Source organism: Triplophysa rosa, linkage group LG18 (genome assembly GCF_024868665.1).
Source record: "Triplophysa rosa linkage group LG18, Trosa_1v2, whole genome shotgun sequence".
Lineage (NCBI taxonomy): Eukaryota > Metazoa > Chordata > Actinopteri > Cypriniformes > Nemacheilidae > Triplophysa > Triplophysa rosa.
In genome coordinates this window covers 15,323,374-15,394,199 of record NC_079907.1, presented here as the reverse complement: position 1 = coordinate 15,394,199, position 70,826 = coordinate 15,323,374, and the positions used below count along the sequence as shown (strand labels likewise).

At 37.5% G+C, this 70,826-nt stretch overlaps 6 protein-coding genes, 1 long non-coding RNA gene and 3 other non-coding genes across 15 annotated transcripts; 4 read left to right on the top strand and 6 right to left on the bottom strand.

Moving 5' to 3' along the window:
- Window positions 1-22,466: 22,466 nt before the first annotated feature.
- foxk2a (forkhead box K2a) lies at window positions 22,467-32,225 on the bottom strand. The gene is made up of 9 exons (XM_057358736.1): window positions 31,756-32,225; window positions 30,553-30,747; window positions 30,300-30,441; window positions 29,451-29,597; window positions 26,871-27,064; window positions 26,074-26,270; window positions 25,675-25,941; window positions 25,383-25,583; window positions 22,467-24,182 (listed from the first exon to the last, which is right to left on the bottom strand). Exons 1-9 carry the CDS (start codon window positions 32,046-32,048, stop codon window positions 24,016-24,018), a joined length of 1,803 nt encoding a protein of 600 aa, XP_057214719.1. The 5' UTR covers window positions 32,049-32,225; the 3' UTR covers window positions 22,467-24,015.
- A 152-nt stretch (window positions 32,226-32,377) lies between these two features.
- On the bottom strand, window positions 32,378-38,703 carry wdr45b (WD repeat domain 45B). The gene is made up of 10 exons (XM_057358740.1): window positions 38,356-38,703; window positions 37,001-37,075; window positions 36,585-36,686; window positions 36,317-36,404; window positions 35,879-35,973; window positions 35,539-35,729; window positions 35,298-35,383; window positions 35,112-35,213; window positions 34,901-35,022; window positions 32,378-34,703 (listed from the first exon to the last, which is right to left on the bottom strand). Exons 1-10 carry the CDS (start codon window positions 38,420-38,422, stop codon window positions 34,597-34,599), a joined length of 1,035 nt encoding a protein of 344 aa, XP_057214723.1. The 5' UTR covers window positions 38,423-38,703; the 3' UTR covers window positions 32,378-34,596.
- Window positions 38,704-38,944: 241 nt separating this feature from the next.
- Window positions 38,945-39,017, top strand: trnar-ccu (transfer RNA arginine (anticodon CCU)). The gene has a single exon. It is a non-coding gene; the product is annotated as a tRNA-Arg (tRNA).
- Window positions 39,018-39,234: 217 nt separating this feature from the next.
- On the top strand, window positions 39,235-42,882 carry LOC130569238 (uncharacterized). Of its 5 annotated transcripts, none has more exons than XR_008964802.1 (11): window positions 39,235-39,336; window positions 40,150-40,849; window positions 41,009-41,077; window positions 41,168-41,233; window positions 41,396-41,447; window positions 41,665-41,733; window positions 41,834-41,935; window positions 42,032-42,090; window positions 42,184-42,228; window positions 42,310-42,375; window positions 42,464-42,882. It is a non-coding gene; the product is annotated as an uncharacterized LOC130569238 (long non-coding RNA). The 5 variants fall into 5 exon arrangements; XR_008964801.1 differs by having other exon boundaries at window positions 41,002-41,077; XR_008964803.1 differs by having other exon boundaries at window positions 40,150-41,077; window positions 42,035-42,090.
- A 1,001-nt stretch (window positions 42,883-43,883) lies between these two features.
- mrpl58 (mitochondrial ribosomal protein L58) lies at window positions 43,884-45,362 on the top strand. Its single transcript, XM_057358743.1, has 6 exons — window positions 43,884-44,337; window positions 44,445-44,472; window positions 44,549-44,608; window positions 44,746-44,828; window positions 44,910-45,079; window positions 45,172-45,362. The coding sequence occupies exons 1-6, from the start codon at window positions 44,167-44,169 to the stop codon at window positions 45,254-45,256; spliced, it is 597 nt and encodes a 198-aa protein (XP_057214726.1). The 5' UTR covers window positions 43,884-44,166; the 3' UTR covers window positions 45,257-45,362.
- Window positions 45,363-45,498: 136 nt separating this feature from the next.
- On the bottom strand, window positions 45,499-45,570 carry trnam-cau (transfer RNA methionine (anticodon CAU)). The gene has a single exon. It is a non-coding gene; the product is annotated as a tRNA-Met (tRNA).
- A 159-nt stretch (window positions 45,571-45,729) lies between these two features.
- On the bottom strand, window positions 45,730-45,802 carry trnar-ucg (transfer RNA arginine (anticodon UCG)). Its single transcript has one exon. It is a non-coding gene; the product is annotated as a tRNA-Arg (tRNA).
- A 5,054-nt stretch (window positions 45,803-50,856) lies between these two features.
- Window positions 50,857-52,852, bottom strand: LOC130569232 (uncharacterized). Its single transcript, XM_057358738.1, has 3 exons — window positions 52,421-52,852; window positions 51,887-52,167; window positions 50,857-51,777 (listed from the first exon to the last, which is right to left on the bottom strand). The coding sequence occupies exons 1-3, from the start codon at window positions 52,629-52,631 to the stop codon at window positions 51,160-51,162; spliced, it is 1,110 nt and encodes a 369-aa protein (XP_057214721.1). The 5' UTR covers window positions 52,632-52,852; the 3' UTR covers window positions 50,857-51,159.
- A 1,050-nt stretch (window positions 52,853-53,902) lies between these two features.
- LOC130569233 (uncharacterized) lies at window positions 53,903-56,367 on the bottom strand. Its single transcript, XM_057358739.1, has 4 exons — window positions 55,872-56,367; window positions 55,428-55,490; window positions 55,030-55,310; window positions 53,903-54,864 (listed from the first exon to the last, which is right to left on the bottom strand). The coding sequence occupies exons 1-4, from the start codon at window positions 56,011-56,013 to the stop codon at window positions 54,247-54,249; spliced, it is 1,104 nt and encodes a 367-aa protein (XP_057214722.1). The 5' UTR covers window positions 56,014-56,367; the 3' UTR covers window positions 53,903-54,246.
- A 4,973-nt stretch (window positions 56,368-61,340) lies between these two features.
- Window positions 61,341-65,765, top strand: LOC130569237 (transmembrane protein 100-like). 2 transcript variants are annotated; one of them, XM_057358744.1, is made up of 2 exons: window positions 61,341-61,464; window positions 61,575-65,765. In XM_057358744.1, exon 2 carries the CDS (start codon window positions 61,664-61,666, stop codon window positions 62,075-62,077), a length of 414 nt encoding a protein of 137 aa, XP_057214727.1. In that variant the 5' UTR covers window positions 61,341-61,464; window positions 61,575-61,663; the 3' UTR covers window positions 62,078-65,765. The 2 variants fall into 2 exon arrangements, with proteins under 2 accessions (XP_057214727.1, XP_057214728.1); XM_057358745.1 differs by having other exon boundaries at window positions 61,372-61,464; window positions 61,545-65,765.
- Window positions 65,766-70,826: the final 5,061 nt, after the last annotated feature.

Sequence of the window (70,826 nt, the reverse complement as noted above, 5' to 3'; positions counted from 1 at the left end):
GTGTTGTGTGTGTGGAGTGTTTTGTGTGTGGGTGTGTCTGTCTTCTGTGTTTTCAACCTTTTCTTGTTTTTGCAGGTACAACTTTGATTGTTTTGCTTGTAGTCAATGTGTCTCATGTGCAGCTGCTTTGTAACAATGAAAATTGTAAAAGCGCTATATAAATAAAGTTGAGTTGAGTTGAGTTGAGTATTTCAAATACATGTAATTAAAATACTGCCCATCTCTGGGCGTGAATGGGTGCAAAGGATAATGGGGAGAGTAGTCCGTCAAATCAAAAGTCTGGTGAGAAGGAACAGAAATAGGCGGGAGAAGGCGCTGATGCAGGGGGCGTGGCTGGCAGCGGTGAGAGCTCGTTACAGTACCCCCCCTCCACGGTCTGCTCCAGCGGACCTCACAGGTCGACGAGGTCAGCCGCGGGGGCGAGGGGCCGGACAGTTCGGGTGCGAGTTGTGGAAGTCTGTGAGGAGAGTGGGATCCAGAATGTCATCTCGAGCTACCCATGATTGCTCTTCTGGTCCGTACCCCTCCCAGTCCACAAGGTATTCCAGATGGCCGCCTCGTCGCCTGGAGTCGAGGATGGATTCTACCCGATAGATGTGCTCAGTGATGTCGAGGGGTGGAGGAGGGGGCGGCTCATCCCCGGCATCAGGCTCTACGGAGGGAACAGAGACAGGGTTATGGTAAGGCTTGAGTAAAGACACGTGGAATGATGGAGATAATCTAAAGTGTGGTGGAAGCTGGAGACGGTAGGTGACTGGGTTAACTTGGTGCAGGATAGTGAAGGGGCCGATGTACGAGTTTGATTGCCAGCAGTTCCCGGTTGCCGATGTCGTAGTTCTGCTCCACTGGGGACAGCTTGTGAGGGAAGCAGACGCGGCTCCCCCTGCCAGGAGACAAAGAGTGGGTGCAGAGCAGCAGGCATTCTTGAGGGGACTAAAGGCTTGGAGGGCTTCGGGGCTTCAGGACAGAGATTTGGACCGCATACTGATCATGGAGGTGAGTGGAGAGGCGATTGAGCTGAAATTAGAAATGAAGCTGGCAGATCTGAGGAAGCGTTGTAGTTCATGGACAGTAGTGGGTTGTGGCCGATTGTTGACAGTATCTACCTTCCCCTGTCCATCTTGACAGCATTGTTGGTAATGTGGTAGCCGAGTTAGTGGATGGAGCTGGTTTGAAACTTACTTTTCACTAGTTTGAAGTAAAGGTGGTGCTGACGGAGACGTTGGAGAATTTGGGTGATGTGGGAGATGTGGTCAGAGTGATTACGGGAGTATATGAGGATGTCGTCTATATAAATTATAACAAAATGGTTGAGCTTGTCTCTAAAGTTCTCATTCATGAAACTTTGGAAGACTGCGGGGGCATTAACAAGTCCAAATGGCATAACTAAATATTTGTTATGTCCTGATGGGGTTATGAAAGAAGTTTTCCACTCGTCACCTGGCTTGATAAGGATGAGGTTGTAGGTGCTTCGGAGGTCAAGCTTGGTTAAGGTGGTTGAGTTTCTGAGTTTCCAGGGCAGCAGGGACCAGGGGAAGGGGGTAGGAGAATTTTCCGGTATGGGAGTTCAGCATCCGGTAGTCGGTACACGGTCTCAAACCTCCGTCCTTTTTGCCCACAAAGAAGAAGCTGGAAGCGGCAGGGGAAGTGGATAGTCGGATAAAGTTCTGCACCAGCGCATCGCTCACTGACATCCACAGGTTTACATCCACAGGTAAGCATACATCCACAGGTAAACATCCGCGGGTCAGTAAACATCCACGGGTCAGTAAACATCCACGGGTCGGTAAACATCCATGGGTAATAAGGGTTGGTACTAGAAACATGAGCTTAGTAACAACAGACTATTAGACAACAAGACCTGACAACGAGTGAGAACAAACACAGGGTATATATTGAGTCCAAGGGAATGTGAATCAGGTGCGGGTGTGAATGGGTGCAAATGATCATGGGGAGTGTAGTGCGTGAAATGAAAAGTCTAGTGAGAGGGAACGGGAATAGCCGGGAGAAGGCGCTGATGCGGGGGGCGTGGCTGGCAGCGGTGGAGAGCTCGTTACAGTAGTTTGCTTTTGTTGTCAAATCTTTGGTGACTGGTCCAATCTGTTCAGTGGAGATGGGTATAATAACTGTAGAAATTTATCTTCCCAGTTAAAATGCATGAAAGGTCTCAAGACCACAAAATTAAAAATATCTAAGTAAATAAAGATGAGGTAAATAGTTCTTAATAGTCAGTAAGTCTTGACAATAGAGCCAATAACGGACCACTACAAGGTTCAGAAATGTCCACACACATTCAAATATCTATTTACTGGCCGCCAGGAGAGCTTTTTAAACACTGGTCCTTTTATGGTTATAAGGCAGAGTCCATAAATTGCTCTTGGCTGTTCTAGGGGGGTGCTGGAAGCACTACAAATTGTTCTTATCCACAGAACATGTCAAACGCTACAGTGAAGAGTTCACGCTACTCAGAGGACAAATGTGATAGATGGTACGTCTGCATTGCTGTCAGTGTATTTATTTAACAATTAGACATCTTCAGGTGGTGTGTGAGCTTGGTGCTGCAAAACAAAGCAGACTTGTCTTTAGGGGTGAATCTTGTTTACCACAGGCTTAGGTGAGCGTCTGACAGTTAGGTCTCTCATAAGTGTTGGCTGAAATCTCATTATGCCAGACCTTCGCCCCTTTTCCTGATGGGGGTTTACAACATGTCCTTGCAGGGGTGCAAACTCATCAGGGTGAAAAAAAGGTGACAACACAGGATGCCTGTAACCATAATGACAGATTTAAATTTAAAGACGGCACATCAACAAAGTATTATTTATTTTTACACAAGAGGTTGCGTTGTAAAAACAACATTAGGTGTGATACTATCTGCAATGTTGTACTAAAAACCAAACGCAACACTCACGTGCTATAGTATGCTACACAAGAAATCTGTCATTGCGTTGTGGCATCTATGAAAGCTTGTAGACTATCACATTATACTGTAGCACAGCTATTGTGTAGATAGATCGGCTGTGCAAAACATTACAAATACGAAGCAGTTTACCGACAACTCCGTGCACTCATTAGCACAGTTACGTTACAGGGAGTGATGGGTGACAGTATGGTTCCTTTTACACAGCAGGGCTTCTCCATCCAAGTTTCTTGGATCAGCGCCATTCTTTTCAAGACAAACAAACCAGCACACCTTTATTTGTTGCTTAGTGACGGTGGTGTTGAAGTAAGTCAGAAATGCGCAGGTGCTGCGCAATTCAGCTAACCTTACATCTAATATTGTTTCATGAATTGAGTATGTGCGCTCAATCTGCGCAGCATTTAAAACATAACTCGCAAACTGGCTAGTGATTTGACATCGTTACAGAAACATCTGGACATGATTCTCATAATTTCATTCACCGCGAGTCCGCGACCCCGTCCAAAGACTCACAGACCCCCCTTACCCCCCATTTTCAAAAACTCATCGGATCTAGACGAATCACAATAATGACTCATTCTGGATCTAAAACGGCGAATTTCGCTGAAAGGTGACAAGTTTGCATCCCTGCCTTGACACACAGATATGCACACAATAATATAGTTGTGATTGCCCACATAGCAGACGGACTCGGCCCAAATGTGGCCTCAGGATGTCACTGCTGGCGCACTGCCGACACTGGCATGCAACATGTCAGCCAAGTGTGGGAGTGATGGTACTGGATGCATGACGGCAGACAACAGTTGGGCAGATTGTGGATGGGAGGTATGTGGCCCAAGATCAGTATAGTGATTTTGGGCCACATTTTAAATAAGTTGATTTACAATGAATAATTATAGAAAATTAAGGATTTAGGCTTGCTAAACCTTTTGAGAGAGAGAGAGAGAGAGAGAGAGAGAGAGAGAGGGAGAGGGAGAGAGAGAGAGAGAGTTATATTATGATCATCTGATCATCTTACCTTTGTCTAGATAGAAAAAATGTTTTCTTGCCATTTTATCAAAATTATTTTTATTAAAGAAACTGTTTGTTCTGTAATGGTAGAAAAGATGTGTGCACAGTTTAAAAAAGCACAAGTATATTTTGTCTACAACATTTAGGTACAAACCAAAACTTCTCACTCTGACACGTGCAAATACACTCGCACGCACAATTTATTTTTTGATATTATAATATATTATTGAAATGTGTAGTAAACTGTAATTTAGCTGCCCTGTTAGAAGCACCACCTTATTCTGCTCTTTGAATTTAGATGTAAATACATTTTCTCATTAGAAATTGCGCGTTTCCATGGTAACAGTGGCTTATCATCTGATTGGTGGATGAGGTCACATGAGGTTCGAATTATGGCATATCCCTGCTGAAGATTTCAATATTCATTCTGACCCAGGTATGTGAAGCTATTATAGTGTATACTCTAATGGTAGATATAATACATAGCTATCGAGATGTTTTATATGTATACTTGATCTTTGCTGTCCAAAGAGATCAGTATCATAAATTTCGTGTTGCGCAACATAACTTTTGGTTTCCTATTCAGTTCAAAAATACATGACAGCTATTGTGCTGCACTTCTTAACACACCGTTATGTACTGTATGTGGTTATGATGACAAAAAGTAAAAACATTACATGAAGTGATCTGTTTTAACAGTCTAAGCGCTCGCCAGGGGCGGACTGGCCATCTGGCGTACCGGGCGTTTTCCCGGTGGGCCGCTAACGTATGGGGCCGGAACAGAGGCGATGGCCACTAACGTATGGGGCCGTAACGGACGCAATTGCTGCTATCGTATGGGGCCGTAACGGAGGCGTTGGCCGCTTAGATGGACGTATTATAAATGCGAATGCACGCAACGAGAATGCAAAGGACATGTATGACACAACCCCCCCATCGACAGATTCGGTGGAGGGCCGATGCGGAACTGAAAATGCCAGGGCCGATTTCTCTTCCCAAACCAGCCCTGGCGCTCGCCAATAAAAACAAAGAATGCAGAAGATACTAGCCAATCATGTAAGAGAAGCTGGGCTTTACCAGACATACTCTTATTATAGAGATGAGGCTTTCCTGTGGCTCAGTGGTTAGAGCATGGAGCTAGCAACGATAAGGTCATGGGTTCGATCCCAGGGATTGCACTTATGTACAGTATAGTGCAATGCAATGTAAGTCGCTTTGGATAAAAGCGTCTGCCAAATGCATAAATGAAAATGTAAATGTCTGTAATACTTCCAATTGGAGAACCTGTAACGGCTAACAAAACCATAAACATCCATTCAAAAAACTAGCATCCGGTCTCCTTTCCTGCGTTCCGTTGAAATAAGGGCATTAGCAGTAACACTTTTTTGCCTAATGGTTGCAGGTTTTCCTTCTAAAAGAGCTTTGGCTTTACCGTTAACAGAAGCCAAGCAGTAGCTAATCAAAGGAAAGAAGGCAGGATTTCATGATGATCAATGCATTCATGTTTGACGGTGCGAAAAAAGGTGTAAGCTTTCATTTTTGACAACAGTTAGAAACATTAAACATGCGACAATAAAATACCGTGATGCAAACATTTACATGAGCCATGTGATGTAATGCGTTTTTGTAAGATGAAACAATGAATATAAACGGAGATGTTTTGATTATATAAGACATAAGATTAAGAAATAATGTAATCTAGCATTCGATTTTAATATGTGCTTTATCATGTCTGTGCTCTTTTTAATATTTCACCTAAAAATAAACATTTTCATATTCTGTTAATTATGTTGTTTTACAGTCAGTGACTTGTAAAAACAACAATGAAGACCGTAATGAAGATGTTATAATGAAGACTGAATATAAACATTTGACTTGCACAAAGGTAAGATGACAGAAGTAGAAGAAGTGCAGTGTATACACAATGGAAAATTTGTAATTTACTTTTGCTCTACTGTTGTGCAAAGTCTATCCTAAAGGGATAGACACTCAAATATTAAGGTAAAATGAATGTTGAGGGTTGTGTTCCTCGTTGCATTTATTTATCAAAAGCATAACGCTAGATGGCTGAATAGTGACATGTTGTGATTTCAGAGAAAACTTAGAAATACAGAGAAGGACAGACACCATGACAGAGTGAGAATTTATCTTAAAGCAGAATAAAAAAAATGTCCGCACACTGAAAACTGCTCCACAAGTTTAATAAATAACCAGCAACGTTTCGACCATCAGAGTTTCGTCAGGCACAAATCAACAAAAGAATAGAGTAAAGCTGTGTCTGAATTCGCCCCCTATCTCCTATATAGTGCACTATATCGGGTGGCCTCCATTTTGTAGAGTTGTCCGAATTCTGAGTAAACAACTCATTCCCTACATTTGTTCACTACTTTTTACCCACAATGCATTCTGATTTTGAATGTACATCCAATGTCTGATTAGAATCAGCTGGAGGAAAGTGACCGTTAATGCCACGAATGTAAGTTTATACACTTGTGTTGGTTCTTGTTGACATATTTTCTACTTTTTGAGAATAAACAGATTAAATGAATGTTATATATATATATATATATATAACAGTCATTTATTTATATATATATAATGTGGCAAATATTTGTTTTGTTCTCTTTATTAAAAACTAATAGCCTACAATAAACGTGACAAATAATGTAAAAATGAAATTTACCATATTACAAAACAACCCATAAAGCCACACAGGCATAATATAAGCGTTATGACGAATGTCTGCAACAGTACTGTCAGACGCAGGATATATTACGTCAGTTTCTGAAATTGTTCACTAATTTTCATTCACTTCTTCCCCATATAGTGGACTATTTAGCATTCGCTATATAGGGAATAGTGCATGAGTGAACAAGTGAGCGAATTCAGATGCAGCTTCTGTCTTGATAGACATCAGGTGATCACCTTGATTAGGTGCACTCATTTCAATTTTGTCCTGCACCTGAGCCCTTGTGGTGTGTGGATGTGCACACCTTTTTTTAACTTTTGTGTTTGAGAATTGATCTTAAAGTCACCATGCAATCAAACAGGAAAATTCTAAGTGTTTTACACAGTGTTGCAGTGATTATTATAAATTATTTATCCGTGCACACCATTATTTTTTTATTCATTTGCACTTGTAATCTTTAATCAAAAACATCAAGCTCCTCTCCCCCTCTCAACAACAACTCTTAACCACATGACGTCAGCAACAAAAAGAGGTAGGATTATATACTGACTGTCCAATGGCCAGGCATTTTTAGCCCTCGCCTCCAGGCTCAAATTACAACAAACCAATCAAAAAGGGAAGGGCAAAATAAATCCCCGCCCTACAGTTTCACTTGGATACATGTCACGATATGGAAAATAAATCAATCGCAACTTCTGTTTCATGGTGACTTTAAACAGAGAGCCAATGTCTGGAAAACCGAGAACACTGGACTGGTTTATTTGTATACCTTTCTCTAGCATTACGTTAGTTACTTGGGTTACATTGCTAAATTCAAGGGTAAAAACAAATGCTGCACAAGACCATGGGTTATTTGGGGATAGTTTTCTAGCAATCTTTTTTTTTCGCTTGTTGTTTCAGGATAAAGAGAGCAAGAAGAGATTGGACAAGATGATACTGACAGGCCAGAAGGAGCTGACATTCAGGTATGGATTTTTATTAATCTTGACAAACCGTATCACTGGGAAGTGTCTTGGTTAAAAATTTGGATATTCTGTAATCTAATATTCAGTTATTTAAAGTACATGTAATGTACATGGTCAAAACACTAAAAACAATTGTAAAGTGTGTCTTTAACGTCTGTACTACTTTTTATATTTAGCAGAAACCTTTATCCAAAGCAACTGACAAAAGGAAGGAAAACAAACAAGAGACTCACCCTAAAGAGGCAATAGATTAAATATAACCAGTGTCTCGTTGATTTGTGTAAATATTTTTTTTAAGGACATTTATCAAAATATTTTAATCAATGAAGAAATGTTATGCATATACATATTGTTAACCAAGAAAAAATACTGCAGTACTCCATTTTGCTCAAATTGTCTAACCGTCTGAATTAGTCTTGCCATTCATTTCTGCTGAATTTTGGCTTTCTTGGCATATAATTGTCTAAACCCTACATAGTTTACCAAAATGAATGGGGAAGTGTGAAATGGGTCATAAATACTGATTTACATCAGTTTTCTTTTATTTATAATCACAGGGAGCTGCTGATGTTTTCACATTTGTGGAGAGCGAAGCTGAGGAGGAGAGAGAGGCTGCAGAGCTGTTCTTCACTTGCTGAGGACAATCTTAAACTTTCTCCGCAGACACAGATAAAGTGTTGAATTGTTCATGTTATTTATTGTATTGTTTATATTTGTTTAATTAACAGAAGTAATTTGTTTCAAGAATGTTTATTTACTATGGGTAAAGTTACCTTATAATTTAAGTTTGTTAGATTCATGCTAATACTTTTTTTAAACTAAAACTTAAATTTGTGTATAGCTGGCAGTTTACAGTAGACAACTAAAAAGGATTTCAAATTTCAAAGACACACAACTGTAGCTGTCTAGTGTTTTTGTTTAATTAATAAGTTAATTTTGGTTCCAAGTTTTATTTACTAAAGATAACATTAAGTTTAAAAAATGGCAATGTTAAATTCTGTTGGTCATGTGTAGATGTGTTTTTGACTTGTTGAAACATAAAAATTCCAATTTATGATTTCAGTTTTCTTGTGAATGATTTGTTTGCACAATTTGGGCATGATTGGGTCGGACTATGGCTCAATTCCCGGAGTTCTGGTTAAAAGCTGGTATCAATGTGGTTTACTTATGGCAGAGATATGGTACCCATGTTAAAACCTGAACTGGCTCGGTTCAGTGCCAGTTACGGCTAATTAATTTACATATATGGCCCCCGACTGTAATACAGATTCCGGGCCACCCTAGGGCCGTCATTCTTTGTTGCATGTGGGCTGAGGAAAAAGGGTTTGTGTGGACCGGAGCTGGGCCAACACAAAATTGCTATGTGGGTATATTGGGCGGCGTGCGTTTTAAAGCACAATGCCGCTCATTGAAAACATCTTTATCCCTGGGTAAACCAGAGTTTGTGTGAATATGAATTCATATAACAAATGCCTTTTGTCATTATCATACTTATGAAGCGATTATTCATGCTCAGATTCAGATCCCCTAGTCCCCAAATAAATGAAAAGAGCTTACCACCACAGACTCATTAAACAGACAGCAGCTAAAATGATTCGGAATAGATCAGTTCTGCACTAGCTTATCTTACTGAAGTCATCAAAGCAATGGTAATGTGTCAAACTGCTTCAATCCAATTAAATCAAACGTCTGCACTGCATTCAAGGCTAAATAAAATGGTGCCCATTGTTTGTCTTTTCATTGCAGCTTTCCTGTAGCTCAACTGACAGGTCATGGGTTCGACTCACAAAGAGGGACACATTCATAAAACGGTATGCAGTAGTATGTATTTGATTTATTCTAATACACAAATACAAAAATAAAAGGCAATTCGCTTTTCTAACTTTAGCCACCAAATTCCTCTCTTTTTATAGAGGGCATCTGTTCCACTATAAAATGTCTCTAGATAAATGCCAATAAAGAGTAATACCAGAACTTTATGCCCTAACCTGAGATGAACAGACACAAAAAAGTATTTTTAACTATAAAAAGCAACTTTCCTAAAAGAAAAATCTCTACTCTGACCTCATGATACTAATCTTATTTGTCCCCAACACATGAAACCTGCTTTGATCCAGCTGAGTAAAGATGTAAACACAGAATGTCCCTTGCTCAAAACCAGGCAAGTAAATCTGTTTTGGCCCTAAATTTATTTTATTATCATTATTTTTATTTTCACACACACATAGTGACTGTTTAGAGGTGCCGCGGGCATGCAATGTTCAAAAGAAACTCATAAACAATCTGTAAGGAGAAAACAACAACAAAGAAATAAAATATGATGCAAAGGAGTATGTGGTGCAATACTCAAAATGAGAAAATCTCCAAAGTCTCGGCTTTTCTCAAAAATTACCCCTTAAACCCCTTAACAGAAGCAGTTGTCTTGTGCAACATGAAGAAAGCTAAAAAAAAGTTTTACTAAACAAATAATTTCAAGTGATCATGGAGAAGCATGTAATGGTATGTAACAGCTCAACCAAAAATAAAAATTCTCTCCTAATTTGCTCACGCTTACGCCATCTCAGATATATATGACTGTGTTTCTTCAGTTGAACATAATCAATGTTTTTAGATTATAATGTTGCCATGTTATTTCAATCCAAAAAAAAGAGACATTTTAGAGACATTATTTTAAGGTTGAGAAACTACAAAGTGTTGCTTTAACCTTATTTGGCGAAACTGAAATGTAAACAAGCAAATCTGAGAGCTGAATTTCAATATGGTAGCACATCCATAACTTTGAATGTTATTGGCTTTCTCACTTATAGTTATGAGATATGCGAGAACCAATGGGATTTTAAGTTATTGGTTGAAAGTCTCTTCACATCCAATGACTCCAATGAGTTGTTATCTACACACATACAGGATCATAAACTGCTCATCCAATCATTGCATTCGGTCTGAATGCAATGATAAGATGTCCCACTCGTCCATCAAACTTTGGTTTGCATAGTACCACCGCACACCCTTATGCTCAATGCTAGCTTTCTAAAATGTTAGCCTTTCCAAAATCACCTATCCTTCCTTTAATATGAGGACACACATCTTTTATTTCTCACTGTGGCTTTTGAAATATGTTTACTGGATATTTGGATGATTCAAAAATGTTGTATGCTGCATGATCTGTTATTAGCAGTCAAATATTTAGTATGACTCCCTTCCAGAGATGAATATAGACTCTTTTCTTATTTTTACAGGATAGAAATTGATTACTGCTCCATATGAATGCAGTGGAAACTTACTTGAAGTATTAAATTAATTACGTGTGGAAACACACTACAGAATATCTGTCAGCAGGCAAAGGCCACAACTGCTATGTGTTGGATGGGGCTTAATCAACAGAGATGCATCTTAATGCCTCGTGTGGGCCTCTTTCACATATATTCCCACAGCATGCAAAACAATAACCAGGAATTATGAGAAAATCATAATCACCACATTGGACGAGTCAAATCTTCACATGTGTGCCTGCGAGTTAAGATAAACCTGCCATGTGAGGATCTGTTCAACAAGATAAGGCCGATCTCTTTTTCTCTCCTCCAGCTACAAGCCTTGTGTTTATCTTCACTAAATCAAATGCGTGGGGATCAACTTTTGTGTGTGGGTTGAACAGGACAGGGTTGCACTTGACGCTGCTCCAGGGTGGGAAGCTACATTCTGCTACTCGCTGTGAACTGAACACGTGTTTTAATCTGTTTTCCAGTTTAGTCGAACCTGTCCACCTGGTTCCTGCTGAAGAAAAAATGGGTATGAGCATAACTTTCTATGTCATGGAACACCAGCCCCATTGTCTTTCAGTGCAATGAAAACACGTAAAATAGTGGCAAGCATCACACATGTCAGATAAGAAAAATGGGTTTCGCACCATGCGTCCATACGTACAGCAAATACAAGCGAACGCATTCGCACTCTGACACTTTAGTTATTATTTGAAGGATTGCCTCAGCAGCCACACAAATCCCACGGAGTAAGCCATCATTGAGACGGATAATAAAAAACAAATTAGCCTCCATCCCACACCATCTTTTTCCCCGAATTACTGCGCTGTGGTTGTGGCTGTACTCATATTGAATGCTCGCAGGCAGGTGATGAACAGAATCCTCTTGTGTAAACTGTGATTATTGAAGATGAAAGCTGATTGCATGGTCATCCTAAAAATAAATAGCATTGGGTAGAAACAGACCGCACGTAATCTGCATTACATAAACACATTACAAAAAGTACTTTACAATATGCATAACAAGATTGTTGTTTCTTTTTATGAATTACATGATTACATATTGGACTTCCTACCAGCCATAAATCAGTTCCAAGACATAAACCAGAATATAATTTACTGATTTTAAGTTTTTAATTAAAAAAGGTTGTCTTTTGATGTATCAGCACCAAATTATCATTGCGTCTTTATGTGATTTCTAAAGAAAACAGGACACTACTTATATTGAAGATATAGATAGATATATATATAGATATAGATATAGATATACGCGTCGAACTGCAGTTAACGCTCGACCTGATTTTGCCAAGTAGTTTTGTTGACCTAAGGACAACATTTTTATAAATAAAACCTAAACCCACACCAAACCCTAACCATAATTTACCCCTAAAATCAGAGGGAAATGATAAGTGAAAACAATGGTCTAGAAGCACATAATCCAGGTTGGAAGATTAAAATTAAAATAAACTGTAAACTTATTTCTGAAATCTGATTGACTGATTTCAATGTTGTCCCAGGGTCAACATGATGTTGCCCTAAGGACATCAAGCACTTGGCAAAAACAGGAGAGCTGCAGTTAACTTCCGGTCTGTGTTTGGCTAATGTCTATTTATATTTATGTTTAATACTGCCCGTCCAAAAAAAGTCACTCTAATATTTCGTTGGACCACTTTTAGCTTTGATTACGGCATGCATTCGCTGTGGCATCATTTCAATAAGCTTCTGCAACGTCCAGAATGTCCATTTTTTCCTGTCCAGAGTTGTATTCATTTTTCGGCAAAATCTTGTATTGATGATGGGAAAGAACAACCCCTGCCCAAAGCCTTCTCCAGCACATCCCAAAGATTCTCAATGGGGTTAAGGTGTGGACTCTGTGGTGGCCAATCTATGTGTGAAAATGATGTCTCATTCTCCCTGAACCACTCTTTCACAATTTGAGCCTGATGAATCCTGGCATTGTCATCTTGTAATATGCCCGTGCCATCAGGGAAGAAAGAATAACCTGGTCATTCAGTATATTCAGGTAGTCAGCTGACCTCATTCTTTGGGCACATAATGTTTCTGAACCTAGACCTCCAATCCACTAGGAGGCTCTTACCTATTTGCTTAGTTAAATCCAGGTGGTGACTTTTTTGGGGGGACGGTCAGTGTATTATTTTTTTGGTATATTAATTGTATTAAATAAACGATTTGTTGAATTTTGTTGTATGTTTATTTTATTTGAATGGGTACTGTAGTTTGGTCACATTTTAAAGGGGTCATATGGCGGAAGTACGTGTTTTTCTGTGTGTTATAAGTTGCCCATGCATGTAAAATTGCACAAATGAAAGTGTGTGAACAAAAGATGCATTCTATCTAAAAGCGAATCTGGCTCAACCAGACTTGCCTGAAACGCCTCATGTAACCACACCCCGGCGAATCTACGTAACTTCGTAACATGATTTGACTAAGACCGCCCAAATCTACACGTATAATTGTAAATCTCATTGTATCGTCTGTCAGTACAATTGCTTTGGAACCTGATGTTCCGAATATGGTAAGAGGCGTTACATTTCCGTGAAATGCTTGCAGTATTTAACCAATCACTACGCACTGGTGAAATGGCCAATCATAGCACACCTCGCTTTTCAGAGCGATGAGCTTTGTAAAAAATACAAACATGCAAAGTATGTGGAAAATACAAAAATTTTTAAACTTTAAATGGTGTATACACATTGCGTTACATCTAGGGCTGTCAAAAGATTAATCGCGATTAATCGCATCCAGAATAAAAGTTTGTGTTTACATAATAATTATCTGTTTACTGTTCATAATCATTTTGTATTTATTAACACATACACATCCATGCATATATTTAAGAAAAATCTAAATATTAATAAACATTTATATATAATTTAAATTATTGATAAATATAAATAAATACATGTAAATATTTCCTAAATATGTATACTTGTGTATGTGTTTGTATTTATAAATACAAAATTAATATGCTATATGTTATATGTTATATGTTATGTAAACGCAAACTTTTATTCTGGATGCGATTAATCGCGATTAATCTTTTGACAGCCCTAGTTACATCTAAAACAAACAATAATATTCCTTTTAGCTGTGCAATATGACTCCTTTAAGAAACCGTATGGTACATTGACATCTAGAGTTGGAGCTTGGTATCGCAGTCTAAATTTAAAATATTGGAGAGACAAGTTTAGCCAAGTAATGGTTCTTTTTTGCTTCTTTTGCTTGTTCCACGAATGCACGCATACTCAGTAACATTTGTTTATGTTGTCACTTTGAAACCGTCTATACATAAACTGTCCAGAACAACCCCTGACTTCCAAACTTACACTTATTACATCCACCGCGAAAGCCTATTTTGCTGGTTTATTTTACATGTGTACTGGTTTTATTAATGTCTAATGAAAGGAATGTAATTGGTAGGTTGCCTAAAGCAAACTTTACTAAAGAGATTTAATGAAAACATGGATTAAAAATAGATTTTTGATGATAATTATGTTAGTAGTTTAATAAATATGATGTTTACATATTGCATGTAACTAATGAACAAGAGTAAAATCACATCAATGTTACACCCTTTTTTGCGCTGTAAAATCATACAACCTGTTTTTTTTATACTGCTACAACAATCTGATAGGCTATTTTCATTGAAAAATCATCCTACGTATTTATTTAGTACTGGTAGGTCAATTTGATAGGGTTTTTGTGCTGTAAATTAATCCTACATGTTTATTTTATACTGGTAGGACAATCTGACAGAGTATTTTGCATTGATAAATCATTCTACATGTTTATTTTGTCAATGTGGTTTAGATTATATACATGTTTGCACTGCAGTAGGAAAATCTGAAAAGGTAGGACAATTCGACCGAACACTGGTGCTGCTTCTTGTCTGGTGGCACTGTTGTTTTAAGGTTTCAAGTCATAATGACCTGAAGAAAGAAGGAAGGCTCAACATCCAAATGATGTCATTTCATGGTTTTTCATGGTGTGTGCAGCAGCAACAATGCACAAATGAATTTTAATGTTGTATGAAGTTTTGACAGAAAAGTACTGGAAATACACAGGTCATATATACAATTCTGTAGACGTTAATATATGATATTGACACAAGGAAAGGGCACATGCCTATACAGAAAGATTTATTTTTAACATATGTAACTGGCATCTGCAGTAGAATGATTTTGATCAGAATTGTATTGTTCGTAGCAAAGGGCTCTCTCGACTTATACTTTACAATTTGTCAATTAATATGATTATAAGCTTCCTATACGCACCTCTCAAAACCGCCCGAGGAGCCCCGCCACATAACAAATTCCAATTTAACCCCTGGACGAACCCAACCACTGGTTATAAATTAACCCATGTTGGATTGTTTTAACCCAAAATGCTTGGTTATTGTAACCCATTGTGGGGTGAAATATAAACTTTTTTTTAATTAGCCTCATCCCTTTCGACCCAACGCTGGGTTGAAAATAACCCAGCATTTTTATTTAGTGTTGCAGTATCAAAGTTTGGAAGTAATCAATGCAACATTGTAAATGACCGTGGAGACAGCATCTTACTAAAAGTGACTGACACAAAGAAGCAGCAAACTTTGACCCCAGTGGGTCTAAGATAACCTGCTTTTTCACTCTTCGCCTGCAGCGTCAATAGTCTGATCCAGAAATGACATCCTTGCCGTTAAACCATCCTTGATACGAACCATAGACTCACTACTATTTAATGCAGTACTCTTCCCGGGGACCATCTGATTCTTAAAATTACTTTTTAGAGTTTGTCATTCATTACATAAAATATCCCCAGGTTCTTGGCGCAACTTCACTGTCGGTAAGAGGCGGAAAGAAGCGGAAGCAACGGTGCCTTTGATAGCAGAGAACAGGGATGTCTGCTTAAATGCTTGGGGAAGCTCAAGCGTGTCAGAGCTACAGATCCTGTGGGAAATCAAAACTTGGAAGGAGGCAGATTCTCTGAAAAGATCTCCAGCTCTAAGTACTACGATCTGACATTTCGAAATGTGAAGTTTTCGACCACCTGCTGTAAACGGAGGTCCGTTCTGAAGCATGATTAGAAAGAGCTGTGAAAGACCTCATTTGTCTTGTTACATCTGGTATTTGGCTCTGCGATTCTTCTAGCTGAGAATGTGTCTTGTAATGAGAACAATCTCCAAGCTATCACCGTGTGATGTCAATGTCTTCATTCGTCCTCCAACGCTGAATTATTCAGCGCAGACCTGTTCTGGACCAAAGCTGTTCTAGATAAATAAATATTTGACCTCATCCTCAATAGGATTTAGGACACTTGAAGATGTTGAATGCCAAATCCAGGTGCTTTTAAGCAGATGCTTATGTGATAATGGACAATCACAGAAATGTGTAAAGATTCAGAAAAAGTTTAAATACAACTTTACTAATATCAATATACTAATAAAACTAAGTACAATGTCTAAAAGCTATAATACAATCATGTTTAAGAAAAATTTGCTAATTTAATGAGATGTTTAATAGCGTATTCTATCACCAATAATTATTACAACATCTGAATGATATGAAATATTGCTATTGTGAATCTTAATCATACCATCAAACAAAATGGCATCTCTGTCTCAATTTTAGTGATTCGCTTAAAAGCTTTACCATTAAACATGTAGTGGTTCACTTTGGGCGAAGAAGGAATAGCTTTAGGTGACAGTTTTATAAATAAATTTAATCAATGACCATGTCTCAATTTTCTTTGGCACATAGCTTGCACAAATCATGTCACTCGCACATTCAAATATGTGTTTATAGTCAACGTCTTAATAAGGCTTTCCAGCACAGCTTTATATCTTTCACTGTATAACTTTGTGTCACCCTATGATCCTATTCAGCATTAGCATCCGTCAAAATGAAGAACAGCTCCTCTGAAACATTTCACAAGAATGCAGTCATTTAAATCTATTGTCCCCTGGGACATAATTTTTCCAACACATAATGTGGCCCCTGTCAAAAGATTGTATCATCTGGCATCATCGCTCTGCCTGCTGGATGCGGATTTTTGGGGGAACATCTCCACTGTGTGTTGGGCAACGAAATTTCACCTCACATTTTAATGAGCACATTTCTTATGGAGGTACAAGGGAGGTTTTAACGTTCCAACACATAATGTGGCCCCTGTCAAAAGATTGTATCATCTGGCATCATCGCTCTGCCTGCTGGATGCGGATTTTTGGGGGAACATCTCCACTGTGTGTTGGGCAACGAAATTTCACCTCACATTTTAATGAGCACATTTCTTATGGAGGTACAAGGGAGGTTTTAACGATCTGTCATTTACTGATTGTAGGAAAATAAATATTATAATGCTCGGTTTGCGATCATTCTGTGTTGAAGTGCAAGAAATCGTTGTGTACCAAAACGTTTGCCTTTGCTCGCAGCTTGCAAAGATTAACAGCGCCATCTGCCGGTTTCAAGCACTTCCCCAAAAGTTTTGCTTGAGAGGAATATGTGTGTGCAGAGAATGTACCTTAATCATATATTTCAGAATCCCTTTTCATTTTATTATGGGTTAAGTTTTATCCAAGTATACAAGCAAGTTGTATTTTTAATAATTTTAGTAGCCACCACCACGCCAAGAGTTTGATTGAAAATACGCTAGGACCCCGAAAAACCTGTAACCTGTACATTGCTTTAGTGTTTTTAAATAATATATAACAACATATATATTTATGCTAAAATGTAGTGTACGCCATTACATCTTGCTGTTCGACTGATGTTTGTAGTTCACGACCGCGTAAACAGGCCTATAGTTAAATTTAGAGCTATTTAATACTCTAAAAGACACTTTTTTTCCATAAAAGTGGGTAAAACAATTGAACTACTGGAGGGGTAAATTACTAAAAGCAATGCAACACAAAACTCACGTGAAAACCTGTAAGCGTTTGTCCACAATCCTGTTCAAAACAAAAGCGCATTTCAAAACGCGCATGCGCACTTGCAATATTGAAACTCGTCATGCACATGGGCGAAGCTACCAGCAGGTGAATTTCACAGGTGTTAGAAAAGTCGTGAAGAAGCTCATTTTCCCGAGGCATTTCATGCGGGCTCACGTTGACCATGTCCCCGAAGTGTATTGGGGGTTGTGCTGGATTATTTTTCCTCGGGGTTGTATTTGACATCATCGGTTTTGCAGTACTGTTGGTCGGCATTTTTGCCAATCTGCACTTGGATGGCAGATTTTACGGAGATTTTCTCATCTACACTGGCTCATTAATAGTTTTCCTAAGTCTGATTTGGTGGATCATGTGGTACTCAGGGAATATTACAGTTTCCTCTGAGGATCTCGAGAGAGTGAGTTTTGATAACTTTGCGCACTGGGCGCGCAAGCTGTCTGAACGACTATCCAAAAGCGGAGTGAAGACACTGGAAGCCGGAGAGAAGTGCATTGTTAACGGTAAACAGTCAATGAAAGGCGACGTGACCCCTCATGCTCCAACTCGGATAACTTGGGAAAACTTGGGCACTCCTGGATGTTTCAATGAAGCTTACGACCGAAGTATGGACGCACAAACAAATGAGAAAACCGTGGAGCTGGAGACACTGAAGAACTCCGAGGTGATGATACTGCAGAACACTGCGAATGGAAAAGCAGAACGATTCCTCTGACCAGGTATACCTGTACAATTATTTAACTCCAATTATTGTTTTGAATTACCATAATAATTATAAGAATTGTGTTCAATCGCATAGTCTCGTGCGTATCAAATGCGGGCTTGATGTATCAAGTAAAAAAACAATTCTCCAAATTGGGGTTTTAATAATTTTTAACTAACTTTCCTAATGACAATAATGGATTCATTAGATAGGTTTTCTTATGTTTTTATGCATATTAAGATAATTTTTTATTCAATCTCAAATAAAAAATGATCACTAGGGCCTACTGTCTTGTTATCTCACAAAGAAACCTCCTTAATATTGCTATTATTATTAATAATACAATAATTGTTAATATTACTTTAAACATCTGGCCCATGTTAAACTGTGGTATATGTAGCCTATGTTGTAACAGTATGTGTTTTCTGTTTGGAATCTGAAACCATTTAAATACTGATGAACACCAGTGGACACAATGCTTTCCTATGCAATGATTTGTCTTTGAAACTTGATGCCATCTTGTGTGGCAGTATGACTCAAAACATGTTTATTGTCTTTCCTAGGTGCACTTTGGTTTTCGATTCAATAGAGTTTGGCTAAGATGGGGTAAAGCACCAGTAAAACTGGAATTTTTAAACCAAGCCAACATTTTTGGACTGATTGTAATATAATCAACATTTTTAGCACATGCATTTCTAAATCACTTTGCACACGTGATCGTTGTTTGTACTTTTAAATTATTTAATGTTTAAAAACATCAGATTTTATGTAGGCTATTTTTTTATCTTTATCAAATAAAAGTTTTTAGAAATTAATATTTCTATATTAAGTTTTTTGTATTAGTTCATAGTCTGTATGTTTTGATTTATTAGTAAAAAAATGGTAAAATAGTACAAAAAGATTTGTTCACTGAATGATCCATACGATACAGTATGCTTTCTTTTACCAGTCATGTGTAATTGCAATGTGAACACAAGCATAGTCCTTTACAAACTTTTATTAGGATCAAAGTCTTCTTCCCTGTTAAGGAGCCAAGACCCTGCGTTTTTTTGCTATACTTCAACAACCTGAAGCTGTCACACCCATTTTCCCATTTTATCTAACAGGAAAGACTTTACCATTACCTATAAAACATGTTTACCAAACAGAGGGAAGCTGTATGTAAACAGCAAAACCCACATCAAAATTAAGAAGTAATAGCATTTTTTAACATACTATTCTAATATACCCAGTTAAATCTGCTGGTCCATTTACAGTTTAACATGGTTAAAAACACCCTACTGTGAATATGGATATTTGATCCAGAAATGCTTGAGTTTTTCACAATGACATTCAACGGACAATAAGAGGGAGTAACACTGGAAGTCTGAAGAACTGTAATGTGTTTGCCTCTCTGGAAACGTAAAAAAAACACGTGGATGATTTTTGTTCATTTATTTTCCTTGGTGTTTTAACTACAAATTTTGCAAAATTGCGTATTATTTTTATACCCATAATAAACAAATGCATATCCATTTGCAATTGGACCTCATGTAAGCTCATCGAACACTATAACCTTTAGCAAGCTTCAGTTTCAAAGGTTCCTGTAAGCATAACAAATGTGTTAAAAATGAAGGCTCCTATTACTAATTCATAAAAGGTGTCAAGAAATCAGACAACCTGCACAACAAGCAGAACAGGATGGCCAAGATCGTCCTGTAGGTCAAGTATCAACACCTGTGACAGGCGAGATATCGAGCTAACTGTCCTAACACCGCCAAATGATATGACACATTGTCATATGCTGGTATACACATTGCTATTTTAAGTAAGAACAAAATACCTTCAAAACTCCCTGCGAACCACTGATTATGGAAAAGCTATCTAGTCAACAAACTGTTTAATTAACATTTTTGGTAGCTAAGATTTATTTTCCTCCCAGGAATCATTATAAATGTAAAGGTGGGTGTGTAAAAGTATAATTTAATTCTTTCAGGATGTCCTCTAAGGATAATTACGGGTAAACAAGTATTTTCACTCACACACAGTACCCTTGTTTACTAACAGGAACCAATGCATTTCATTTCTGTGATGTCAAAGAAAGAATTGTGGATACTAGAGTGTTTAAAATCCGATCCAACTGGAAAAGATAATAGATTTAGTATGTAATAGATTAGTAAATGTAATAGATTTAGAATAAATCGCTCATATCAATCGAGTCACAGATGTGGCAAACACTCCCTTTAGGGCGTTATTTAACTTCCCAAAGAGTGTCAACAAAGGAGTGTTTTACAAAAGTGACTTTTGCTGTACGTTTGTCCCTGAATTGATACTGTATCGCCCAGAGTTATTAGCGATCATACAATGAAAGGCACAGTTACATCTCATTTCAAATCTAGGTTGGTCTCCAGGATCTGAGGTTTCTCTTTGGAATGACATTTTTCTTGCAAAATCCTACCTGTACAACTCGTAGTTCCAGTTTGCTTGGAAATTGGCTGACTTGGACCAAGTCTTTGTGAGCTTAATATACAATTAGGTCCATACATTTTTGGACACAGGCACATTTTTTAGCTGTGTACCATAATGTATTCAAGTTACAGTTTTATAATGAATATTGTCTGAAAGTACACAGTCTCAGCTTTATTTAGAGTGTATTCACATTCAGAGTAGCTGAAGGGTTTAGGAATCACAGCTCATTTTCAAGGGACCAAAAGTAATTGGACAGTCGATTCAAAAGCTGTTTTATGAAACAGACCATAGTTAAATTTCAAAAACACAACAAATCCATCAGAAAGATCGCAGGAACATTAAGAGTGGACAAATCAACAATTTGGTACATTCTGAGAAAAAAACACACTGGGGAGCCCAACAACCACAAAAAATCTGTGATGTCTATATAAGATGTGGTGGTGGATGATGCCATTATCCTCTCCATGATAAAAAAAAAGCCATTCACAGCGTCCAGACAAGTGAAGAATTAATCCAGATGCCTCGTCTTCTGTTACACCACCAAAAAACACCAGTAACCCAGTGCCTTCGGAAACCATGCATGGAAATAAAATCGCAGTGCCTGAACACTATTTTACTGAAGATGTTGTCTGCTCATATCATGAGATATTCCAAGCCTTCTCCGTAGTTTTTATTTCTATTAGTCTTATGCAGGTTGATATTAGTTTTATCTCTCCAAAAAATGCTTGTGTTCAGCTATTTTATAAGTCTAATCTACCCATAGTCTTGAGGCTTTTGCAACTTGTTGTGAACCCTCTGTAGTTGTCCTTGTCATCTCTTTATTGTTTATTCATTGACATCTTTACCTTTTGGAGAGTGTTCCTTAGTTGTCTGGCCGTTGTGAAGAGGTTTTTATTTATCATGGAGGATAATGCCATCATCCACCACTTTTATCTTATATGGACGCCCAGGATTTTTTGGTTGTTGAGCTCCCCATTGTTTTGTTTTTCTCAGAATGTACCAAATTCTCTTAATGTTTCTGGCATCTTTCTGATGGATTTGTTGTGTTTTTGAAATCTAACTATGGTCTGTTTCACTTGCATGGAGATCTCCCTGAACCCCATGATGTGGGTTCACAGCAACAGCTTCCAAATGCAAACACCAAACATAGATCCAACTCCATACCTTTAACATGCTTCATTTATGAAGAAATTATTTAACGAAAAGCACATACCTGTCCATAAAACAGCTTTTGATTTGACTGTCCAATTACTTTTGGTCCCTTGAAAAAGGGGGGAGCTAAACATTAAAGAGCTGTGATTCCTAAACCCTTCAGCTAATCTGAATGTGAATACACTCTAAATAAAGCTGAGAGTGTGCACTTTTAGACAATATCCATTAGAAAACTGTAACTTGAATACATTTTGGTACACAGCTAACAAAAAATGTATGGACCCAACCGTAGTTTGTCCTCTTGTATAGCACCACCTAAAAGTAAACTAGCTACTTCACAAGAAACTCAGAAATCAGACTACTCATCAGCAGTCAAGAATCCAGAACATAAATGGAGTTTTTAATTTAATTTATAAAAAAATGCATATACCCACTGAAGCTGAACAACATCTACCACTTATTTTTCCTTGTGGAACATGTACTATCCGTGTAGTCTTTCAGTTGCTTGAACAGAATAAAATAATATTAACAGGCAAAGAGACAACTTTAACACAAAGATAACAAACACAGCCAACGACATACTGAATATAAAAGAAATGAAAAACAATGGGGAGAAAGGGAAATAACAAAACCAAAATGTAAGTGCAGCAATGATCCCAAATTTTATAAAATATTATTTAGCTTTTTTCGTTCATCTTCTGCAGTTCCCTTACCAGGAAAACTAATCAGGTACAGCACATTTCCTCAAGTTCATGCAAACTCATATATTTTAACAAAGTACAAATGGAAATATAATTCTCATAGGTTATTGGTTAAAATATGAAAACAAGAGGATGCAAGTAATCATCATTTTGATTCAATGTTATAGCAAATAACTCAAACCCTCAATTAATAGTGTTTTGGAACAAAAAATGAAGAAACTACATTCATTTCCATGACCACGAGTCCACGTCTTAAAAAAACAAAAACCTTGTGAAATAAAAATGTAGTACAAAAAATTTCCAAATGACCTCAGCACTGCCTGTTTTTGTTGAGTATTTGTGCCGCAGAAAACAAACACACACACACACACAAATAAGATCCTAATGTACACATGTACGACAAAATACTGCATATCTACTAAAGACTGCATTAGGTAGGTTGACATGGTAGCTAGCTGCCATGATACAGGAAAGAAAACTCCCCACATTTCTCTTTGCCAAAGAGAAACAAGCTAATTTTCCATTGGTGAATATTAAGATGAAATGATGAGCAGGTTCACATTTTTAAGAGCTAATCCATCTTAAATGTTTTTGGCAAGTCCACGTTTGACCTGTCTGAATGTTTTAAGTCTTCTTCAGGTTAATGCATATGTTCAAGACCTCTGACAGGGGGAAGGGGGACTTGTGACCACACATTTGATACGCATGCGTGTGTGCGTTACATACATTTACATACGTCATTGGCCGGTTGTTTGTTTGTTCATAACACAAAGGGGTTGTCTATTTGCCCATACACCATGCTCTCCTCTCCATTCACATTCGGCCCAGAGATACTAGTGATGGAGACCTTCTCTTCTGGGTCACACCCAGTTCGAATCTAAAATACATTTCATTTCTTAACTTCAAGTAGGCTATATTAATATATGTGTACATATATCTGTGAGTATTTACCCATTTATGTAAAAGGCCCACTGCCCGCCTTCCTTCACACCTTCAACAGTCTTTCACAAAGTACAACAGTATCTCTATCGTCTCCTCCACATCCTGTATGCACCTTTTTTTACATTTACCCCTAATCATTAGACCGCTCCAAAAATCCACTGACGTTTCAGCTCATCTCACTATTTGGCACCTTGGGTTCACTGACAGGTGATGTGAGTATAGCAGGTGGGTGGCGGGGGAGAAGCAAAAAAAAGGGTTGAGGTCAAAGGTCAAGACACGGCTGCCCTAATCCCTGGTGCTCTGCTGGTCTCTCTCCGCTGAGACAGGGACAGCTCCGTCTTCAGTCTTGACCCTTTTGGTGTCAGGCAGCTCCGCTTGGTCTCCATTCTGACGTTTGGTGGGCAGGGATGCCGAGGCAGAGGCATGGGTTGCCAGCATATGGAGAGGGCTCGCTGATGTGCATGACAAGGAATACAATTTTATTAGTTGAATGTCTTGGACAGATTGACAATTGTATCTCATAACATAGCCGTTTGGATCACATTTCTCTTTATCAGAGATGACACTTAGCGTTACGTCATTTTACAAATCACAAAAGAGCCCGTTCTCTCCGAAAGATACAACTCTAAATATACAAGAGAAAATAAGACGGGTCTCTTAAAATGAACAACTAATTTGTTTCCTTTTTAGAAAAATTAACATTTATTGCTGAAATTGCATACATTAATATCTGTGACTAAACCCATTTAGTACATTCCATTGCCATATTACATTCAAAATGCAATATAGGCCTAATACAAATGTATAAATAAGAAACATTAATAAAAATAGATAATTAGATAATAATTTCAAAGGTAAACAACTAACTTCAGCTTATGCATGATGCATTTAGTTTATCTAAATTAGTTTTAGTTTCTTTTTTTACTATTAAATAGTAATATTTGTCCACATAAAAATACCGAGTTAACAAAGACTTTTATTTTGGCAGGTCGTCGGAAGACGCTTATTTTTTAGTGTGTTAGCTTCACTCAGTAAAATGTTCTGAAATAAACTCTCAGAGCAATTCTGGAGATGAAGTTCATCTGTTCCTGTCCTCATACAGCACAGACGCAGACAAATTCATGAGCATCACGCATGTAGCACGTTAAACTGTGCAGTTCATTCACTCAGACACACAGAACAGCCAGATGGCATGTGTAAATAACAGGATTCTGCATCCACTAGTCCGAATCTAGTTTTATGGATTCAATGCAGCCGGAAAACAAGTTACACTCGCAAAATAGACTAAAACAGTAAAATAGCAGTTCACCATTTCAATAAGCTATCAGTTATTTATCAGCATGAGACATACATGTGAGCGTGTGAACAGACTAAAATGTGTGTCTCACAGTGAATGCGTGCGACTTGAGAGCCCTGTAACATGAATAGAGTTTAGCGGGCTGTGCGTTAGTAATAACGGTCCATGGGGAAACACAGCGCTCCGTGTGTACTGTAGTTAAATGGATTAAACGAGGCTTTGAGGCAACAAAAATTGCCTCGATGATTTTTTGTATTCGAATTACTCGAGGAATCGTTTCAGCCCTAGTTATCAGGTATGATATCTGTATCATGAATAGTGAAATATAATCCAAAAAATAAGTGCATATCCTCACCTGTAGTTCCTGACCCTTGGATAGCAGCAACCACATGAGTTCCATTCTGTGTGATTGCCTTAACAGGAAGCTGATGCTGGCCTAATGGTGCCTGTTGCACTATAGTAACTGTCTGTATGGGGGCGGATTGGGACGTTTGAAGGACTCGACTTGTTCCACCTATAGAAGTGGCGGTGATAGCAGGCACTGGCTCCACTTTCACTGAGAAAAACATTACAATATAAAAAATAAGGAATTTAATTCTTCAACAGGACACGGTAAATTCAACATTTGAATAATTTGTGCACCTTACCTTTGACCCCCTGGTGTTCTCCGTTCTCGTGTGGCTCTGCTTTAATAGTCATAGTCTGAGTGGCAACAGCCTGGGCTTGTACAGCGCGCGTTACAGCGGCAACAGAAACGGCGGGGATCTGATGCACCAGGTGGACTGTCTGCATGACAGACTGCTGGGATGAGGGAGTGGACACTGGTGTGGCTACGGTGTAGGTGACGGGTTTGATGGTCTGTGGTAACTGCCGCTGGACTGTGATGAGTACTGGTTGGGTGTTGAGGGGTGAACCTGTGAAGAAAAATTGAAGTTAGCTTAACTGACCTGAAGTGAGAACGTGTGTTTTAGCTCAGTTTTTAAAACATTCAAAGCAAACATATACTCTGAGATTAATTCTGATTCCTATTGATTGGGATATTTTACCTGGTGCATTTTGTGCAAAGCAAGCTTCTTGTATGACTGCTAATTTGGGCTGGACAGTTGGAGCAGGAGCGGAGGCAGGGGTGGGCTCGGGGTCCATGGGAACAGGTGAGCCTTCACGTGATAAGCTATCTGGGGTCTGTACACCACTCGAGTGGGCTGACAGTGCCCCCGTGTGGTTAGGTGATGCTGGGGCACTCCTGAAAGGACAAAACAAACTGAATATATTCAAGAAATATTTGGACTTCAAAACAAAAAGTGGATTGAACCCATCACCACAACACCATAACATTCTCAAACCAATCTTGTTAATATTTCATGACAAGTGTTTTTAAAATGAGGACTAGACTATAAGATCTCCTGAAGCAAATCTTATGTATAAAAAAATTCAGCTAATTTAGTGAAACAAATATACCTATCCTGGTATTGGATGTATTTTGAAGTTGACACAAACAAAGTGAATGCAAATTACAATTACTTGACCAATTGGCTACAAACACCTAATAATGATGTCAAGAAAAGCAAACATAGGACGTAAACAAGTTCAACATCGGTTCACATTATCAAATATAACTTGTTGGATTAACAGCAAGCAGAAAAAAACAACTTCCCAGAAAGCTGGATGCTATGGTTTCATTCCGCTTGTCAAATAAGCCACAGGTTTATGATGGACAGAAGTCATTGTATTGAGGATTTGTCAATGCAATACATGAACACATCTGATTATACAGTTTTTTTTATTTGCTATCAGCCTCGTAAAGGAATTTAAATAACTGCAGGTGAGTTTGCAAAAAAATTACCTTGAAGACAGGGGGCCTAGTGGGGTCCTAAAACACGGCACACCGCGTGGCCTGCGCTTGCGGAAAGCTTGTTCAATGAGCTTGCCCTCAGATGAGGGGTCTATCCTCCAGAAAGAGCCTTTACCTGGCTCCTCTTGTGATCTGGGTACTTTGATAAAATAGCGGTTTAGGGACAAATTATGGCGAATTGAGTTCTGAAAAAAAGGACAAAAAACTTCAAGTCAAATTTAATTTACCATTAATGAGAAAGGAGATTAATAAAAAAGAAATGTGCACATCTGGGAAGAGGACTGTCCCATCAAAATTAACCTGGCTTAAAGCAGAAAGGTACCAAGGACGACATCTATAAAGTTTTAAAATGATTTGATTCCACACCACAACTATAATGATACAGAGAAACGATACAGTTTAGATCACATTCAGAGTGATTTTTACCAGCTTATGATAATAAAACACAGACAGCCAATCAAAATCCATTCAATGGGCTGGCACATTTAAGATGTAAAACTGTACCACGTGACCATAGAATAAACACATTATTATAATAACAATATAATAAGTTATTATTCTTTGTGTGAATGGATCTTGAAGGGAAAGTTCACCCAAAAGTAAAAATTCTATCATCATTTACTCACCTTCGAGTTGTTCCAAATCTGTATAAATTTCTTTGTTCTGATGAACACAAAAGAAGATATTTTGAAGAATGTAGGACAGCAAACAGTTCTGGGGCACTTTTGACTACCATTGTAATTTTTCCTACTATGGTAGTTAATGGTGGCCAAGAACTGTTTGGTTACAAGCATTCTTCCAAACATATTTTTCTGTGTTAATCAGAAAAAAGAAATGTATACAGATTACTAGGGAGTGAGTAAACTTAAATTTTTGGGTGAACTTTCCCTTTAATTCTTACAGCACTTTATAGAATTTATCACTGTCACAGTTGTATTTATTGCTAAATGACTTGTTTCACGTCTTTCCTGCCAGTTGTAACATTTTCCTATTTCTACATGATTCTGATATAAAAAAATTCTACATCCTGTTTTTATACTAAATGTTTTCTCTAAAGCTGCTTTGTGAAAAGTCTATCTATAGTCAGTCTATATTAAAAACAGAAAACTTCTGTTGAATGTAAAGTGTGTTTTTTACTTCTGCGTCGGACCTACGCACAGGCAACGCGCAGGATTTCATTTGTACTTGTGCGTCATTGTCCATGTCGACACTAGGCGTCAGTGTCCACAGGCGCGTTGCTTGTGTAACCAAGACAAGACCCGAAGAAGCGATTCATTGTTTACACTGTCTGAGAAGCATTAGCAGCGATACCGGCAAGTGAACAGTCACTTTTGCAGCTTGAGTTGGTAAATACCCGAGTTGAGTTGAGCAAACCCGATGCTGTAACAGAGTTTTTTGACCTGAAGGGAGGGGGTTCAAGCAGACCAATCACAGCACTTGCGGTCCGTGTCGCATTGCTGCGTTGTTACGTCATTGGAGAGGTGCGTGTCAGGCTACGGCGTAGGGTACGCGTATCTGCATAGGCTACGGCGTAAGTCTGACGCATAAGTAAAAATCCACCTTAACTGCGCCTAAAACGGAACAGCTCCATGCATATGAAATGAGTAACAAAGCTAAGTGCTGCTTGCCGTCATGTCAAATATAGCCTTAAAATGCTTCATATTTCCATAACAACATCTTAGCAATGTCTGTATTACACTGAGACAGCATCACAAAACAATCCACTTAGACAAGTGGCATTCAAATTGATCAGACGGTTAAAAATAAAACTTCCGCCACTCGTTTATAATATTGGGATCCGTTAGAAAGCTATTCAGACACAGTCATCACAAGATTGGACCATTTCCCTTTGTTTAACTCCAATTATTTGTTATTCTGGTGTTAAAGAATGATACAGTATCGTGACCAGAAGGTTTCTCATCACCCAACAGACATTACTGACACGTAAATGTGGATGGGCACATGTTTACCTTAATTCAAAAACAGTAAAGTTCCTTTTGCAGACATTAAATTAATATTCACTTTGAATTTACATAGCCATTTTTTTTAAATCTCAAAACAGCAAAGCATATTTGATTCTTCATGATAGGAACCCTTTTAATATTTTGGTCGAATTAATAATGCTCTTAGTTACAAAAAACAGCCAAGTACACTTAACTGCATTTAAAGTGATAATTCTGTCATCATTTACTCGCCCTCAGATTGTTCCAAACCTGTGTCAACTTCTTTGTTCTACTAAAAGAAAGGAAGATATTTGTAAGAACGTCAGTAACCGAGCAAATCTCGCCCCCATTTACTACAATAGTAGGTAAAATAAATACTATGGGAGTCAATGGGGGGCGAGATCTGCTCTGCTTTGTGAACAAAGAAATGTATACAGGTTTGGAACAATCTGAGGGTGAGTAAATGATAACAGAATTTTCATTTTTGGGTGAACTATCCCTTTAACGCATTTTGTCATGTGTAAATCCATTCCGCAAAATTTTTATTCCTTAAAAGTCACTGTAGAACTGAATACACAAACACACTCTGACTGCAGACACTGCATAAACAGAAATGAATGACACTCACTTGCCAGCCCTTGTCTGCTGTCCTGTAATATGGATAATTCTTTGTAATGTGGGTATATATTCCATTCAGTGTCAGTTGTTTGTCTGGTGCCATTGTGATAGCTTGGACAATCAGCTGCGCATATGAGTAAGGAGGCTTGGAGTCATCCTGCTCAAAACAAAAGACCATTATAAGAGTTAACATATTAAAGGAACAATACAGGGTTTTAAGGAGGATCTATTGACAGAAATACAATATAATATACAAAACTATTTCTTCAGGCGTATAAAGACCTTAAGTAATGAACCGTTATGTTTGTAATACCTTAGAATAAGCAATTTATTTATATCTACATACAGAGCGGGCCTACATACATTGAATTCGCCGGCATGTTTTGTACAGCAGCCCTAAACAGACAAACAACTCTACAACGCGAGTTTCCTCTCCCTCTCCCCTGCGGTATAGTGGTGAAATGGATCGCGGATGTCTTTATAATATTAACGCAGATCCTAGCTCCTGCCTGACTTTTATCCTTATTTTTATATTTAAAATCCACAGATATTTTATTTTATGTAATAAACAAGACATCGCTCTTTCTACAGTCTTTCTAATGCCCGCCATGATCTCTTCCCTGCGTCAACATAAGAAGACTTGGCTGTCTCAGCCAACGACATCTTTTTGTACTGTGGTGGCCACCGTCATGTTTGGACTGAGAAATTCCTTGCAAATCTATAATACAACGCTAATGGCAGCTGTAAATCAAAAACTGCGCCTTTAAACATGACAAATCAACGTCAAATTTGCCTACATGTTGATAAACAGCACATCATCTGTTAGATAAACTGAGTGCATTATCAAAATATCCCATACTTTTGGACTGTCGCCCCCGGAAGCTTCCTTGTCATTTTCAGATTGAGAATTCTCATTGATGAGTTCAGCTGTGAGACCACGACCCATCTTGTAACTGGATAGCCCTGCCCCTCGAGGACTAGATGGGCATGAGTTGGCAGCACTGACAGACAAATACATCCAAATGATATCAGAATTTTCAATGCTGTAATAATGTAAGCATGCAGCTTTAAAAAAAACACAGTTTGGTTAAAAAGTTGAATGATCGGCTTACCTGATTGTACCTGTTGGAGATGGTAGTGGACTCATCAGGTGGGCGATGTTGTCTGGAATGTTGATTGTCAGCGGTGAGATCTGGGGTTGGACCGCCTTCATAGGAGACTCAGGAGCGTTTCTGCGGTCTCTCTTGTCATTGGACAGGGCAGTGAACGTAATTTTAATATTTGTGCTGGGAAATCTGAAGGTGCACCTACAAACGGAAATAAAACAAATCCGTCAATATGTTGCAGATGATCATTTACTGTCTCAATGCATTTTAAAAACAATTATACAGCTGTACAGCAGACTGCCAGGAACTGTGGACAGAAGTAGACCTGGTTTATATATGGACACCAGCATGACCTGATTACATGACAGATATATATATACAATCAGAGACATACTTGAGTCTGCTCAAAGACAATGACCTCACTGTGTGCATGCTCTCGAATGGTGTTTTTAATTTACTACTTGCCCCCAGTTGCATTACTATAAAGCATGCACGTGAAGTACTTGGCAGAGCATGTTTATATTAATTTCAAGCCGAATGGAATTAACAACTATATCTTTTAACTCTGAATGTAGTTTGCTACAAATCCACTTCTATGCACTAATAATAAAAAGGCACACAACTGGTGCATCTCCCTTATAAATAGGACTTATCAATTATAAAAAGGACTATACAATTAAAACATCATATGATCCTACTAACATGCATTTAAGCAATGTATGTAACTGCAGCTTCCAAACAAAACACACACACATACATACATGAAATACCTGCATATATATCATTTTAATACAATGTTACAATGTTAAAATAAAATAATCGATTAGCATGTATAAAACATACGTTTTGTTTATTAGACTTACTCTTAACTACAATTTCCAATTTGGCAATTCGGTCATTGAATTATTGTGTGCTTGGAGGCAGCAAATCTCAGATTTAATCATTAAAACAAAACTTGAAATCATGGGGAACGCAGAGTGACCGCTGGATTTGTTGTGTAAACAGACCGGTGTAAACGATTAGCTGCTGTGCTAATCAAAGGGTGCAGTGCTAGCAGACAACATGAGACGTGCGTTAGTAGCGGTTGTCATAATCAACACGTGCTGCCTCGCGAAACAAAACAAATGCAGCGCGCTAACACCGCAAACGCATCTACTTCTGCGCATCGCAGCCGGTGCTGGTAATTCCTAGCAAAGATGATGATCTTACATGCGGGGAAGCTGGAGAGGAGGAGCCCCTCGTCTCTGAAACACCCCGTCAACGAACACCCCGTTTTTGCCGAGGCATCGAAGGTAGAAATCTCCGCCGCCCGCTCCGTCTTCGCCGGCGGAGAAGATCTCGAGGTGTCTCCGTGAAATAAAGCTTGAGTGGCCCATGCTCACGTCCACGGAGCCTTGTGACGAATTCCGACCGATGGTGACCGAGCGCTTCTTCATCAGATATTCGAATTCTCGGCCCTCGAGCCGGGCGACAACCGACCCTGACATCCCGCTTACCGCCATCTTTTTACGAGTATTTCTCTTGACGTAAATTTCAGACTATCAAAATGAAGGACCGAACGACTGTTTGTCAGTCGGAAGGCCTGATTGCAAAATTTAGTGGGGGGAATCGAATCAAATGATGAGAAATAAATACTAAGGAACGTGCCAGCCCAGGGACAGCGGCTCCAACCCACAGCCGCGACAGAGAGAATGAGTAAAGGATAAACTCTACCAAACAAACAGAGGAGGCGGGGCTGGGATGAGCGACAAAGCGGACGGCCAATGGGGCGTTAACTTAGAAAGTGGAATAACGCTATTCACCAATCAGCGAGGGAAAGAACAAGGGTGTAGTGTTTAGGTTGGTTGCACCGTGGGCTTGTTGACACGCATGTAATTGGTGTGTTGTAACAGGCGGATTGGCGTCTTGGCGATGCGAGGAGTTTGAGGTAGTATTGGTGACGACATTCTGGAGGGTTACATGTTTTCTGTAGGCAGCAACGTAATTACAATTCAATGACGAGCTCCAAAATATCTGAAATTATGTTACAATGACCCGCTAATAACCATTTGATTTTAATCGCCCTGACAATGATTGTGCGATGTAACGTTAATATAATGTAGAAAAACTTTGTAGCACCCACCTTTAATTCACAATTGCCGAGTAGAACATTACGGCAGTCTGATATTAAAGGCGCGTGCCCTGTTGCGATGATGCTAGTACGTTGCATTGCACATTCAACATGACATGACAATCATTTTCACACAGTAAAACAATTAAAGAGAAGAATCAGCTGAAGAGAGAATGTGCATCTAACATAAATACTAAATGACAAATGCAAGTGCTCTAAGAGAGTAATTTCAGCTGTGGTAAACTTGCATGTCATAGTGTCAGCATGGAGTTCATTACAAATGATTTTCCATTCTTAATTGTACAATCTGCTTTTAATTTGTATGAGGCTGATTTCTGTGGGCATTCCTTCAGGTCTCACAGTCAAACAGCATATGAACATCATACTCTTAAAATAAAGCAACAATCACTTGCACATTTAAGCATTAAATGAGTAACAAAATTGCTTACATATTAATTTCAAATAGCATTAAAATAATAATAAATTTAAAATACAAAATCACTACACGATCAGACGATAAGACCGGGCACATTGGTAAGTGCAATAGTCTTTAAAAGAGAATGCTGAGGGCATTTAGTGGTTTGATTTGGTATGAAAAAGTATTTTTACCAACATATGAAGTGCTCATTCTGGTTTGTGTTCATTTGCAACCACTGGATGTATTTAATTTACATCCAGACAATTGTTTACATATAACCTTGCAATGCAGTTATTCTCGATTCGTTTTCGGATGAGAACATATATTTTTATTACAGTTTCTTATATTTTATTTTAATCAATAAGGACCAAAACTGGATTATATGTATGACAAATTTGTAATTTTATACGTTTTGTGTTTGTTTGTAATAGCACATTGGCGTAAAGAGATAGTTCACCCAAAAATGAAAATTCTGTCATCATATTCTCACCCTCAAGTTGTTCCAAAGGTGTATACATTTCTTTGTTCTGATGAACACAGAAAGATATGTGGAAAAATGTTAGCAACTGACATTTCTGGGATATCATTGACTACCATAGTAGGAAAAATGATTGTATCATTTTTTTTGTTCTGTTAACAACAGAACAAAAAGAGATATTTTGAAGAATTTAGGAAAGCAAACAGTGCACCGTTAACTGTCATTTTATTTTTTTCTACTATGGCAGTCATTGATGTCCCAGAAATGTCAGTTATTAACATTTTTCCAATGATCTTTTATTGTGTTTATCAGAACAAAGAAATGTATACATGTTTGGAACATTGGAACAATTCAAGACAGAATTTTCATTTTTGGTTGGAGGAAAACTACAGAACTTATTACAGAGCAATGAGAATACATTTCTTCCTCTTAAAGTTCAACAACAACTTCCAAAAAAAAATAAAGAAAACTGCATTACTCGAAATGAGGAGCACACATTTACACAATAAAATGTTTTTGTTAAACTAGTCTATACACTGTTAGTCTATGTAGTTACATAATTTTCAATGGTATTTTGTGTTCATACCGCATGTTAAACAATACCTAACACTACCAAGTAGTTTGTAAATACATACTGTGAATGATGCTCCTCTCATCATTAATATAGAGGCACTACATTAGATTAGGTTTTTGTTAGTGGACAAAGACAATCGCTCTTGCTACCTAGCCAAGGACATCCAACGCTTTAAAAAAATCCCATGGAAGACGTTTAAAAACCTGTTTTCCAAAAAATAAGATATCCCTTTTCTCCAGTACTTCAGTCCTCTGTAGTCCCAGTTATTCAGTCATCTCTCTGGTTTTTCAGGTCTCTTATAGTTTGAATGAAGAGATAATTTAGAGTGTCTTTTGGTCTCTCCTCCATATCAGTGACATGATGATCTCCAAAAAAAAAAGAGTCTATCACATGAATGCCACTCGAGTACTTGGATATCCTTTAACTTGGAGAAAAAAACTGAAACTTATTAAGTGAAGTAGGGTCGACACTCAGATCGTCTCGTCGGTCATTTCCAAGAACTGTGCGTAAACATCTCTTGAGCACTCCCCTTTCTGGTTGAACAAAAACTTGTAGTAGCTGCCATCAGCACAAATAGCTTGAAGGAAGAGAATGAGTTGGTGGAAATGTTGGTTAAATTATTTATACTGAACAGTATTGTTTGTCATATGATTGTATGAATATTAGTCTAATAAACAATTTCTTTGACTCTATCCATGCAAACACGCTTACAATAGCATTACCAAATAGCTCATTGTTAACCACATGCTATCAAAACAATAAACTTCAGTCTACCTATAACAGCATTGGGTTCTGTTCCAAAGGCACAGACACACGGAGAACCAGATGGGACCTGGAACTTGGAGAAACTCCATTTGGAGCTGAAATACTTGGGTAGAAAACTGGCTGATGCCAAGCTGCGAGAAACAAAATATTTATAAACACCGCAAGCAAAGCATTACTACTTAAAATCTGCTAAAATCAATGACAATTGATCATTACAAACCTGGATTGCTTGTTTCTTTTGGGATCCTCTGCAGCGAATATATGGACTGTTCCATGATCGCTGGATACGCAGATAAGAGATGCGTCCTGATTGAAGTTGATGCTGAAAGACACACACACACACACAGTTAAATACACACATTACGCGTATGGTAACAGAATAGATTATATGCACATCAAGATTTACCAGTATATGTTGGCAGTTTGTGATCCTCTTCTTAGCTCCTGAATAAGATGACCTGCTGAGGTGTCAAATATTCTGATCAAAGTCCCCTAAAGAAAAAGACACATTCTCTATTATCCAATCACAGATGCATTCTTTATTAGTGCTAGAATAATCGAAGAGTAAACCTCAACACAATCGAGTTGTGAATTTGCTCAAATTTGGTACAAAAAACTATAACACACCAAGCAAATGTAAAACTCACTTTTTCAGATGCTGTTGCTATCCGCGTGCCCTGTAGGTTGAGGGCGATGCAGCACAGAGCGCCCTCATGGGCAGGAATATCAACTGGTGGTTTCTCTGTGTTGGCCAGGTCTACAATCTGAACATGTCCAGAGTGAGTTGCTGGGAATGCTAGCAATGAATTGTTGCTGTTCGGGCACAAGACACACAAACCTGCAGACAAAAATCAAAGATATAGGGTTTAATGTTGTTTTTGTAACTTTGTGAATAACTTTTGAACAATTCATATTAAAAGTTCAGTATGCAAGCCAGTACACTGAATTAATTTCATTTAATACTTTGAGATGGGGTGTACAATCTACCTTTAGGGTTATAGCATGTTTCAAAGACATGCAGCTGATGAGGATTGTGTGTAAATGTGAAGACTTTTATCATGGAATCCAGGACAACCACAATTCTGCAAGACAAACAGTATGCGTTCAATGATTTTCTAAGACCTATACAGGTTGAAGTTTAGGCTAACTGAAAGACTACAATATTTGACACAATTTAAGACACAGTTAGTTCCATTTATGATGATAAGATGTCAGTATTTTAGAGTAAAATGATTTGTTTGCATTTATCTAAAAGGAAGAGAGCATAAAGCAATGGCATTAAGGTGAGTAAATTATGAGCACATTTTTAAGTTTGGGTGAACTATTCCTATTACGTTTATGCGTGAAATACTTTCTTAATCAAAATCTAACAAATATTAAAAATAAATAAATACAACAAGAGCATATGAGGGTGATTATAACTACCTGTCACGCCGTAGCTTAACAGCTTTAACGTCTGTTGAAAACTCAATCTCGATCACAGTCTTTTTCTTGAGGTCATCCCAAATCATCACTTACACAAAGAAAGGCAAATAGTTTTACATTTGTGCTTGCATGATAAAATTATTTCACTGTGAACCCGAGCTCATAGGTTACCTACTGAAATCAAGCATGACTATTGATTATGGCCTACATGGTATGTGCTTCAAAATATGTGCTACATATAGAGTAATTTAGACAAAGAAAAGTATACCTTTATTGGGAGGATATTTGGGTTTTTTTCCACCTCCAACAAGCGCAAGATAATTGCACCGAAAAAGCATCTCCACATGACCAATTCCTCCCTCAAGAAACTCTGAGAACAAAGACAAAAAGTAATGAGAGTCAACACCTACAACATAAAAAAGCCTAAATGTTCATAACATCGATACCATAGTGTGGATGGTGAATGCATAACAGACATTCTCGTGTTATAAAAGTAATGACAGTAAAGTTTTTGGTGTGGTCTCGATGTGTATTTTTGCTCTTTTCGCCACCCAAAACAAGATCTTCAGATCATTTAAAATGCATGCAGTGAAAAATCTATGATGTGTCATCATGCATTTATACCAAAGAACTTCTGCTCAGCTAAACATGTTTAAATCATTTACATGTATTAATAAAACTCACCTTGTTTTTCCTTTTCTTTAAGGGGATCCGCGTTATATACCCTGAATCCATTCTCCATTCCACATGCAAAACATCCTGGAAGGATAAAATCACATAAAAAAACGAACTGTGGATAAAGATGTCCCCGTCTCAACACTAAGATTTCCTTGCTGCTCACTGGCAAACTGCATCACCTCTAACAGGACATTCCAAGGACATCCAAGGTGCCCACCGAACACAGGGCTCAACAATAATGCTCAGGACAGTTGATGAATCTGTGACTATACAGATCAACAAAGTGCTACATTGTCATGAAATGTTATTATTAGCACATGTTTCAAGCTTTAATATATTCAAGTGCAAAAATATATTAAAGAAAACTCAATTTGATCCTGTGAGCCGAAAAATAATGCATCACATGTTTAAAGTTTGAAAGTATTTTATCAACAAGTAACCCAAACATAATGAAAATCTAATACATGCAGGCTACGTAGAATGTTTGCACTTGCACCTTGGGCTTATTTTCTCCCAAGGACATAGAGAAATATATAGAGGAAAGAATATGAACGTTGTTGTGGCAACTTTTGAAAGCTGTTGTCAGCACGTCTGTTCTGGTGACAAAAGTGAAGACGTGCCCGTTTAGCAACAATGATGTTGGTCCTCACATCGGGTTTTGTTTTCAATTTCAAGTAGTGTAATAAAACGCTAGTGCAAAATGTAAATTAAAATATGACATTGGGCGAACTGCACGAACGATCCCGTTAAAATTTGGGGATGCGTCATTAAAAGCTAATTTCGAAATAGTTACCTAAGCACACTTAATACTCAAACGACGGAATATTTATTGTGGTACAATCACATAACGTAAGTATAGTCGAATGTATGCAGTATTCGTTATCAAAATGATCAGATGCATCGCAAGTCACAAACCAGTAGCGAAGATAGCTAGCTAGCAATGGGTTAGCTTGGCAACATCAAGTGAATTACGGTCTTTATTGGATTTATAATATGCCAATACCGTATCTTTCTAACAATATTGTATTTTATACCCAAACATGGAGCTGGTGACCAAACAGAACAAAAAATAAAAGAATAAAACAAAAGATTGCTGACCCCAGCCAATAAAGCAAAACACTCATGTGACTGCATCCTTGTTGCTAACCAGCTGTTAGTTAGTTGACTGTCTGTTTGGGTAAAACTAACTAATGAGCTAACTCCAATAACAAACCCTATAATTAAATGTACCATCCACATCAAACCCCAATTATGTTTATACCGTGTAGAATAAATGACAGCTCACTGGCGTATATGATTCATAACGGTATCGTTAGCTAAGAATTTGTGGTGTTAGCTTGCTTTCTAGTGAAGAGTCTTACCGTGATCCTGGTTAAATCCAGCATGAAGTAATCCATTGCCGTGTGGATTGGATGGTAGTAAATTCATTGTGCTTGCTGATATGTGGGTAATCTAAATGGGAAAAGATATCAGCCTAACTAAATGACAGCATTCCTCTAGCCGCCTATGAGGGCTAGAGTTGGCAGGCTAATGCTAGGTACATGGGATTTAATATCACGATTGTCTCTCCAGCCAGGAAATAAAGTTGGCAAAGCGCCTGTTGTTCCTCCTATATCCTATCAACGGACAGATTGCGGGAAGGGTAACGTTAACATTAAAGTCTAATTCCAGTAAGCACGCTGCTCACGCTTGTTAAAGTCTTCTATCAGTCAGGGCGTTTTAAAGAATCAAGACGTAACGAAACGTAAATTAAGTTAATTTACAGCGTTCTCCAACATACATTGACTTATGCCACTGGCATTAACTATGCAAATAATGGCGGGGGAAAAACAAAATTTTTGAAAGTACTCCGGAAAATAAAGTACATTTTTAAACAGTGTTAAAAACAAAATTAAAACAGAATTTGGCTCATGCTTAACCACGAATATGGATTTCAAACGTCTTGACGTTGCCCCAGTGGCCTAATGGATAAGGCACTGGCCTCCTAAGCCAGGGATTGTGGGTTCGAGTCCCATCTGGGGTGGTAGGTTTTTGACGCGATCCAGTGTTGGATTTTCATTCAAATTCATATTATAAAGATTGAGATTCTTATATAAATTGAAATCCCGGGCCGAGGGCGTGAATTGTTTAGCTAAACGGCCCTAAACCGTTTCCCATTCATTTTCAATGGTAGTGCTAAAACACTGCGGATGCAATACCCTTTCGGCCACTGACGCTCTGTGGCGCACTTCCTCCACCGCCGGGAGATTTGAAGCCTCCATTCTGCTTCCGCGTCTGAAAGATAGGACACGCTCAGAACTTTGCTCGTTTTATTCAGCGCTTTTTCATCTCATCGATCAAAGGTAGGTTTTTTCACAACCCCCGCTTTGTGTTTAGCGATACGCGTGTGTTGATTTTAACACCAGAGTCGTTTTTGTGTCAATAGCTCCGGTAAGCACCCAATGATATATTGTTTGTTTGTTTGTTCCCAAACTTCTCTCTAAAACACATCGCTGGGTCATTTGCACGCTAACGTATGAATGAACATGACCATAATTCATGTTTATGGTTGTACATTTCAGTTGTTTTGTAATGTTTATGTTTAGATTCGTGTGTTGTTTACTGAGGGAGTTATTGGACGTTTAAGTTACCTTTTTTTGCAACTTTACATAAAAACACAATTCGTATTTTAAGTTAATTATAAAGGACATTAGATCGCTTGCCTTGTTTTCCTTATTATAACCCTTAAGCATGTTTTTTTTATATTTTTGTAAAATGGTAGTAACCTTATTTTCTTCGTGTATTGATAAATATTGGCAAAACCACGGTTTTACTACAGTATCAATGGTTTAAGTATGTTTTTTAAAACCATGGTTATTCTGTGGTAACCATGGTTTTACTACAGTAAACTTGTTTTTCTTTTAACTGCAATAAAACCATGGTTAATTTCCTTAAGGGACATCATTGCTTGTAAGTGTTTAATGTTTACTGAAGAATGAATGAATGAATAAATAGAGTTTTTTCTAAAATGTAAAATATTGGAATGCTTATTAGAACACAAAAGTTCACAACACTATTTGTACTGCATATATGAAAACCCATGTGATTGTCATCTTTTACAGTAAAACTTCAGAATGCAAATGTAAATCTTTCAAATTTAAAAACTGCCCTTCTAGTCTCACAGGTCATCATGCAGAAAAAGGTCATTTTTTACCCTGGAAGGGTTAAGGTCACGTTCCGTGAGGGACCGCTGGGATATATTCTGCAGGATCCAACTGACCAGGCCAGGGCGATAAAATACAACCCATCTTTGCAGGACAAGTCTGCACCAATTAAGGAGGAGCTTGTCAGACAAAATGCTCTGAATGTGGTCCGTCAAAGAGGAGGTGATGCATTAGACCAAAAATAAGTTTTTGGAGAGTACATCCTGCAGTTTGGAAAATACAAGGGGAAGTCCTTCCGGTGGCTCCTTGAAAATGATGTGAGGTACACCATCTACCTGATAAAGAACCTTCAGCAGGAAGAGGCTGCAGGAGTTACGATGACTGAGGGACAACACAGCAAGAGCAGCCTGGTCTCTTTTGTGAAGTACGCCCACAGCTTTGAGGAAATCCAGTCTCTTTTAAGCTGTGTCTAAAACTCCAGCTGCACCAGCGGCCTCATTGGAGAAAGACCAGCTGCTTGGTTTCAGCGCTCGTGCCAAGAGTACGTGGAGGGAGATTTGGGACAGCAGAGCTGATGGTTAAGCTTCCTTTATAATGGGGGCAAAATGTGTCCCAGGGACACGGATGTATAAACTGCAACAATACCCGTTGAAGCAGCAGCAGTCTGCCCGTCCGCGTGTGCCTGCCTCAAGTGCCACGTCCGAGCCCACAGGTCAATTGTTTATTTTCCCTCATTTGCCCTTCAGAAGAGAATCTTTGCAATTATGTCAATAAATATATGTACCTTATTCTTTGTATAGCACAGTTACATTTGAAAAAATCCAAGTGCAGCATAAAAGCAACCTTTAACTCTTCTTTGTCAAGCATACAGAGATGGATGAAGATGCTGAGCTGGAGAGTGCAATGCTGAACATCACCCCCTCTAAGCTACTGGTGCAATGTAAGTGTTTGTTTTTTTCTTAAATGACACCTTGTATTAAATTAATTGATATATTTAATAAATGTTCCATATTTTTTTACTTTTTGTTAGCGCCAGCACAATCTTCACCAGTGTTTTCAGCTGCTGAAGTGATACACTCCATGGAAACAGCAACAGGTTTTTTAAACATTTTAGATTCAGCACTGTTGTATTGATGAATTATGATATGAAATGTTGTCCAAAACCCAATATGAATTATTTTTGTCTTAATGTGTCAGTGTGTTGGCTGTGTGTCACTAACAAATCTTTGTGCTGTTGACATTATACTAACTGTTCAAGGGACTATGAATTGATTCCCCCACCATGATGAACTGATAAATCCCCGTTCTGGGTAAGTGCTCACTTTTACTGTAAACTTATAAATATTTCTGTTTATTAATACAAGATGTGCATGTTCTTGCATTTAAATGTTTTACATTCCCTGTTTAGTTTGTAATGTTTGTGACATTCTTTGAGAAGGCATAATGCATCTCTTTTCATTCATTCTATTTGAGTAAGCAGATCTCTTAAGAGTATTTATATTATTAGCAAGATTTTATGTCTTGCAGAACCATCTGCTGTCCTTTCAAAACCACTGACTGCCACTAAAAAGGAACTGCGTCTGTCTCCTGTGGATGGTAAAGACAATGCATTTCCGCCTCTCTGATCAAATAAATATCTTCCATATAACTTGGTAATATTTTGGTGTCTTTGTTTTTTGTGTCTTCCTTTTTAAAGCACCAGCTCTGAAAATGCCTGTGCCCCTTCCTAAAGAGCTGATGTTTCTTGTGCAGGAACAATTGGCTTCTACACAAACAAAGAAAAGTGTTTCAGCGACAGGTGTGTTTTTAATGTCAAGTTTATGGATACACTGAACTATCGTTTTAAAAACATGCATTTATAATCTGTTACCTCTTTTACAATGCGTCTCTTCAGCAGAGAGCAGTATTTCTCGAGCGTGCAGGACACTTTCTTTTGAGGAATGTAACAAAGATGTAAGAATGTTTTGCACTACATATATATGCGTTGAATCATTTCTGTTTGAAATTGTGAATTATTTTTTTTAATATTAATTTTATACACTTCAGAGACCTCATCCCATAGCGTCCCACACAAAGCTGAGGCATCGCATGGTAAGTTCGTACTTTATTTGTTTGTTTTGTTTTGTTTTACTTTGTTTAGAACAGCTTTAATGATTGTTTTTGTGCTTTCAGAACCATGTTCCTCTGCTCCTTCTTCTTCAGTGTGCAGCCCACCACCTTTGTGATAGACAGCGCAAAGTAAGAGAGTATTTTGTGGATAGAATTACCATATTTAATATCGGTGGCTATACTTTATTTGTTTCTTCTAATTTTCAATCACACCCAGGCACACAACTCTTCCTAGAGCTCCTGCTCCACAGCTTCCTGGATACGATCATGACATACATCAGAGGAAGTGATCTCATCAACAGAGGATCTGGATGAATACAGAGCTGGAATCCATGGGTCTGTGGCCAGGCTCTCCTCCTGTGAGCAACCCCATGAAGACTGTGGCGTTTACCTCCTCAGCCTGAGCTGATAGACACAGTCTCTGATCTGCCTAAGGTCTTTTCCATTTACAGAGAGCATGGTATGGAGAAGGAGATGACGACATGGAAAGAGTTTCAGAAGTCTCAATTTTACAACATGGAAAGAGAGATGGGTTTCAGAAAAAAGTAAATGAGAAATTTCCCCATGTAAATATATTTTGCTTGTGTTTATTCTGCCTGTTAAAGTGTTGAGAAAACAATAAAAACTACTCAGAAACACTGATTTAACTTGTACTCTGTTTTTTATATTTATAAATATATGGCAAATATATTCAACCTGACGTAAAATATATTTGAATTATAAAATGTAATAACTACATACATTTCATTGTACAATTGTTTCTTACCTTTGTAGCGCTATTACACATGTATTCTAATTAGAGTTTAGATACAAATACTCTTCATAAATGTATGCACATTTGGTGCCATTTACCTTATTATTTTACCTATGTTTAATAAGTTAAGTTATTTACATTTAGTCATTAAGTAAATTTTACAAAAAAATCCTAAAGGATAATAACGTAGTGATGAAAACGATAACAAAAAACTTTCTACACTGACATTAAGACTATTTTGTCAAAACATACAAATTTGCATTGCAATTACCCGTTTATTGTTACGAAGTAATGTTGATAATGTTAAATGTAAATAAACATTAAGTGTTGTTAAACAGTTGATAAATAAAATGTTCATTTTATTAATATATTCTATATGCTTATCAACATTTTCATTAAACACAACTTCATTTTTAATCATTTTAATACAAATGCATTGTCTTTATTTCTACATTTTATGCTTAAATGTCTTAAATAACGTACAAATTACTGTAAAACAATGTTTCAGAGTGGCTTACAGTAGGATTCGAACCTGTCCAAGCGAACATAAAAAAAGATGTGGAAAACTCTGATTGGCTGTGACATCATCAGCAATCTTTAGCAGGCGGCTGAAATGCTTCAATTTGATTGGCTGGCATTGTATTACAGCTATTCGCAACTGGCCCCCGCGGGACCGACAGGGATTCATCTACTAAATCTATCATTGTGAATCAAGTATTATCTGTAGAAATACACAGATTTATTGATAAATGCTAAGCAAAGAGGTTCCATGGTGTAATGGTTAGCACTCTGGACTCTGAATCCAGCGATCTGAGTTCAAGTCTCGGGAACCTTGCTGTTTGTTTGTAGGATTACGTTTAACTACTGCCTGTGGTAAGTAACTACAATGCAACGTGACGAGAGGGAGCCTGGACAAAATAAATGATTGGCAATTAAATTTATATAATCTGCACAACGGAAGAGAAGTAAAAAAGCTAAATAACGATACTCTGACAAATAAAACAAGCTGAATACTACAATACTAAAAACGGATAGTAATTTCGTCCACTAACAACGTTTCTGATAACACCATTTTTACTTCCAAGTGCACTAAGTACGAGTGCTGCACGTGTCGAATCATAACAAGGCGTAACCCGGATGTTTCTTCTTGACAGCCAAATTGCAACATGGCGGCATCCATGGTGAAAAGTGTGTGTTCCATACGAGTGTCTAGTTTACCTTATTCGATGGATATGTGCCGTCGTTTGGTAAACGTATTTAATATTGACAATTTACGAGCGAAGCGTTATATAGGAAATAGTTATTTGCACATGAATAAATACCCACATTTAACAGAGGTAACCTTTTCTAATTCAGAAGAATAATCTTACTGTAACTTCCATGGTTATCAGTAATGTGCAGAAATCGCGTTGCAAAATTATAAAATGCTGTTCTGTTTCATTAGGATGATCGGCTTTCTCACGTCCCAGTCGGTAAGAATAAGAATGACCAGGATTATAATGTGTAAGTGGTATAGTTCAGCCAATAAGTATTAAAACTGTCTTCCAGATAAACTAAAGATAACGTATAGTCGGAGCAGCGGACCAGGGGGTCAACATGTCAACAAGGGTAAGTTATTTTTCATCACGTTTTTTCATCATCAGCTGTTGTTGTTGACAGCATTTCAAATACATAAATTGCATGTATTAAGCAATATCTGTAATTTAGGAGAATTATTAATTTGATCTATTTATATTCTATTGCAGTCAGTACAAAAGCAGAGGTCCGTTTCCACGTCCAAACAGCACAATGGATTCCAGAAGAAGTAAGAAAAGAGATTCTTTTGAAGGTAAAAAAAACATTTTCTTTTAATACTACAAAAATAGGCCTATGCATTACTACAAATACCTGTAAATACTCATGTCAACAGAATACAACTCGTGTCAACAAAGCGGGGGAGTTAATTGTGACCTCGGAGATTAGTAGAAGCCAACAGAGAAATTTAGAAGACTGCTTACAGAAGATCTCAGAAATTATTACTGAAGCTAGTAGGCGACCACCAGAGCCATCAGAGGAGGATATAGTCCTGAGGGCTCATAGGTTAGAATGCATAAACGAAAAATGTTGTCCTTATAAAATATTTAAGATATAATGTGGTGTCAAATTACTTTAATACATATCTTTTTTTCCAGGTTAGAGAAAATAAATTTGATGAGACTCAAACAGAAGAAGATTAATTCTTCAACAAAGCAAGCAAGACGGGTTGAATTTGACTAACAAAATAAAAACAAAAAACTTGAAGTTTGTATGATATTTTTTTGTTTACCATTCATTATACAGTATTATTATATACATGCTAAAACATCTAAAAATAAAAGTTATGTTGAGCAAAGGTGCTTGTAATTATTATGTGATGCTTTTTTAATAATAGACTGTTTACCATGTATTATACAAACAAAAGTTATGTGGAGCGAAGGTGCTTTAATTTATTTCGTGGTGTTATTTCATTATGAAAAAGCTAGCAGAGGATGGTTTCGATCCATCGACCTCTGGGTTATGGGCCCAGCACGCTTCCGCTGCGCCACTCTGCTGGTGTAAAGGTAATGCAGTCATGTAGTTTATATATGTACATCGTGTGACTATAACTGAATTTGTGGAATTTTTAATCAATGATTAAACAGTTCTATGCGACTTTCACATTTAACTTATATTACTTTTATGTGTAAAACATAGAAATAACTGAAAAAGAACGACCACGAAGGGACTCGAACCCTCAATCTTCTGATCCGAAGTCAGACGCCTTATCCATTAGGCCACGCGGTCTACGTAATGTAGATGCCTCCATATAATAATACATTCGCATTATAAATATGTTCGTTTTATTAACGTCATAGCCTCGTAAAAGTATTTAAAAAAAATAAACTTCGTCAACGCGCCATTTTCAAGTAGATTTGTCGTTAGTCACACGACGTAACGTTACTTACAAAAACGTATTTGCGCTTTACTGAGCTAGTGTTTATGGAATTCCAAAATTGACAATATTAAAAATAAATAAATACAAAAATAAATCCATGAAGAAATGTAAAAAAGCACAAATAAGTGAGTATTTGTGCTTTTATTTCCTTATTTATGTGTAATTATATATTTTTCCACGTTTATTAATTTTACAAGAAACAATTATTTTTTTCTTGATGATGCATAAGAGATCTATGAGATCAAATAAATTCACTTAATCGAGCAGATGAATGGACTGTGCTGCAAACATATAAAAAGTATCTGCATTTCTTGCTTTGGTCTTCGTCAGAAGTGACTTGCACCACCTGCTGGTGAAGCGGTCAGGCAGCAGGTAGAGATCATGCATTGGCGAAATCGGCGCTCTATTGCTTCTCCTGGGATTCCCGGATATGAAACTTTGAATTTCAAGTCGAATTTGAAGCACTGAATTTGTGGAAGCGAATTTTTAAACCGAAATTATATGGACTGAAAAATGTCTGTCGAATATTAAAGCTTGTATTTTATAACAAGTTGAATTTTTAAAATGAAATTTAAAAGGTGAATTTTGATTATTGAAATTTAAAAGGTGAAACTGTGTGTGAAATTTTTACATTTGAAAAAATCACATCTTAAATATGCAACCATGTTGAATTGCAGAACCTTAAAATGCGAGCACTGTTAATACAATGCATTTTTTTTCAGTTAGTGCTATTCAGCACGTCTTTTTGCTTCAAACACATTTGTCTCTATTTTACTTCCATACAAATCAATCGAAAATATAAGAATACTCTCAAATCTGTATGTTTTTTTTAATTAAAATTTTAAATAAATAAACCGCTTAAACTAATGTGTTAGTGAGTGAGGTAGGCTAAAACGAAATGACAGTTAATTTTTAAATGACGGGAGTGCGCGGCAGAGCGGAGAATGCACGTGCTCGAGCACACACATACAAACCCACTAAAGAAATACACGTGGATTTATGAGTGAATTTTCATTTCGCTTAACTAGTTTAGTATTTTCAGCAATTAAAGTGCACATTTATGATTTTCATTTGGTCAGTATAACATGTGTTAATGTGATCTTGACAATTGTTACCATTAAAAAATAACCAAAAATAACCATCAGGGAACGTTATTCTCTGGTTGCAAAAAACAAAACCTGAAAAGAACATTCTTAAAACGTTATTTTTTGGTTTCCAAAAAATAACCAAAAGGGAGCCAAAAACTAACGTTAGGGGAACGTTCTGTGTTTGCTGGGAAGTTACGAAAAACACACACACACACACACACACACATTCGTCACATTTTCATAATTTGCATGATCCCTTAGAAATTGCTCATGAACTAGAACAAATATTTCACTCTGAGGTCAGTTTATATGGCAGCATTTAAAGCGATGATGGCCTTTGGATAAAAAAATTGTTTAGCTTATTTGTCCTTGTCTTAATTGTTCTGTACCTCCTGCCTATAGGGCAGTAGTTCAAATAAAGAATGACCGGGGTGAGATGAGTTTTTTAGGATATTTCTTGCCTTCTTGAGACAGTGAGAACTGCGCAGTCTCTCCAAAGATGGGAGAGTGTGAACAATGATTCTCTGGGCTGTGGTAATGACCCTTTGGAGTGACTTCCTTTCCACAGCAGACAGTGCAGCTGGCAAACCATACACCAATGCAGGATGTTAAAATGCTCTCTACGGAGCAGCAGTAGAAGGACACCAACAGTTCCTCACTCAGATTGTTCTTTTTAAGGAGTCTCAGGAGAAACAGTCTCTGCTGGGCCTTCTTTACTAGTGCAGTGGAGTCCCAGGACAGGTCCTCTGCAATGTTAATGCCCAGGAATTTGAAGGCAGTCACCGTCTCCACACAGTCCCTGCTGATGTAGAGAGGCCGAATGTCCATTTTGTTCCTCCTGTAGTCCACAATTAGCTCATTGGTCTTTGTGGTGTTGAGGACAAGGTTGTTTGACATGTTAAATAAGGACAATAAGGATAAGTCAAAACCAAATGCTCAACATAACACATACATGTGTACATTGAAGACAATTATGGTTATGTTGAAATATTTTCTATGCTTTGAAGAACATAGAAGTAGGTGTGACATACAGTGTCTCAGAATTTAATGTCAAAGTCAGTAAAAGAATAGTAAACAATTTGTCAATATTGTAGGGGATTTACAGTAAAAGACCCGTAGACCAGTTATGATGAAAGAAGACTCAGAGTCAGGAATATAATTAATATAATAAAATTTAGTGAATAAAAATAGTTTGTAGGTTTGCCAGCAGAAGTCAGCTTCAGCACTCAAGGAGTTCCACAGGCCGACCTGCCTTACATCCAAAATGCAGTATTTAAGCTAACAGAGTCAACTAACTACGTCATTACTTGGGTAAATTAAGCTCACATCAATAGATAAACAAGAACACAAAGCTCTCAAACACTTCTTGAGTCATGAGACAGGACATATAGTCCTATATCGAAGATGACAGGCATGTACAATAATATGAATCAAAACATGACGTTATGTCTGTCTCGTGATTTTCCACTCTTTCTCACTTTCCTGAAACAATAATATCACACATACACAACCTCCTCAAGGGTAGAGTGTGTTAACAGAAGATGTTTTTCGTAGATGATGATAAGAAGTCCCTTTGCACAGTAACACTGACCTAGCAGGAAGAGAGAGCCTAAGCATTCATTAGAGACTTAAACCATGAATTATTCTCTACTTTCTGTATCAGAAAAGGTTGGTGTTAATTGTGAATAATAATTGATTAATATTTGTCAAAACCACATAAAAGTATTTATATTTGAAGTAAGGTGAAGCCACGGCACCGGTCCCTCCAATATACTGTACACTGGTGAAATACGAGCAATTCTGCTGGCATTGCAGCATGTTGAAGAAACCCATTAAGGACACTTGTATGATCTGATCCAAGTTCATCTTTAATTACAATTAAAACACGTAATTCAGAAATCAGATCAGATATGTTGATTAAGATTCTTTAAACAGGATTTAGATGATGGGCATTAATGTCTTTCTGTTGGGTACCAGCTTATGTTGGAGTAAAAGGACATTTAGTTGAGTATGCAAAGGAAGCCACAAAAAAGACATAGGAATGCAGATAAAGTATAGTAAGAGTGAAATAAAGTCTTCAATCAAACAACATGTGAAGAATAAATGGACAATGGGAAGAGAAAACAGGAAGGTGGTTTAATAGCATTCAAAGAATTGTAGATAATTATATAAAGTAACAGGCAAAAATAGACATGAATCATGAATAGACATCAATCTATTTTTTAAAAATCAGTATAAATGCAGGCTATCATTTAATGTATAAAAATAAGTATTAAAACACCAGCGGGAGGCCACGGTGTAGTTTCATGTTCCACACACACACACACACACACACACACAATTTTTGTAAAACAGATCAGATATTATATATTATAAACATATATATATATTGCTGTTTCGCCTAAGTTCCAGCTGCACGCGCCGCGGAGCAACACGTGGTGTTTCCTTACTGAACCAATCAGTACTTTTAAGGAATCGGCTGAATCAATGATTCAACTCACTCGTTAAGAGGGTGACTTGCCGCCACCTACTGGCTGTTTTAGTTTCATATTTACGCGTATCATTTCATTGATTCCACAATTTCATATTTATATATTCAGAATGTTACATTTAAAATATTAATCTCATAATGGCTTTTATGCCACTGTAACTAAAGTGTAAAGGTTAAGCAGTCTGTGTAAATATAGGCTACCTAACGGTGCTGTTTGAATGGGCATGATGATGGCGTGAGATGCGTGTCTCACTGCATTAACATGAGCATGCACTTTTGTTTGATTTAATCCCGGATCCCTAAATCCAATTGATGACTTTTGATTAATCAGTATCTAAGAGCAGCATCTGTGAAATATGCGTTATATTTTAAGCATTCGAAATGCCACGTGTTATGCATTGCAAAATTAAGAAACCCGAATGTAAACTGTATTTGCAGTCGCGTTTCAAACGCATTGATCATAATGCTTGTGTAGACTTCAGTGAAATGCGCTGGTTTCTCTCGACGTTCTGAGCTGGTGGGTGCGAGTCTCATTGACAAACAACTCAAGCTCTTATCAGCTCCATCCAGCGCATTTACATTAAATGTGATTTGGATAATTTCACGCGTTTCCATTGCCAAGTGTCTTCTTCCAAGTGTCTCATAGCAGACCTGTTGTTGTGCAGTTTCTGTTCATGTGCGCCAAGACATTTTAGAAATCTCCACCGGATAATGTTTTACGGCCATGTCCCTAATAAAGTATATGTAGGCTATGTGTGGTAACCCTATCTACATACAGTTAGGGTGATATTTAATGACTAGATTGCCTTCTCTATGCAACTTAGCCAAACTTGTTTCGTTTGGTCACACCACAGGTGTCACTGTGGCCTCAAAGCTTCAGCACCGCCGCTCTGAGATCGATTGCTAATGTCTGAGGTGAAACACGCCCCCACTCATTAGCATACAGACACAGAAATACATAAATAAATAAATGTAGAAATAAATAAATGTGAAAATAAATAAATGTAGGAATAAATACATATATACATGAATAAATGTGGAAATAAAGAAAAGTGGAAATAAATAATTGTATAAATAAATTTATGAAAAAATAAATAAACGTGGAAAAATATATAATTACACATAAATAAGGAAATAAAAGCACAAATACTCATTTATTTGTGCTTTTTTACATTTCTTCATGGATTTATTTTTGTATTTATTTATTTTTAATATTGTCAATTTTGGAATTCCATAAGTGTTACCACGGGGTTACATTAGTAAATTAGACAACTAACAGTTAACGTTAAATTAAGTAAATGTGCAACAAAAAATTGTCAAACAGTTAAGAAAAACACGTTTTATTTGAAACTATATACAGAAAAGTGAGAATCAGTATTTTACCTAATGAATACATTACATTCACTTAATTTCAGTTTCTGCAAAGGCATACTGACATACTAAGTTAAAAGAAATGTAATAAGATTTTACAGACTGTATTAATTCACGCAGTTTGAACAGACAACACGTTCTCAAATCCATTGTAGACTTAATGATGACTTCACAATTGGATAGAACATGCAGTTGTTGAAATTTTATTCAGGTAAATAGGTAATATTAGAAAAAAAAACAGTTAACTTTCATTTTCTTAATGCTTGTCAGCAAGTCTCTGAAGTAGAGCAATAATGGTATCCTGCTTGGAGGAGATCAATTCCAGTGCTGTTGCCACCCTTCCCATTTCATCAGTCATCATGCGTGCAATCTTTTCTTTACGCCTTTCTCGTGCATCTATCTTGCGTTGACGTTGCTTCTCTACGCGAGTACGCTCTTCTTGACTGGTGAGAAAATTACGAAGCAGTAAAGTGCGTTCCTCAGCTTGGCCATTCTGGTGGGCTGCACGCGTAGCCATTGAGTTGAGCCGAAGATGCCTTAATTTCCGCTTCAGTGGATGACGGCTCATCAGTGGAGCTGGCCTGGTTGAGATGGAGGGCAAAGGTTTGTCTGTGCTGCAAGAGGTACTGGTGTTTGTTTTCGGGGTAACTTTGCACAGCATTGGGGAAGTCACCACTGTCGGGATCTGGGAAGATGTTGTGATAATGCCACTGGGAAGCAGACATGGAGTTGTCATTGCAGCCACTGGCACGCTGTTAGACTGACATACATCTGACTTTCCAGCAGCTTTAGCTGTGGTTGCAAATCCAAGAAGAGTGGCCGAAGCAGGGGCTGTCTGAACAAATTTGGTCTTTCCTAAAATATTATCCATCATCTGAGGTGGAAAAAAGAAAACAGCATATAATTGAGACAGTGTTTAGACTATGAAATGGTTGATTAAATTAAAATGGAATTTATATAATCTTTCCACAATTCATACATACTTCAAAGTACTCCCATGAGGTCTTTGTTGGGCCCCCACACAATAAACTGCGATCTTTAACCCTCTTGTACGTAACAATGAGGTTATTCCATTTGCGACGAATCTTTTCTAAAGGTAATGAATAACCGTTGCTCTCCAGTTCTTTCTGAACACTCTGGAAGAGAAGTGCACGCTCACGTGAGCTGTAAACATCCCAGCACTTTTGCATTGCTTCAATGAGGTGCACAATGGCACCATGGGTAAACTCAGACGATGTCGAAACTGCCTCAGTTCCTTGACCACCTGTAAAGTTTACAGACATTTTTAGACACTGCAATACAATCACACATGAAATATATTATTACCACTATAAGTTACTCCTAAGTCTTTTATAATAGTCTTTAAGTAACAATACAGAGCAACGTGTTGCATTAAACACAGTGTAACAGAACTAGCATATTAACAGGAAGCAACCTGAGTGTCTTTCTTAAATAAGTGAAAAGAAACCAAAACGTATTAAAACTCTTTAAGAAAGCACACAAAAAACCGCACTCACAGAGCAAACCAGGAGTCGGGGCCTTCAGTTGCTCTCCTTGCTGTAAAGCTCGTGCAGAAGACAAGATTGCAGTCGAGTCGGTTGCAGTTGTGAGGTCATCGCAACTACCTGCAGAGGATTCATTTCTAAGAGGTGTGCCCATTATTACACGACTATTTTGATGTAAATTAAACCGTGTATGGGATAAAAAATATTCACAAAACGTGAGCATCCACTGGCACTAGCAAACACGCTAAACCTTGTGAGATAACCTGGGTTTTAAAGTTTTAGAACTTTCCTGAGTAGAAATCAGTAAATATCCCGCTCAAAATGTTTGCTAAACTCGTTATACTGAGACGAAATTTGCACAAAAAAACGAGTCAATGTAGTCCGGCGACGGTTTGTAAAGATTTAGGACCAAGTGTAATGGCTGCGTTCCTCACATTGCAACTGCGCAACTCTGCTGCGCATATGTGTCTTGCTATTGGTTGCTGTTTGTCTGCGTCACACGCAGCATGCGCCCCTTCGCAGACATATACTGCAGACCTTAAAATCGTTGTATCATATTTATTATATATTTTTCGTTTAACTGTCGTGCTTTCTGTGCGGCGTTACATACATTAAAATGTACATTAAAATTGCCATTGTATTTATTCGCTTGTGCAGCTGTTTAGCATAGTAAATGACCAATGAATGTTAGTGACAGTCTCATCCATTTGATCTTTGGTCTGTACAGTAATATCTTGTCTTCATCCTATTTAAAGCATATAAGTCACCGCTGAGACAGACTACAAAATTATGTTTCTGTCGTCCAGACATGCTGTCTGTGGTATATTGGGATGTAACGTTGCTTTTCTCTTTGCAGATTGCAGTGAACATCCTGTTTCTTTTCTTTCATCTGTTGATTGTAGACACATTACAACTACATAAGGTAATTTGCAGATTTACAATTTTCAACAACTTATATTTCTGCTTACTATTTGACAGTTTTTGACTATGAGTACTAATATTGCTTTGCTTTTCTACACTTTCCAAAACAAGTTATTAAACCTAAAATCTATTTGTCTTAGAACTGGTCATTACACATTTTCAGTATTCCCTCTAAACACAATTGGTTCAGTAGTTGTATAAATAAAAGATTTTGGAAGGTATTTATGAAGATCCAGTAAAGACCAACTGTGAACAAGTACAGCATGTTCAGTTTATGACTGATGCTATAGAGGATACTGAACACACATGACTTACTAAAATCTTTTTTACTGCTATGAAAAGTTGAAAACTGTTGTCCCGGTCTATTCTTTTTTTTTGAGCCACAAGCATGTGCTTTGTGAATTCTTGCAAGTTCTGTTCGCTTAACGTTAATTTAATTTGTATTTATTCAGATTTCCTTTTAGTCTTTTTTGATAAAAGAAATGTATTGTCGTGTAATGACACTCACCTCTTACACCCTTTTTTTAAATGCACTGAATAAATAATTGGCAGAGAGTCATACAATTTCCTTTAATCACTCGTTTATTATTTTAAACTATTTTGAAAAGTGTAAACCAGTATTTTAGTTAACAAACATATGACCTAATATTCTCTTAATCTAAGTTCTAACTATGTTCTGCATTGAACATATTGTTAACAAGTTAAAAATACATGTATTAAGTATATTTATGAATTTTTATAGACTATATTACTTCAAGCTTTCTGAACAGGCCAAAAAATTCATATCTACAATGTAGACTTAATGATTACTTAAGAATTTTGATAGCATATACACTTCAAAATGCAACTAAAATGAAACTCAATTCAGCATTTAGGTAATATAAAAAAATAAGAGAAACAGGAAGGTGATATTTTTCTTAATGCTTGTCAGCGAGTCTCTGAAGTAGAGCGATAATGGTATCCTGCTTAGATGAGATCAACTCCAGTGCCGTTGCCATCGTTCCCATAGCATCAGCCATCACACGTGCACTTTTTTCCTTGCGCCTTTCTCGTGCATCTATCTTGCACTGACGTTGCTCCTCTAACTCAGTACGCTCTTCTTGACTGCTGAGAAAATTACGAAGCATCGAAGTGCGTTCCCCAGCTTGGCTATTGTGCTGGGCTGCCCGCGTAGCCATTGAGTTGAGCCGAAGATGTCTTAATTTACGTTTCAGCGGCTGACGGCTTACCAGTGAAGATGGCTTACTTGAGATGGCGGGAAATGGTGTGTCTGTGCTACAAGAGGTACTGGGCTTTGATTTGGGGGTAACCTTGCACAGTACTGGGGAAGTCACCACTGTAGGGATCTGGGAAGATGTTGTGATGATGCCACTGGGAAGCAGACATGGGGTGGTCATTGCAGCCACTGGCACGCTGTTAGATGAACGTACCGTGGATTTTCCAGTGGCTTTAGTTGTGGTTGCAAATCCAACAAAAGTGGCTGAGGCAGGGCTTGTCTGAACAAATCTGTTTTGCCCTAAAATATTATCCATCATCTGTGTGTGACAAACATTAGTTAATAATTCAGATTCTAGTATGGTATTATTGTTGTTAGACTAACATTTGAAAATGTTTGATATTTTGGACAGCACCTACATTTTTTTAAATCAATAAACTACAAAGCAAGATAATTCTATTAACTTTCAACCATTCATACATACCTCAAAGTACTCCCATGAGGTCTTTGTCGGGCCCCCACACAATGAGCTACGATCTTTAACCCTCTTGTACGTAACAATGAGGTTGTTCCATTTGCGACGAATCTTCTCTATAGGTAAGGAATAACCGTGGCTCTCCAGTTCTTTCTGAACACTCTGGAAGAGAAGTGCGCGCTCACGGGAGCTATAAACATCCTTGCACTTTTGCATTGCTTCAATGAGGTGCACAATAGCACCATGGGAAAACTCAGATGATGTCGAAACTGCCTCAGTTCCATGACCACCTGTTAAGTTTTCAGGCATTTTTAGTTGACAATACAATCACACCTTTAAAAAGTCCTGAGATACTTCCATGAAAATGTTACAGCTACATAATGTAATTTAAAAGACTGTACACTTACCATGAGGGACTTTATTGTCTCTATTGGTGAATATTGAGGGTGATGATATAGCACTGTTAACATCTGCGATAAATGGACAAAATACATTTTAATTTCAGAACATGGGTTGCCTCTTAAAATATTAAAGCAGCAGCTGTGTGTGTATATATATATATATATATACCTGATATAACCTGCTTTAGCTCAGTAACTCTAAAATAGCATCATTTTTTAACAACAATGGGTTAATGAGTTGAAGTTATACTGCTACAAGAAAACTTGTTTCGGACTTCAATGAGTGATACGTAACAATTACAACAATTAATATATTTTAATTATTACATATTTTTGCATAATGCAGCAACACTAAACTACCACAAAGCAATGTAAATGTCTTAAATAAGTAGAAATTAAACGCATTTTAAAAATGCATTAACTCTAAAGAAAGCATGCAATAATACTCACAAAGCAAAACAGGAGTTGGGGCCTTTAGTTGCTCTCCTGGCTGTAAAGCTCGTGCAGTAGACAAGATTGCAGTCGAGTCGGTTGCAGTTGTGAGGTCATCGCAACTATCTGCAGACGATTCATTTCTAAGAGGTGTGCCCATTATTACACGACTATTTGATGTAAATTAAACCGTGTATGCGATAAGAAAAATATCCGCAAAACGTGAACCTATACTGGCACTAGCAAACACGCTGAACCTGGCAATACTTTACTAACCAGGTTGCTTCACAACTTTCCTGCGCATAAATGTATAAAACTCCCCAAATTTGAGCTAACATCGGTATATTTGGAAGATTTTTGCACAAAAAAAGTGTTAAAGCAATGTAATCTGGCCGACGGTTTGCAAAGCTTTAGGACCATGTGTAATGGCTGCGCTCCTCACATTGCAACTGCGCAACTGTGCTGCGCATATGTATCTTGCTATTGGTTGCTCATCGCTTACGTCACACGCAGTATGTGCACCCTCGCAGACGTATATTGCATTTTATAATCCCATGTAAAATATATTTGCAACGTTTAACTGTTGTGCTTTCCATGTCTTTTGTAAAAATAATAACTATAACACGTATTTTGTAAATAAAACGTCATCATTACAAAAAGTAACACCTGTTACTTGTTGCATGTTCAGATTGAAGGGATAGTTCACCACAAATAAAAACTCTGTCATCATTTAATTTAATCAACCTCATGTCATTGAAAAACTGTAAATGACCTTTTTTAAATGAACATTAAAGAAGATATTTTGAGAAATGTCTCAGTGGTTTTGCATCAACTGGGGGCCATTGTTCTCCAAAATATCGTGTTGTTGTTCTCCACTATTTTGTGTTTGGCTGCTAGAGATGCAAAAAAACTATGATGAGCAGAAGAACCAGTATGTCACAGACATACGTTTCTTTATGTTAGTCCTGTAGTTAAATTTGGTTACATTTGAAAAAAAGACAATAACATTTGTTTTTCTTACTATCATATGTAATAATGCCATTTTATGGCTTCATTTGGTGCACTGTATACCAATTTAGTGATTTATACGTCTGTACGTAGCTTTAAACTTACCTTACATTAGCCAAACACAGTAATTGACTGTACCACCACCAGATGGCGCTTTGGGCCATTGCGTCACATGAGTGAGAGAAAGTACAGCCCACAATGCCAGTAATGTTACTGACGACAGAAATTGTTGTGCATGAGATTGCCTTTTCTGATATACTATTTAATACACAATTCAATTATCATCACCCACTGAAAGCTTTTAGTGTTTTCCTACATGAAGTAAAAATTCATGTAGATCAAATACGTGTTTATTTATTGGGTACATAAACTATCACTTTCAAGGAATGTACATTAAAGGTGTCATCATATTTATGTGTAGTTCTATCTGATAAGCATGGTAAAGCATTGAATATCAGTGACAGTCTCATTCATTCAATCCTTGTTCTGTGCAATATATTGTCTTCCTCCTGTTTAATGCATGAGTCACCATAGAGACAGACCACAAAGTTCTATCCTTCATGCTGTCTGTGCATGGTGTAGAAGGAGCTCTCTGCAGTGAAAAAACAACGTTTTTGCAAATGTAGAACTTATATTTCTGTCTCCATGACTACAATGACATACTGTAGTTGGTGCTGCCTTTGGCTATGATACAATAACCCTCATACGAATATTGCTTTATACCCTTCTGCATTTACCAAAATAAACTATTAAGTCTGAATTGTTATGTTTGTTCTCAAACTGGTTATTTTGTATTTCAGTTTCTCCTCTGAAAGCAATTGATTCTGTCATTGGATAAATTAGATATACCAAACTTACTGTTAAATGCAAAAAGAAGCATTGATGTGCTTTAAAGATAATGTGAGTAGGCACATTGTGTTATAAATAGTATGGTAGTTACCACAGAGATATCTGTATGTTGCTATTATTAATGACATCGGTAAACTTGTTCAAAATTTCTGAAGATCTCAACCATTGAAATTATATTAATTAACATTACAATTAAAGAATGTACTGTTGAAGAATGTCTGTGACATATTTACTAATTCTAGTGAATACTCTTAACAAGTCATCATATACTATAGTTCTACTCAGTTTTTCGACTGTGAAAGCACTAGGCTATATGAATAAATAAACATATAATATTACAACCTTTTCCTTCTTTCTCCTCTTTCTTTCTAAATGATTGGGTTGATATTTACAATACACAGATACTTTTATTTTATCAGTACAGTGCTGTTTTCCATCAGCCCTTTCTGATTATCAGTTTAATGCAGTTTATTTATTTATTTTTGTTAGACTCCACACACTTTCACAGACAGAAAATATTTGTTTTTATAGCACTGTTTTAAATAATTTTGTTGTATTCTTTTAAGGTGCTTTGGATAAAGGCCTCAGCCAAATAATAAAAGTTTAAAATAAAAAAATGTTATGCTTGAATTGTATTGTGATTGAAATTATATAGTTTTAGAATCCCATTCAAGTAGTTTTAGTACATGTTACAGTTCTTGCTGTTTAATGGTCAGATTATGATGACGATTATGAACATGCAAGCAGGTATTACAATTGCTCCACATCATTTTCAGTTGATTCTTAATGTTGAAGACAGAGAGTCTTGATCACCATTTAGTATCATAGCTCCATACAATTCAGTTTTCCATACAATTCCATTATTCCATACATAGAACGTATAACGAATGGTGACTCAGGTTGTCAGTCTAAAATTCCACATCCTTTAGTTTACCACAGAAGAAAGTCATAGGTTTAGAACAAGATAAAGGTGCATATGATGGCCAGGGTGGATTTTAAGCTTCCATGGTGTAGTTAGTTAGAAGAGTTTTATTTTATGAAATACATTTTTGTTTGGTATATAAAGGAATACTTGTGCTAATAGGGCTCTGATGGATCGCTGAAAAGAAATAACTTGTAGAAATTACTTAATAAAATCCTCGTAACAATTTGCACACATTTTTTTAAGTAAAATTTGCTGTTATAATTCAAGTACAATTTAGTCAACTCAACACATAATAAATAAGTAAACTTAAACTTAATTTGACCAATTTAAATGGGTTTAACATAATACAATTGAGTTGGATTTACTTACTGTAATAATTTGTTCAATTAAAATGATTCAAACTAAATAATTATAATCTTAACAACCAAAATTAGTAGATTTTATTCCCAAGATTTTTATGTTATTTTAACTAAATTTTTTTGTTAAAAACAGGAACATAATTATATTAAGTGTATTTCAATTATTTCTTTTCATAAAATCTACTAAGGCATATAATATTTTTTTTCAGTGTTGAGAAACATTGAGTTTTGGCATGAAACCTTTCGTGGGCTTCCTCTAGATTCTGTCTAATGTATTATATTCTGAAATGAGTTCAAGTTTCACTTCATACAATATAGATAAAATACACGAGAGAGTATCGACTTTGCTCTTTTCCTTCACGTCAATCCATATGCTCTTCATTCCTTGAGAGTGCACGCCCACGGGCTCCCGGCTAATGAGCCATCAGTAGCATCCGAGTCTCTGGGTCGTGACTAGTGTGAGGGGAATCCGACGCAAAGGCTTCTACACTCCCCATCCAATTTACCCCAGTCTGTGTGTATTCAAGTCCACTGTTATGGACAGACTCTGTAAAGACGCGAGCGAATATAAATAAAAAAATATTGTGCATCTAATGCAATGGTGACTACAAGGAACTGATCAGTTGGCACAAGTGGCACCAGACCGGGTGACAGGTGGAGCTGTCCCTTGTAGGCAGGGCTCTCGTGGTTTATCTCAGTGCACCAAGCCTGGCATTACATCTCCCTGAGTGCCATGAGTCACCATTCTGAGGTCAGGTAGACATATGGCATCTTCTCGCTGCTGTAATAGTCCTTAGGTACATCTGATATATTGCATCAATTTCCTATGCATCACTAATGTCGTAGACATAGAGAAAGTCAGGAAAATACATACAAGTGAGTTTCTACATATCCGAGTGTCAGTTTTAGTATGTTTACCTAATTTTCCCAAGGCTCCACATTGTCCTTCACCTCACGCATCCCATGTTGAGTCACCTACAAGATTCAAGGTAATTACTTAAGGTTATTAGATTAAACCCCACATGCTGCACTTTGTTTCCCCTGGTATTGAACTGATGCCCACATAAGTAGAAAGGAAAAAGACGCAGTTGCTGATGTAAAGTGTACACATGACCAGCTGCTGCATTTCTGTGTTTTTACAGAAAACACTTCATCATGTTCTCAAATGTTCTTTTTGGCACTCTCTGTAATTTCTCTAATTGTGCCAAGCTGTTAGAAAATCAGATCACCTTCTTCCTAATCTGTGCTTGTTATGTCAAGATCCTCGGTTTGGTACTTGTATAGTGGTAAAAATAGAAACAGGCATACAATCAGAATCACATGGGCTGCAGATGTGCAGCATCTCTTTTCATTTCATCAAATCGCTACTCGCAGATAAATAGCTCTCATTTTATAGCTTGGATATATTGTGTTCAATTTGGCAATGTGTGAGACATTCCTGTGTCCTCAATGGGATAGTTCACCCCAAAATGAAAATTTTGTCATAATTTACTCACCCTCTTTTCATTTCAAACCTGTATGGCTTTCTTTTTTTTGCAAAACACGAAAAAAGATTTTTTGATTTTGAAGAATGCTGATAACTGAACAATGGCGGTACCCATTGACTTGGGTTTGTGTCCAATAGAAGTGAATGGGTACCGCTGTTGTTTGGTCACCAACATTCTTCAAAATATCTTGTGTTCTGCCGAAGATAGTAGGTCATACAGGTTTGAAATGATGTGAGGGTGAGTAAATGATGACAGAATTGTCATTTTTTGGGTGAACTATCACTTTAACACGATGAGGTGAGGATGTGGAGTGTGCATTTTACTATTATCATTATAGTTTTTTTTATTTATTTACTTTTTAATTTTATTATTGATTTTTAATATATTGATTGATATTAACTTCATTATTATGATTTTTAGATCATTTGTAACCTAAAAAATTGATTTATTTTATGCACAATGACAGAAGTAGAAGGTCAGGTTATTTTTTCAGACTTGTTCCTCTTATTTCTGTAGCTAAATTTGTGGAGCATTTTATTATCGATCTCCTGAGAACGCACATAGTGATAAAATGTATACAGCACATTGAATGCTTTGGATAAAAGCATCTGCTTAATATAGTCCAATTAAATTACATTAGCAAAAGAAAAACACTTTTTGTGCTTATATACAAAAAAACTGAAACTTAAATGTGTGAGAAACGAGAGATGGGCATGAATGTAGGCGGTATATGCTGTGGATATCAGCATCATTAATCACACTTGTGTTAAGAGCTCTCTGAACAATCTATGATGTCACAGGACAAAGGCAGCCAATCAGATGCCTGGTACCAACCCCTCCTTTCACATTGGCTTCTCCCTGGCTCTCAGCTTTGTATACTCCCGTCATCTCTGCTAGCAAAACAGACAATGTGCCACCGTTTTAAGCAGGGCAGACACACCAATGTAACGGAGCAAGGAACGCATCACAGCCTGACAGAGGAAGTGAGTACATTTTCTTTCATCCCAGCATGCCGCACTCTTATTGCATGACTCGTCCTCTCCTCATCCAGCTCTATAAATAGATCACTGCCAGGAATATCCCATCCTGACAGAGTCGGCAGAGGAAGGAACAGCATCAGAAGTGGCCTTCAGGAGGTCAGTGGCTCCATCATCTCGCTCTCCCCTGGCTTGCAGCTCAGAGATGGGCTGCTCAGCTGGCCGATTGCCCTGCCAGCCTCCGGCCTTGGTACTGCTGCCCACGCTGGACCATGACTGCAGCCAGACCCTGGATGGCTCAGCACCAATGCCTGTACCCAAAGCTCCAGAAGATCTCTCCGCTCTAGAGCGGCTGGCCCAGGCCACCGGTGGCACTGAGAAATCATGGTACCGCTGCGTGTTTCCTTTCGGGGTCATTTCTCTGGTGATCGGCATGGCAGGGACCGGCGTCACTTTCACTTTTAACACGCTACACCAAACCAAAGTGGTGTCTCTGGTGCTGCTGGTGGTGGGGTTTGTCATGCTGTTTATAGCGGCCGTATGCTGGAAGGTGCACAGGTCCAGGAGAAGAGAAAAGAAGGAGGGGGGGATCTTCACTTCGGAGCAGTGCACTTTGTGAGACACACGTTCATTCATCCCAGACTCGTGAAGCACAAAGGAAGAACAGTGTTTTTTTATGATGCTCTTGTGTTTTGTAGTTAGACGGTGAGTCCTTAACTGTCTGTAACATCACCCATCATTTCAATGATGGCCTGCGGAAAGACTTAGTGTAAATGAGAATGCTCCCGTTTATACTTCTGTATTTTGTTGAGAAGCATGTGACTAAAACGCAGAAGTGTGTTACAAGATTTTTAAGACTTTAAGATTATGCGTGTAATTGTAATCCTGACCTGGAGAGAAACTGTTGGATGACAAACAGAAGTCAAGATTTTATGCTCCCTGACAATGCTGCACATTTCAGAAGATTATGCGTTCTCTGGCGGCCCCACACTCTTCCTCACCCTTAAAGGGATAGTTCACCCAAAAATGAAAATTTGCTCATCCTAATGTTGTCCAAAACCTCTTCAGAACACATTGACTTCCCTTGTAAGAACCCAAAACCAATAGGCCTAAGACATTTCTCAAAATATTTTTGTGTTCCCCAGTAGAAAAAGTCATACAGGTTTTGAATAACATGATGACAGAAGTTTTTGGGTGAACTATTTTTTAACCTTTTTATGGGGAGATTAAATATCTGGGAAATCCTTCAAGTCAAAGGGACTTGCAGAATGAGTAACTGTAACAGGGTCTTCAATACTGGGAAACAAAGATCTTGCTTACAGGATGCACAGCAAATGATACAAATCTCTGGTCAAGGAAGGTTTACATGTGATATATAAACAATGATGAAGACCAACAGCTTCTTATTTATGTCTGTTTAGCAGGGGTGTGGATGAGAATGTCATGATTTATTTATAATTTGTGCATTTTTTTTTTTTTTTTGCCGTGTATTAGAGAGAGTCTATTTTCATTAAAAGCACATATAAGCTAATGATTTGCATGATAACAACAAAATATTTTTTGGAAATTTAGGTACGGTTAGTGTATGCACAGCATGTGTACTCTTGTGCACGATTACAAGTATTTGCGAGGCATCAAACTGTTTGTTTTTGTCAAATTTCAGACTGTTATTTTCCTGTTACATTGTGCTTTGAATGGTTGTGTCAAGTGACTTCGGCAAAGATAATACTGATAGTTAGATACTAGGGACTGTGTATACTCACATGAAAACAAACTCGCTTACATTTATTTCTGTAAAGCTTTTGAGTGTGTGCGTGTGTGTGTGTGTGTGTGTGTGTGCGTGCGTGCGTGCGTGCGTGCGTGCGTGTGTGTGCGCGTGTTTATGGATGTGAGCATTCAGGTAATAGTTCACCTGCACACTGTAGCTGACACTCGCAGACATAGTAGAACAGTACAAAAGCATCAGAGCACATCTGATGATATTACAGCAGTAAATCAGACGCTGCTGTGCAACTGAATGTGCCGTAGTTTACGCAAAAAAAGCTAAACAAGAATCTGAATTGCTGACATAAATTGTGAAATATATGTAGACAATGCAGCATATGTGAAAATAATCTGTGTTTGGATTATGTTGGTTCTGTTTACTCTGATTTTGTATTTCAGCTTCGGTGTGTTTTACAAAAAAAAAGATTTTGTTTTGTATTTGTTTGTATTTATATGGTATATATGGTATTTATTTTGTATTATGCATATAGTTTGTATATGTTATATATTTTGTTATATATGCATAGTATTTTCTCTGTGAGAAGAATTTCCAGCTGTTTGTAGCACTTAATGTGTTATTTGAGTGCCTGTCTTTTAAAAGTAGATCTTTTTGTATTATCCACCACTGGGTTTGTAAAAAAAGAAAACAGTTTCCTTTTAAAAAAGCCCTATTTTTTCAGTCTAAAAGATGTGTTTTATGTGCACAGTGACAGACACACCTAAAATCATGTAAATTAAATTACTACAGCCTTTTAAAGAGTGGAGAATTCTGCATTATAGCACTCAGTGAGGTTGATGACAATGTCTGATATTTTCCCATATATAGTCAGGAGGGAATAGAGCGAGAGACAGAGATACAGAGAAAAAATAGGTGGTGATGCAGAGTAGAGATTGGGAAGGAGGAGGGAACCTCCAGAAGGATTCATTAAGAAAAAAAAACGTCAGGAAGCAGCAGTTACGTGCTCAGAATAATAATGAACAGAGATAGCTGTGGCATATCACAGCTACGTCATAAAATTCAGCCTCAGTGGTGCTATGGCACAAGCTACAGCTATGAATCATTGCATTACTTGCATTTTGAAAAGCTGCAAATCCTCTTTTGCCAAGATTTAATATATCGCTGTGCAGAAATTCTCTAAAGTCTTGTCAACCATATAATGGATTCACAGGTGGTATAATGTAAACATAAAAGTAAATTACTAAATTAATATAGCATGAAAATTCACCCACTCTTCAGATATTTAGATATACAGATCTACCTCATTCACATGCAGATTAGACCTTCAATATCTATGAAATGCTGTTGCATGTACTGTTTGCAAGATTTTTTTTTTTAATATATACTTTTCCTAGACTTCGCATTTGCTCAAATGTCTATTCACTTAGATGAAAGCAAAATTGCAATCAAATGAAAGTGACAAGATTTTAGAAGCCTGTTTTAAATTTTACTGCATTATTTAGCAATATGTTGCAGCCTTTTATTTTATGAGCTGTCACACATTTGAGGCCCAGGTACGTGCATATTGTTTGTGTGCATCTTATTGTCAATATATGTTTTTACATTTTTAATTTTGGACTACCAAAATAACAGAAACTATTAAAATATAGCTGCAAGCAGCGATACAGGGCCAAGCCCCCGAAGGCGCCGCACAGCAACGAGAGAAAGAAAAAGGCAGAAAAAGAACATGCGTGAAAAACGGACAAGTCGAGAACAAAGTCAAAGTGCACAATTTACGCACAAATACGAAACACGCCCATAGCCGGATTGGAACCACTGACTCCAAAGACTCCATGCTAGTGACTTAGCAAGTCTCGCCACAGAGCCAACATCCCAAAACTGGGCTGCTGAGCAAAGCTGATAGAGGTGTAAGTAGCTATACAGTATGTAACAATAACCAAAGTTGCAGCTATGACAGCGCACAGTCACAAGAACAATATGTACGTGAAAAACAGATATGTTTAAAAAACAGCAGAGAATGACATCACAATGTACACACAAACAACACACGTTCCTCTCGGGATTCAAACCTGTGAACTTGCGGTCTCAAGGTGTGAATTTTATTAGGTTGAGCCACTTAGTTCACGTAGTGCACCCTGCCTGCAACAACTTTCAGAGCTTCAAGCATCGATATAGGCAAATCCTGGAAGGTGCTGAAATGACACAGTAGAGCATAAGTAACAGAAATACAGTGTACAGGAGAAAAAGATGTCAGAAGTGACAATGAAAGCAATATCATATTGTATAGAAATGCTCAACACGGTATTAAAAACCTCTTGGACCTTTCTGAGAGGATTTCAAATATTTACATTTATACATTTGTAGGGTTGGGAATCGAAAATAAATTCCAATTTGGAATCGGAATCGAAAGGCTAGGAATCGGATCGGAATCGAAAGGAATAGGAATCGGATACTTGAGATTAAAATTTGAATTCCTCTTATCAATTCCTGTGTGCATATTTTCAGAAAAGTACATGCGTTGCATGATCTGCTGATATCTCAATAAAAGCCCTTATGAAAATTATCAATATATTTTACTATAGTAAGCATAGTTTAGCTAGAATTTGCATTAAAGCACAGGAATCACAAATTAACCATAGTTGCATTATAGTAACTGCAGTTTAACCATGATGTAGTTCAACTATGATAATACAAATTGTAATAAATCAGAAAAGGTGTGTTTCTATGTGTAAATATACACAAAACGGTGCTCATAAATATATAAATATATTTTGCAAACAAGTCAATAAGCAGGCTAAATGACCATACAGGTTGATATCTAAATGTTTTACTTCAACTGTGGAATCGAAACTGGGAATCGATAAGAATCGAAATCGATAAGAAGAATCGGAATCGGAATCGATAAAATTGAAACGATTCCCAACCCTATACATTTGGCAGACGCTGTTATTCAAGCTATACATTTTCATCACTATGTGTGTTTCCTAAACATCAAATCCAAAACCTTTGCGCTGCTAACACAACAATCTACCAACTGGAATATTCTTAACATTTTATTTAAATTAATATTTATACCAGAGTCAAAGCTCACACTCACTTCAGAAAGGTTAAGCTAAATATAACTGTAGAATAAGTGAGGGAGAAATTGAGAGAAAAAGATACTGTAAATCCAGACACAGGCATACTTTCAGCAGGCTTCAGCATCTCACATCAAACTACATCCAAGCTTCATAGAAGCAGATGACAGTCTAAAGGATTAATTAGGCAGTCATTTTGCAAACCAATGGGAGCGTGTCTACACTTGCTGTTCTCCATGGCCTCTGACTCACTTTTTCTAGCATCTCAGCTAATTAGCGAACATTGATTATGGTTAACCGCACAGCGAGGGCGGCAAGAGCCAAGCCAACATCATTGCCATTTCACTCAATGTGCCATGAAGATGATTACGCAATATCTTCAGACCCAGTCCAACTTGTCCAAGTTTGAAAACCAGTGTCAAAACAGACTTCTGGAGACATGCATTAGGATCTGTTTAGGGATAATTCTGCAATGCTTCAAAAATGATTGTTTTCTCTAGCTGTGGGTTACTGAAATTGATCTTTAATCGTAATTTAAGATGTTTTGACTTTAGTCATCCAACTATTGTTCTAAGAATTATATTTTTGTAATATCTTTCGAGCTGACACAGTAAAACCAAAGTAAATTTCCCCTAAACAACAATGAGATTAAACGAAGAGCAAATAGAAACTTTTTTATGTCTCTGGCATCTCAGATATTTATCTGGGATAAATATAAATTTTAGGAAAAACTTGATTCTTCCAGTATGACATTTCTTCTTCTGCAGAACATAAAAGAAGATATTTTGAAGAAAATGTGCAACCAAAGAACATCGGACCCCATTGACTTCCATGTGTCCTTGTTTGAAAGTAAACCACACCTGAGCAAACCTGAGACATTTCACAGAATATCTTCTTTTGTGTTCCACAGAAGAAAGAAAGTCATACAGGTTTGGAATGATAAAAGACTGAACAAATGTTGATACATTTTTATTTTGGTGTGCATTATCCCTTTAAATGACACACAAATGAGAACCCTGTCGAATCTTGTGAGCTATATGACAGAGCAACTTCTGAGCAATAACATTTTTCTCGGGGATTTCACCAATGTCTCACTGAACTATTGCGTTAAATGGGTCATTTTGCTGCTGTAATCTAAATGCGCTCTTTATGTGTTAAAAGTGCTTAGCAACACAAGAGCTGTGGGTTAACTTTCAAGTCCAACGAGTGCCTCCTCATTCTTTAGTTAAAGCCTTTTTGCAAAGCCTTACATTGTGACACAAAACATCTGAATGGTGCCACACAAAAGGTTAAAGTCAGTTCATTGGTTTTTTTCTGTTAAAAGATAAATAAACCTTGCTTGTTACTAACACTGGGATGGAAGAAAATGTAGAGAAGCACGTGCCAAACACAGCCACAAACAGCTTTAAATACTTAGTGAATATAAATGCTATTTTCTGTTTTTATTAAAAGCAGAGCACACATGCTCTCTATGACTTCAGATCATTTTAACTTGGAATATTTTAAGGATCACCAATCTTTGGATTTAACAGGAAACCTTTAACCTGGAAATTAGTGTTTCTATTCATTTTAGTTATAGCCATTCAGAGTTAACTGGCATACAGGTATCAAAGATGCACAGCAAAAACAGCCTTTTTAATTCTAGTGGTCAATAGAGAGTGGAGGGTCATGAATAGATCAAGTGGATGTCAGGGAAAAGAAAAAATCATAAACAAAGTGTAGAATATATTCTTACAGTATAAATACATGTTCATTTATATATTTAAAGGGATAGTTCACCCAAAACTGAAAACACTCACAGTGACAAAGGGTCATGATCATATTCAATTTCAAAAGGTCGCTCGCAGTGTGAATAGGACACTACTTTCTCCAACTATACAGATGCCGAAGGTAGCCATTTCCCAATATGAAATGAGAATAATGGCACAAGTGTAACTAGTGAAAAACGAACAGGAATGCAACTATGAGAAACTGTTACTTGAAAAAAGTATTGTGGTTCGCCAGCCAATCAGTGTGCACGTCAGCATGACTCGAACCAAAAAATGAAAAATTGTCCGGTTAACACATTAGTAGTATCAATCTCATAGAGATTATGGCACAGCCCTCTATTAGATCTCTGACACACACCCACCTCCACCTCTTAAGATCTGTTTATGAAGTATTGTGCCAATATTGCAGCATCATTACTTGCTCTGTGTGTGTGTGCGTGTGTGTGCGTGTGTGTGTGTGTGTGTGCGTGCGTGCGTGCGTGCGTGCGTGCGTGCGTGCGTGTGTGTGTGTGTGTGCGTGCGTGTGTGCGTGTGCCTGTGCGTGTGCGTGCCTGTGCGTGTGCGTGTGCGCGTGTGCGTGCCTGTGCGTGTGTGTGTGTGTGTTTCTATATCCCGGTGGGGACCTAAACCTGAATGCACACCAACACATGAGGACTCGTGTCACCGTGGGGACCAAAATTGAGGTCCCCATGGGCAAAAAAGCTTATAAATTGTACAGAACAATATTTTAAAAAAATCTAAAAATGCTAAAAGTTTTCTACGATCTTTAGGTTTAGGGGTTGGGTTAGGGATAGGGGATAAAATATACAGTTTGTACAGTATAAAAAACATTATGCCTATGGACTGTCCGCACGGAGATAGTAAACCAGACATGGATGTTACTGATTCTCCTTGAATGGTCTTTATGCAGTGCTTCAATTATTCTATTAACAACAGGAATATATTGAGCTTCAAGCATTTGCAAGGTCATTTTAGTCAGCAAATGCTTAACTATATATCACATCCAAAACATTTCTTAAACCCCAAAATAAAGCACTGACAAATAGTGAAACACTTAATTAGCACCATCATATCACATTGGCTGTACAAATTATACAATGTAAGGGAAATCATTGCAACAACATACGACTTAAGAAAATACGACTTAAAAAACTGGATGATTTAGTAACTTGGATACAATGCTGGTTTCTGTTACTGTGTGTCTGGATTTTTTCTCAGATGCATGCAGTCTTAAAATAGAACATATGAAACATACATATACAGCACTGAAACGGTCAATGGACATTCTCCCACAGAGTTAGGTAAGCATACAGTATGTTTAAGGTCAAAATACACCCAGATACAAATTTTTTATGGAATATGTAGTTCCTGGTCACATCTACTTTAAGTGCAAGGCAGCAGGTGGCCTTCTCGAAATGACCTTGCGATCAAAGACATAATCCTGTGTGAGCTTTCAGAAAGTGAATCAGACAGTTCAATAAACCAGCAGTACCAGTTCTTCATCAGCTGGTAGAACGCACACGCACACACACACACACACGCACACGCGCACGCACACGCACACACACACACGAACACACACACACACACACACACACTAGGCTAAATAGGGACATATTTAATATCTTACATATCACTATACTATAAGTATTACCCCTCAATTGATGATATTGATAGAGAGTATATTTATTTACAACTGATTAAGCTTTACACTTTGATTGATATTGAAATGCAAGACCAATGTTATGTGCCTTACCATATTTATCTATCATTAATTTTCAAAGGAGGGAGAAATCATTGAAAAAGCCTGTGAGAAGAAAGCTGTGTTTGTCCGGACTGCCAGAGTCTTCAGAAATGCAGCCCATCCTCTGTGCTGAACTTTCTCACCTCTGTCCCCAATCTTTGTCCTCTCTGCACATGATACGACACCTCACTAAAGGTCACAAACACTGTGGACCATTCATCTGAGTGTTGCATACTAATATGATATGTACACGCTTTACCTCCTGAGTTCATCTTCAAAGGTTCTGACTATCATATTAGAAAAACCTGATTGATGCATTAGGGATTCTGAAACAAACACTTGACAATTTATTAAAAGCAAGCATTTTATCATGTCTTGTTAGATATTGTTGTAACATTCAGATGTCTGACAAACTCAAGTGTCTCTCTGAATGTTTGAGGTTTGTTGGTAATCCTGCGCTGTGAGGCATACAGCATATATGATTTCAACTAACATTATTTTACTACTCTACACTACATTATATTAGTGCACATGACTTATTGAGTAAATAAATGTTTGAAAACATCAATAGATATATAAACTTTGACAACAACACAGTTTAATGCACAGATAACTGAATGGAAGTACCCTATATGCTGTTGATATGTCAATCGCTGAGCCAGTGGGAATATTCAGGAAAATTCAGTTCATTAATACATTCACTGGCTTTGCATTTTAAGACTTAATCCCCATAATTAATTTAGGAGGGATCATAATGTAACAGTTCAAAAACCTTTGGGAAGCACTGAGAATGTCACTAAAGGGTTGAACTTCAGTTTAATTTATTTATATAGCACTTTCACAATGCATGTTTTCCAAAACAGCTTTATGAAATATGAAGTGCCTACAAAGCCCAAGCAAGCAAGCCAAAGGCACAATGGCAAGTATTGTAAAGTATTTAACACTGAGGCCAAACCTTTAACTATAAGCTAATAACGCTAATCTTGAATCATATAAGTAATTTATTTAGGCTTTATTTAGGATTTGAATACAAAATAATCTGACATTTTGGAAAC

Excerpts from the sequence above, each read along its gene's own strand:
- foxk2a (XM_057358736.1), bottom strand. The coding sequence starts at position 32,048 with ATGGCGGTAAGCGGGATGTCAGGGTCGGTTGTCGCCCGGCTCGAGGGC. Across the intron at positions 27,065-29,450 it reads CAGCAGACAAGGGCTGGCAA|AACTCAATTCGCCATAATTT; the intron begins GTGAGTGTCATT and ends CCTTTTTTTCAG. Across the intron at positions 26,271-26,870 it reads CTAGGCCCCCTGTCTTCAAG|GAGTGCCCCAGCATCACCTA; the intron begins GTAATTTTTTTG and ends TTGTCCTTTCAG.
- wdr45b (XM_057358740.1), bottom strand. The coding sequence starts at position 38,422 with ATGAATTTACTACCATCCAATCCACACGGCAATGGATTACTTCATGCT. Across the intron at positions 36,405-36,584 it reads CAAATATCCTCCCAATAAAG|TGATGATTTGGGATGACCTC; the intron begins GTATACTTTTCT and ends TCTTTGTGTAAG. Across the intron at positions 35,023-35,111 it reads AAAAGAAACAAGCAATCCAG|CTTGGCATCAGCCAGTTTTC; the intron begins GTTTGTAATGAT and ends TGTTTCTCGCAG.
- mrpl58 (XM_057358743.1), top strand. The coding sequence starts at position 44,167 with ATGGCGGCATCCATGGTGAAAAGTGTGTGTTCCATACGAGTGTCTAGT. Across the intron at positions 44,609-44,745 it reads GGGTCAACATGTCAACAAGG|TCAGTACAAAAGCAGAGGTC; the intron begins GTAAGTTATTTT and ends ATTCTATTGCAG. Across the intron at positions 45,080-45,171 it reads ATAGTCCTGAGGGCTCATAG|GTTAGAGAAAATAAATTTGA; the intron begins GTTAGAATGCAT and ends CTTTTTTTCCAG.
- LOC130569232 (XM_057358738.1), bottom strand. The coding sequence starts at position 52,631 with ATGCTCACGTTTTGTGAATATTTTTTATCCCATACACGGTTTAATTTA. Across the intron at positions 52,168-52,420 it reads CCCGACTCCTGGTTTGCTCT|GTGGTCAAGGAACTGAGGCA; the intron begins GTGAGTGCGGTT and ends TAAACTTTACAG. Across the intron at positions 51,778-51,886 it reads CCTCATGGGAGTACTTTGAA|ATGATGGATAATATTTTAGG; the intron begins GTATGTATGAAT and ends TTTCCACCTCAG.
- LOC130569233 (XM_057358739.1), bottom strand. The coding sequence starts at position 56,013 with ATGGGCACACCTCTTAGAAATGAATCGTCTGCAGATAGTTGCGATGAC. Across the intron at positions 55,491-55,871 it reads CCCAACTCCTGTTTTGCTTT|ATGTTAACAGTGCTATATCA; the intron begins GTGAGTATTATT and ends CATTTATCGCAG. Across the intron at positions 55,311-55,427 it reads AGACAATAAAGTCCCTCATG|GTGGTCATGGAACTGAGGCA; the intron begins GTAAGTGTACAG and ends AAAACTTAACAG.
- LOC130569237 (XM_057358744.1), top strand. The coding sequence starts at position 61,664 with ATGGGCTGCTCAGCTGGCCGATTGCCCTGCCAGCCTCCGGCCTTGGTA.